General features: G+C 49.6%; 1 protein-coding gene across 1 annotated transcript; it reads right to left on the reverse strand.

Moving 5' to 3' along the window:
* Positions 1-15,503: 15,503 nt before the first annotated feature.
* On the reverse strand, positions 15,504-58,001 carry poldip3 (polymerase (DNA-directed), delta interacting protein 3). The gene is made up of 9 exons (XM_078430342.1): positions 57,897-58,001; positions 48,608-49,028; positions 40,308-40,385; positions 33,882-33,998; positions 31,645-31,836; positions 28,493-28,570; positions 26,951-27,080; positions 24,970-25,036; positions 15,504-19,444 (listed from the first exon to the last, which is right to left on the reverse strand). Exons 1-9 carry the CDS (start codon positions 57,953-57,955, stop codon positions 19,273-19,275), a joined length of 1,314 nt encoding a protein of 437 aa, XP_078286468.1. The 5' UTR covers positions 57,956-58,001; the 3' UTR covers positions 15,504-19,272.
* Positions 58,002-72,089: the final 14,088 nt, after the last annotated feature.

Consider the following 72,089-nt stretch of genomic DNA (forward strand, 5'->3'; position numbering starts at 1 on the left):
TCATTTCCCTTATCCCGAACCAGTCTGAAGAAGGGTCTCGATCCAAAATGTCACCCATTCCTTCTCTCCATACAGATGCTGCCTGACTCGCTGAGGAGTAATCTGTGGAATTCTCTGCCTCAGAAGGCAGTGGAGGCCAATTCTCTGAATGCATTCAAGAGAGAGCTAGATAGAGCTCTTAAGGATAGCAGAGTCAGGGGGTATGGGGAGATGGCAGGAACGGGGTACTGATTGAGAATGATCAGCCATGATCACATTGAATGGTGGTGCTGGCTCGATGGGCTGAATGGGCCTCCTCCTGCACCTATTGTCTATTGTCTATTGTTACTCCAGCTTTTTGTGTCCATCTTCAGTGAGGTACAGGTGCAGCGACAAGCCAGCTTGCAGCAGTATCACCGTCAGAGAGACTCCGACAATACACTATGTAGAGAAATTGTAGTTTCTAACAGAAAGACGACCGTGCAAAAACAAGATATTTGTGCAAAAACACAATTAGAATAAAAACCATTCTTGGTGGTGCAGGTTCCACGGCCTTGCAGTTCCGTGACTTGTGTGGGTCGGTTCAAGAACCTGATGGTTGGACGAAAGTAGCTGTTCCTGAACCTGGTGATATAGGAGAACATGGTCAGGTTTGATCCTGGTCTGACTACGGGTGCTGTCTGTACGGAGTTTGTATGTTCTCCCTGTTACCTGCATGGGTTTTCTCCGAAATCTTTGGTTTACTCCCATAATCGGTGGGGGTTATCCACTTTGGCGGCAAAATCAAGGAGGCAGATTATTATCTCAACGTTGTCAGGTTAGGTAAGGGGGAAGTGCAGCGAGACCTGGGTGTCCTTGTACACCAGTCACTGAAAGTTGGCGTGCAGGTACAGCAGGCAGTGAAGAAACCTAATGGCATGTTGGCCTTCATAATGAGAGGATTTCAGTATAGGAGTAAAGAGGTTTTCCTGCAGTTGTATAGGGCCCTGGTAAGACCGCACCTGGAGTATTGTATACAGTTTTGGTCTGTTAATTTGAGGAAGAACATCCTTGTAATTGAGACAATGCAGCGTAGGTTCACGAGATTGATCCCTGGGATGGTGGGACTGACATACGAGTAAAGATTGAAAAGACTAGGCTTGTATTCACTGGAGTTTAGAAGGATGAGCGGAGATCTTATAGAGACATATAAAATTATATGTCTCTATAAGGGTAGGCCATTTAAAACTGAGGTTGTGAATTTGTGGAATTCTCTGTCACAGAGGGCAGTGGAGGCCAAATCACTGGATGAATTTAAGAGAGAGTTAGATAGAGCTCTGGGGGCTAGTGGAATCAAGGGATATGGGGAGAAGGCAGGCACGGGTTATTGATCGTGGATGATCAGCCATGATCACAATGAATGGCGGTGCTGGCTCGAAGGGCTGAATGGCCTCCTCCTGCACCTATTTTCTATGTTTCTAATCCAAAGATGTACTAGTTTGTAAGTTATAAGTTTTTGTAAAAGTTAAAATTTTTCTCTAGTGTGTGTAGGATAGTGTGGGGATCGCTGATCGCTGGTCAATGTGGATTCGGTGGGCTGAAGGGCCTGTTTCTGTGCTGTAACAAGGGGGAAGAAGGCGTAGGGGAGAGAGGGAGGGGAGCAAGGGGGGAGAACGGGGGTGAGGGGAAGGTCGAGGGGGAAGGAGGACGAGGGAGGGGGGAGGGTGTGGTGATGAGGATATTTGCCAACACGTCATTAAGCGAACAAGCTGAGAATGTCTCACTTTTGGTCTCCATCCTGATCAAACCAGGAAGTCCCATTTGTAATTTTCCAATTAGCTGGTACCGTCCAACTCAATAATCCTGGAAAACCTTCACCTGGTGGCTCCACTTTCTCAATAACCATTTGGTTTAAAACCCTTGGGTTCAGGGATGAGTTCTTGCCTGATTAGGTGCAGCCTCCACAAGTTCAACAGCATGAAGGACACCCATCCAATAGGCAGCCATCTCCAGCCATTCACTCTCCACCACTGACCCACAGCAGTCTATTATCTGCAGAACTTTTTATTTCAAACTGCCGGCGTGACATCGGCCGCCTCAAATTTTCCACCCCCCTGACTAACTCTAACCTCTCCCCTCCTGAACGTGCAGCCCTCAACTCACTCCGCAACAACCCGGACTTAATAATTAAACCCGCTGACAAGGGAGGGGCTGTGGTAGTCTGGCGTGCTGACCTCTACCGCACCGAGGCCAGACGACAACTATCAGACACCTCTTCCTACCTATCCCTGGACCATGACCCCACCGATGAACACCAGACCTTCATCAGCAGCACCATCACCGACCTCACCAACTCCGGCGAACTACCCCTCAGTGCCTCCAATCTCATAGTTCCCCAGCCCCGCACGGCCCGATTCTACCTCCTACCCAAAATCCACAAACACAATTGTCCCGGCAGACCCATTGTCTCTGCCTGCTCATGCCCCACCGAACTTATCTCTACCTACCTCGACTCCATCCTATCCCCCCTGGTCAAATCCCTCCCCACCTACGTCCAAGACACCTCACACGCTCTCCATCTCCTGGATAACTTCCGGTTCCCAGGCCCCCACTCCCTCATTTTCACCATGGATGTCCAGTCACTCTACACTTCCATCCCCCACAAGGATGGTCTCGAAGCCCTCCGTTTCTTCCTCGACCGTAGAACCAGCCAATCCCCATCGACCAACACTCTCCTCCGCCTAGCAGAGCTGGTTCTTACCCTCAACAACTTCTCCTTTGACTCCTCCCACTTCCTCCAAACCAGAGGCGTAGCTATGGGCACTCGCATGGGCCCTAGCTACGCCTGCCTCTTTGTCGGGTACGTCGAACAATCTCTGTTCCAGACGTACACTGGCCCCATCCCCGAACTCTACCTCCGCTACATCGACGACTGCATTGGTGCTACCTCTTGCACCCATGCAGAACTCACTGACTTTATACACTTCACCTCCAATTTCCATCCTGCCCTTAAATATACCTGGACTATCTCTGACATCTCCCTCCCGTTTCTGGACCTCACCATCTCCATCACAGGAGAAAAATTAGTGACGGACATTTATTACAAGCCCACCGACTCGCACAGCTATCTGGACTACACTTCTTCCCACCCGGTCCCCTGCAAAAAGTCTATCCCCTACTCCCAATTCCTCCGTCTACGCCGCATCTGTGCCCGGGATGAGGTGTTTCAGACTAGGGCTTCCGAGATGTCCTCGTTTTTCAGAAAACGGGGCTTCCCCTCCTCCATTATAGATGAGGCTCTCACTAGGGTCTCTTCTACATCCCGCAGCTCCGCTCTTGCTCCCCATCCCCCCACTCGCAACAAGGACAGGATCCCCCTCGTTCTCACCTTCCACCCCACCAGCCAGCGGATCCAACATATCATCCACCAACATTTCCGTCACCTACAACAGGACCCCACCACTGGCCATATCTTCCCATCCCCTCCCCTCTCTGCATTCCGCAGAGACCGTTCCCTCCGCAACTCCCTGGTCCACTCGTCCCTTCCTACCCAAACCACCCTAACCCCGGGCACTTTCCCTTGCAACCGCACGAGATGCAACACCTGTCCCTTTACCTCCCCCCTCAACTCCATCAAAGGACCCAAACATTCTTTCCAGGTGAGACAGAGGTTCACCTGCACCTCCTCCAACCTCATCTATTGCATCCGCTGCTCTAGATGTCAACTCATCTATATCGGCGAAACCAAGCGCAGGCTCGGCGATCGCTTCGCTGAACACCTGCGCTCGGTCCGCATTAACGCCACTGATCTCCCGGTGGCCCAGCACTTCAACTCCCCCTCCCATTCCCAGTCTGACCTCTCTGTCATGGGCCTCCTCCAGTGCCATAGTGAGGCCCGCCGGAAATTGGAGGAGCAGCACCTCATATTTCGCCTGGGCAGTTTGCGGCCCGGTGGTATGAACGTCGACTTCTCCAACTTCAGATAGCTCCTCTGTCCCTCCCTTCCCCTCCTCCTTCCCAGATCTCCCTCTATCTTCCTGTCTCCACCTATATCCTTCCTTTGTCCCACCCCCGACATCAGTCTGAAGAAGGGTCTCGACCCGAAACGTCACCCATTCCTTCTCTCCCGAGATGCTGCCTGACCTGCTGAGTTACTCCAGCATTTTGTGAATAAATCTGTTATCTGCAGCTATTCACCACCACACCTCAGACAGCACCTTCCAAACCCACGACTCCAGCAGCCAGGACAAGGACAGCACAAACACCGGGGACACCACCACTTGCTCAAGAAAACACACCGACACCATGGTGCGGTATGGTGGTGAGCGGTGGAGTTATTAACATAAACCCGCAAATCTTTAGGATGTGGCAGAAAACCGAAGCACCCGGAGAATAGCCACGCGGTCAAGGGTGAACATGCAAACTCCACACAGACAGCACCTGAGGTCAGGATCGAACCCGGGTCTCTGGCTCTGTGAGGCAACAACACTACCGCTGTGCCGCCGGTATTAATTCCCTAGTCTCACCCCCCAGGGACTCACACTAAACCACCCCTGTTTATATATCCGTACAGGCTCTTGGGCGGCACGGTGGTGCAGCGGTAGAGTTGCTGCCTTACAGCGCCGGAGACCCGGGTTCGATCCCGACCACGGGTGCTGTCTGTACGGAGTTTGTACGTTCTCCCTGTGACCTGCGTGGGTTTTCTCCGAGATCTTCAGTTTCCTCCCACACTCCAAAGAGTTTGTAGGTTAATTGTCTTGGTAAATGTAAAAATGTACACCCCTAGTGGGGTGTAGGATAGTGTTAGTGTGCGGGGATCACTGGTCGGCGCGGACCCGGTGGGCCGAAGGGCCTGTTTCCGCGCTGTGTCTCTAAACTAATCTTGCTGTTTGTGTTGATGTAACTGTCCAGTTCTCTCACCGTGTATTCTCCCTCTCCTTGAAAAGCTCCCCGCTCTCTGCTCCACTGCCAGCCCTTGCCACATTGTAAGCTCCAGCCTTTGATTTAATATTTTCCGTGACCCCTTCGCTAACCCGGCTTGGTTTCAATTTTACATGGAATTCCTCTTTCTAATCTGCCAGGCGTTAAGGGCCAGTTGCTCAAAAATCAGTCATCCCTTTGTTCACTCGAAACCCTGACCTTACTGAAATCGAGGAGGCTGGCTTGGACCCAAGGGACTCAACCACATTGTGATCACTCATTCAGGTCATAAGGACAGAAGTGATAGGAGCAGAATTAGGCCATTCGGCCCGTCGGGTCTGCTCCGCCATTCAATCATGGCTGATCTATCTCTCCCTCCCAACGATCCCCGCGCATTAACACTATCCTACACCCACTAGGGACATTTTTTACATTTACCCAACCAATTAACCTACAGACCTGTACGTCTTTGGAGTGTGGGAGGAAACCGAAGATCTCGGACAAAACCCACGCAGGTCACGGGGAGAACGTACAAACTCCGTACAGACGGCGCCCGTAGTCAGGATCGCACCTGAGTCTCCGGCGCTGCATTCGCTGTAAGGCAGCAGCTCTACCGCTGCGCCAACGTGCCGCCGATTGTATCTATTTACCTGTGGTCTGATGGGCTAGCGTGCAACACAAAGCATTTCACTGTACCTCGGTTCACGTGACAATAATAAACCTCAACTTAAAATGATGCATTGGACGTCAGTGGCCAGAGGACGGGCCGGGACGGGACGTTACCAGCCGTGGTGGGAGCTGCTCGATCCGCACAGGCGAGGCCTACACGTGGATCAGCCGGAGCGGAGAGTTACGGTGCCTCACATCCACCACCAGGAGACACCCACAACGCTTAGACCTTTACCTTGAACCCACAACAACAAATGAACATTTAACACCACTGAACACAAAGGTGCTGCATTTTTATTACCGCCATTCCCCCCCAATCGCCCCCCCCCAACATTTAGAAGCATGAGAGGGGATCTTATCGAAACGTATAAGATTATTGAGGGTTTGGACACATTAGAGGCAGGAAACATGTTCCCAATGTTGGGGGAGTCCAGAACAAGGGCCCACAGTTTAAGAATAAGGGGTAGACCATTTAGAACGGAGATGAGGAAAAACTTTTTCAGTCAGAGAGTTGTAAATCTGTGGAATTCACTGCCTCAGAAGGCAGTGGAGGCCAATTCTCTGAATGCATTCAAGGGAGAGCTAGATAGAGCTCTGAAGGATAGCGGAGTCAGGGGGTACGGGGAGAAGGCAGGAACGGGGTACTGATTGAGAATGATCAGCCATGATCACATTGAATGGTGGTGCTGGCTCGAAGGGCCGAATGGCCTACTCCTGCACCTATTGTCTATTGTCTATTGTGCCATCTGTTCTTTTTGGTAACATAGAAACATAGAAAATAGGTGCAGGAGTAGGCCAATATGATCATGGCAGATCATCCAGAATCTGTCTCCCGTTCCTGCTTTCTCCCCATATCCCTTGATTCCATTAGTCCTAAGAGATTTATCTAATGCTCTCTTGAAAACATCCAGTGAATTGGCCTCCACTGCCTCCTGTGGCAGAGAAGTCCACAGATTCGCAACTCTCTGGGTGAAAATGTTTTTCATCATCTCAGTCCCAACTTGTTGCTTGTTGTGATCTTTGTAACCAAGTGCAACATGTGAAGCCTGCACAATGCACCGTGCTTATTATCACACCAGCCACCTCCCTGACCGCAGTGATGGTGATGTTACCCCCTGCCGCGGGATGCCCAGGCCATAACCACGGCAACCGTTGCCTCCCCTCCCCCCCCCCCCCCAACCACACCGGCAGTCCGTGGGACACCCGTGGCCGGCACTGCCGGCAGTCGCCGATCAGTGAACTGTTCTCTGCATAACGTATAATCAGCGTTTGACGGCACTGGGCCTGTACTAACTGGAGTTCAGAAACGTGGGGCGGCATCTCATTGAAACTTAGCGAATAGTGAAAGGCCTGGATAGAGTGGATGTGGAGAGGATGTTTCCACTAGTGGGAGAGTCTAGGACCAGAGGGCGCAGCCTCAGAACGAAAGGACGTACCTTTAGAAAGATGAGGAGGAATTTCTTTAGTCAGAGGGCGGTGAATCTGTGGAATTCTTTGCCACAGACGGCTGTGGAGGCCAAGTCAATGGATATTTTTAAAGCAGAGATGGTTGTATTCTTGATCAGTGCGGGTGTCAGGGGTTATGGGGAGAAGCGAGGAGAATGGGGTTAGGAGGGAGAGATAGATCAGCCCATGATTGAATGGCGGAGTAGATGATGGGCAGGCCGAATGGCCTGATTCTTCTCCTATCACTTAGGAGCTCTCCTAAGAACTCTCCTGCAAGGCCTGGACTGTGGGAAGGGTTCCCACGGCATTATCACTGCTCGCACCGGCGCTTGGTAATTGCCTGATCCTTAAACCCACCGGGTGAAAATGTTGCCCCTCAGGTTCCTGTTAAATCTTCCCCCTCTCACCTCAAACCCATGTCCTCTGGCTCTTGATTGCTCTTACTCTGGGGGTGAAAGACTGTGCATTTGCCCTATCTATGCCCCTCATGATCTTATGCATCCTGCGCTTCAAAGAATAAAAGGAATAGTTCTCGCCTGTCCATCCTCTCCTGAGAGTCTCAGGCCCTCAGGTCCTGGCAAATCCTTCGTAAATTTTCTCTGCAGTCTTTCCAGCTTCACGTCATCTTTCCTTAAGCAGGGTGACCAAAACTGAACACCACACTTTAGGTGTGGCCTCACATGTACAACTGTTACATAACTTCCAACTTCTACACTGAATTCCCTTGACTGGTGAAGCACCCACAACTCTGTGTAAAAAAACTGGTCCTGAATCTTCTCTACATCTCCCCCCTCTATTATTTCACGCTCCCACCATCAGACAAAAGATACTGACTCTATTGCTCTTCTCAGGTCCTTCTGCAGTTGTACAGGGCCCTAGTGAGACCGCACCTGGAGTACTGTGTGCAGTTTTGGTCTCCAAATTTGAGGAAGGATATTCTTGCTATTGAGGGCGTGCAGCGTAGGTTTACGAGGTTAATTCCCGGAATGGCGGGACTGTCATATGTTGAAAGACTGGAGCGGCTAGGCTTGTATACACTGGAATTTACAAGGATGAGAGGGGATCTTATTGAAACGTATAAGATTATTAAGGGCTTGGACACGCTAGAGGCAGGAAACATGTTCCCGATGTTGGGGGAGTCCAGAACCAGGGGCCACTGTTTAAGAATTAGGGGTAGGCCATTTAGAACGGTGATGAGGAAAAACCTTTTCAATCAGAGAGTTGTAAATCTGTGGAATTCTCTGCCTCAGAAGGCAGTGGAGGCCAATTCTCTGAATGCATTCAAGAGAGAGCTAGATAGAGCTCTTAAGGATAGCGGAGTCAGGGGGTATGGGGAGAAGGCAGGAACGGGGTACTGATTGAGAATGATCAGCCATGATCACATTGAATGGTGGTGCTGGCCCGAAGGACCGAATGGCCTACTCCTGCACCTATTGTCTATTGTCTAAAGTCAAGTGGAGAATATTGTTCTCAGCCTTGTAGAAACATCCGTTCCAGAGACAGGAAGGTAGAGGGAGATCTGGGAAGGGGGAGTCGAAGAGAGGGACAGAGGAACTATCTAAGGTTGGAGAAGTCAATGTTCATACCGCTGGGCTGCAAGCTGCCAAGTGTAAACGTGTCTGCTTGAAGGCTGGATATCAGTTGTCAGGTCAGTTGCTGAAGCACACAAGAGATAGGCTCTTGCGCTGAACATGTACAAAACAAATCCCATCTACTAACCTGTCCCTTCAGTGCAACGACTCAGTCATTGAATTGGGGGAAAAAAAGTCAAAGACCAAGTCAGGGGACATTTTTAAGGCAGAGATGGACATATTCTTGATTAAAACGGGTGTCAGGGGTTATGGGGAGAAGGCAGGAAAATGGGATTAAGAGGCAGAAATCAGCCATGATTGAATGGCGTAGTTGACTCGATGGGCCGAATGGCCTAATTCTACTATGACCTGCGAAAGGGCCGGTGGGGGAAGTCCATCCAAGGTCGGCTGCAGGAGGCAGGAGAGAAGGAATGGGTGACATTTCGGGTCCACAAGGAGAGAGGGATGCTGGGTGCAGTCTTGCACCAGCCTAGGGCTCACCTGGATCAGGGGCGCTCCATTACTTCCAGCACCGAGTTCTTCTTTGCAAAAATGCCGCCAAGATACGGCGCCTGGGCATTTGTGGGTCGTGCAAAACAGTTTACTGTGCCGTGCGTACGTGACAAGAAAGAACCATTGAAAATCACTGGCACCTTGCCAGCATGGAGGGGGGTATGGGGAATGGGATTCTGACCCTTGTTCCACAGCTCTGAGACACCTCACATGAAAGTAAGCGTGCAGGTACAGCAGGCAGTGAAGAAAGCTAATGGCATGTTGGCCTTCATAACAAGAGGAGTTGAGTAGAGGGTGGCAGAGGTCCCCAAATGGCGGTGCTGGGCAGCAGCTGCGGCTCACCTGCAGTCCGTTTGTCTTTTGTTGTTTTTTGTCTTAATTGTAGTGTTTAGATGTGATGTAGTGTTTTTTTGTGGTTATTTACTATGTGTGTGGGGGAGGGGCGGAAACTGTAAAGTTGTCTCTTCCGAACGGAGACCCGACCTTTGTTTTCTGGGTGGTGTCTCCGTTCCCGCTGAGGCCTACCATCGGCCAAACACCTGGAGCTGGCGGCCTCCAGCTGGGACCACCTGGGCTCTGGTTCGCAGAGCCCGCGGACCAGGCATACCATCTGCGGAGCTGGCTGCCTTCGGAGGCTGTGGTGGCGCTGTGGGAGCGGCTGCGACTCGCCTTCGGAGGCTTCGTGGACGTCGGAAGCTCGCAGGCCCTGCCCTGGGCGGGGGCCGACATCGGGAGCTCCGGCAGCGGCAGTGCCTTCGCCCACCCCGAATCGCGGGGCTTGGGTCGGCCCGCCGCGGACCTTTCAGGCCGCGGGATTTTTCTCTGCTCGTCGGGGGCTTCAATGTCGGGAGCCCCGCCCACCCCAACGTGCAGCGGCAGCATCTTCGCTTGGGTCGGCCCGCTGTGGACCTTTCACCGTCCGGCGTGGCCTGGAACGTGGCAACTTCAACAGCCTGACCGCGGGAGAAGACGGCAGGGGAAGAGAAAAGACATTCTGGCCTTCCATCACAGTGAGGAGGTGACTGGAGGAGACTCACTGTGATGGAGGTTTCTTTTTTGTTTTTTTGTGTTGGTTTGTGGTTGTGTAATTGCTTATTTTATTGCTCTTACTGTTGGATTGTGGGTGACGAAATCTCGTCGAAAAGACTTGATTTTTTGGATGACAATAAAGGTAATTCTGATTCTGATTCTTCTGCATTTGGACAGGGCCCTAGTGAGACCGCACCTGGAGTACTGTGTGCAGTTGTACAGGGCCCTAGTGAGACCGCACCTGGAGTATTGTGTGCAGTTTTGGTCTCCAAATTTGAGGAAGGACATTCTTGCTATTGAGGGCGTGCAGCGTAGGTTCACAAGATTAATTCCCGGAATGGCGGGACTGTCGTATGTTGAAAGAATGGGGCGACTAGGCTTGTGTACACTGGAATTTAGAAGGATGAGCGGGGATCTTATTGAAACATAAGATTATTAAGGGATTGGACACGTTAGAGGCAGGAAACATGTTCCTGATGTTGGGGGAGTCCAGAACCAGGGGCCACAGTTTAAGAATAAGGGGTAGGCTATTGAGAACGTAGATGAGGAAATACTTTTTTACCCAGAGTTGTGAATCTGTGGAATTCTCTGCCTCAGAAGGCAGTGGAGGCCAATTCTCTGGATGCTTTCAAGATAGTTAGATGGAGCTCTTAATGATAGCGGAGTCAGGTGGTATGAGAGGGCAGGAACAGGGTACTGATTGTGGATGATCAGCCATAATGACAGTGAATGGCGGTGCTGGCTCGAAGGGCTGAATGGCCTACTCCTGCACCTATTGTCTTTGACTGTCCATCTGGAGATCAAGCTGAGAGCTGTCAAGGTGCCAAGCTCTGGAAAAGGTGCTGCATTGAATGAAATATAATCTATGTTCTGGACAGGGACATTGTCTCAGGTAGTCCTCTGTCCCCTGGCCCAGCAAACTTTGGCTCACTGGGGGCAGATACAAGATCCACATAACCTCCTTTAGAAAGGAAATGAGAAGGAATTTACTTACGTCAGAGGGCGGTGAATCTGTGGAATTCATGGCCACAGGCGGCTGCCGAGGCCGAGGCATTGGATATTTTTACGGCAGATTCTTGATTAATATGTGTCAAGGGTTGTGCGGAGAAGAATGGGGTTGAGAGGGAAAGATAGATCAGCCATGATTGAATGGCAGAGTAGACTTGATGGGCCGAATGGCCTAATTCTACTCCTATCACTTATGATGAGGTCAAGCGCGTGGACCAGACTCGGCCCACAGTGGTGGAGGACACCACAGCTACGCTTGGCCAGGCCGATCCTGAAACATCACCATGGCAACGGGCCTTCATGAAAAGGTCAAGAACCCTACACTTACAGCAACTGTGGACCACAGCTCACCACCACCTTCTCCAGGGCAACTAGGGCCCAGGGTGTCAGGGGTTATAGGAAGAAGGCAGGAGAATGGGGTCGAGAGGGAAAGATAGCTGTGATTGAATGGCAGAGTAGACTTAATGGGCTGAATGGCCTAATTCTTCTCCTAGAATCTAAAACCTTGCGTACAGCGAGTGGGGAACTCGGCAGCACTGTGCATGGCAGACCTTTAATTAGATGGTCAAACTCCAGTGACAATATCTGGGGATGGTTGAACCATGGCTCTGCTTTTGATTTTGAGACGAGGTGGGGGTGTTCGGGTTGGAGAGGGTGAACGCTGTATCAAGCAATGAAACTCCATTCTTTCGGCTTCTCAATGGGGAGAGGGGTTTGGCAGCATCGTCAGCTGTCTGCAGTACGACAGGCAACACTGACCAAACTCAAGGAACACATAAACATTAGAGACCAGACTGTACACCAGTGCATGACCGACCATTGTATCTGGATTGCTGCCTTCAGCGAGAATGATTTCAGCTCCATGCACAGTTGTGCTGTCCGTTCCAACTTCAAGTGCTGCAAATCAACTTTAGCATGCATTGATCTGTGATGTGAAATGCTCCCTGTGGAAGAGTTGTACAGGGCCCTAGTGAGACCGCACCTGGAGTACTGTGTGCAGTTTTGGTCTCCAAATTTGAGGAAGGATATTCTTGCTATTGAGGGCGTGCAGCGTAGGTTTACTAGGTTAATTCCCAGAATGGCGGGACTGTCATATGTTGAAAGACTAGAGCGACTAGGCTTGTATACACTGGAATTTAGAAGGATGAGAGGGGATCTTATCGAAACGTATAAGATTATTAAGGGGTTGGGCACGTTAGAGGCAGGAAACATGTTCCCAATGTTGGGGGAGTCCAGAACCAGGGGCCACAGTTTAAGAATAAGGGGTAGGCCATTTAGAACGGAGATGAGAAAAACTTTTTCAGTCAGAGAGTTGTGAATCTGTGGAATTCTCTGCCTCAGAAGCCAGTGGAGTCCAATTCTCTGAATGCATTCAAGAGAGAGCTAGATAGAGCTCTTAAGGATAGTGGAGTCAGGGGGTATGCGGAGAAGGCAGGAACAGGGTACTGATTGAGAATGATCAGCCATGATCACATTGAATGGTGGTGCTGGCTCGAAGGGCCGAATGGCCTCCTCCTGCACCTATTGTCTATTGAGTGGGAAACAGTCACTCCCACACAGGACCTGGATAGATTGTGAAGTGGAATATTTGGTCGGGCTGTTGGGAAAGGAATGTTCGTCTGTCATGTGATAGAAGCAGAATTAAGCCATTCAGCCCATCAAGTCGACTCTACCATTCAATCATGGCTGATCTCTCCCCCTCCTAAACCCATTCTCTTGCCTTCTCCCCATAACCCCTGACACCCTTAGGGTGTAAGTGAGTGTTTGTCATGATGAGCCAGGTATGATTGTTGGGCTGGAGCACTGAGACTCATGCACGAGGAGCAGCTACACATGTTGATAATGTGAAGCCAGGCTCGAATTTATATGAAAGGTAGACACAAAATGCTGGAGTAACTCAATGGGTCCGGCAGCATCTCTGGAGAGAAGGAATGGGTGACGTTTCGGGTTGAGACCCTTCTTCAGTCTGCAGAAGGGTCTTGACCTGAAATGTCCCCCATTCCTTCCCTCCAGAGATGCTGCCTGACCCGTTGAGTTACTCCAGCATTTTGTGTCTACCTTCGATTTTAACCAACATCTGCAGTTTTTTTTCCCTACATATTGAATTTATATAGTGCCTTTCACATCCGTGCAAGATGTCCCGAACTGGTCGTCAGCAAATGAGGACAAGGGGAACTGCAGATGGTGGAATCCTGAGCAAAACACAAAGTGCTGGAGGAACTCAGCGGGTCAGGCAGCACCTGGGGAGGGAATGGGCAGGCAACCGTCACCTGTTCATCCGCTCCGCGGATGCTGCCTGAACCACTGGCATGTTTGTCCTTTACAGAGATGGAGCGGGAGAGTTGTGATATAACTTTCCCTAGTCTGTCACAGGTCACAGGAAGGGCTTCATGTTGAGTAGATTTGGCTCAGATCAAGTTCCCAGGTAATTGGAGAGTAGGGGAGGAGAAAGCTGTCGGAGAAGTCTGGAGAAGGCTCTCGACCCGAAACCTCACCCATTCCTGCTCTCCAGAGACGCTGCCCATCCCACTGAGATACTCCAGCATTTTGTGTCTATCTTCGATTTAAACCAGCATCTGCAGTTCCTTCCTACACAAGCTGTGAGAGGCGGGGAGCAGTACAAAGCCTGGCGAGTGATAGGTGGATACAGGAGAGGGGAGTGGAGATAGTGACAAAGGCTAGAGATGAAAAAGAGACCGAAGGGTGTCGGAGGAAGGGATGAGGGGAGCAAGATGTAAAGCTAGAGGTAGGAATGTGGGTGGAAGGGCAGGGTGGTGAGGGGATAAATGGAAACTGAGGCACTCAGGGATGGGAGGCGCGAGTGGGAGCAATGGGATACACTGCTGTGGGCGACACAGATAAGTGAGGGTTGGAGGGATACGTTACATTAAATCGGTCCATTCAATGTTCATATCTTTGGGTTGTAAACGACCCGAGCGAAACGTGAGGTGTTGTTCCTCCAGTTTGTGTGGGGCCTAACTCTGGCAGTGAAGGAGGCCCAGGACAGAAAGGTTAGTGATTAGCCCCTGTCGATGCGGCAGGGTGGACTGAGTGGCGTCTCTCTGCCCAACAACTCCACAACCACTGCGCTGTGCGCTCGCTTAAGGTTGGTCTTTGAAAGAAAGACATGACAGCTATTTTCTGTACAATATCTATTCGGGTTGTATTGTAAATAAGAAAGAGAACACACTGTTTTAAGATAAACGTATTTACACAACCTGTCCGACTACCATTGCTGGCCTGTGCAGACATGGTCCTCGACTGGGGTACAGAGCATCGTTTAAAATGGTCAAACGGCAAAACCTGCTGACCGCGGTCAGGGCCCGGACACCGGTACAGGTTGTGCATGAGCGAGCGAGCGAGTGGGTGGGTGGGCGGTCACTCAGCCTCTCGGTGTTACGAGGGAACAAAGCCCAGCCCGTGTTCAGCCCCGGCTGCCTTCGCTGTACAGCTGGCATGTGTTTGATGAAGTCTGGAGCCCGTCTTCCACGATGCCTTGAATCATGGCACCTTTCCTGGGTCCACACACGTCCAGCAACACTAGGAGAGTGTGCGCTGGCCACGTCTCTCAGCGTGACTCACACACACACACACGCACGGGAGGGGAGGAGGCAGTTACAAAGGTAACGGGAGCCTCATCCCAAATGTGACTGAGCAACGAATAACACCGTAAGGGTGGTGGGGTTCAAGGCGCTGCTCCAGCCCAACCAAGCTAATCCCAGGAGAAAGACACAAAATGCTGGAGTAACTCAGCGGATCAGGCAGCATCTCTGGAGAAAATGGATCGGTAACGTTTCAGGTCGAGACCCTTCTCCAGTCCGCAGGCAGCGTATCTGAAGAAAATGATAGGTAACTTTTCGGGTCGGGACTGTTCTTCAGCCCGACCTGAAACGTTACCTATCCATGTTCTCCAGAGATGCTGACTGTCCCGCTGAGTTACTCCAGCAGTTTGTGTCTATCTTTGGTATAAACCATCTGCAGTTCATTTTTATAACAACTTTTCCAACTCCTGGGAGCTTTATTTCTAATTTAAAAAACAAGTTGATTGCAAACAAATACCACGTCCAGGATCACATCTCTGAGACCTTTCACGCGCATCTCTGGATAACAGCTCCGGTTGTTTATTTTACAGGGAAAAATGGGAGCACAGGCTGCGGTTGGAATGAGACTGGATGTGAATCAACCACAGAGGCAAGGCATACGCATCGATGATCAGCCACGTCACAACGCACAGCATCCCACAAATAACAAATGTGCAGGAAGGAACTGCAGGTGCTGGTTTAAACCGTAGACGCAAAAAGCTGGAGTAATCGGTGGGACAGGCAGCATCTCTGGAGAGAAGGAATGGGTGACGTTTCGGGTCGAGACCCTTATGGGTCTTGCCCCGAAACGTCACCCATTCCTTCCCTCTAGAGATGCTGCCTGTCCCACCGATCACTCCAGCTTTTTGTGCCTATCTACCTCAGCACAAGACAGTTACCAGCCCACCTTCCAGGTCCCAAATTGTGGTCACGGCTGACAAGGTGCCCCGGGCAGCAGTGGGAGAGGGTTGAATGATGTTGGTCGGGGGCTCGGGGGGGGGCTCCATCTTGTTGGGGCAACGCGTTTGGCTGAGAGGGTGGCAGCCTCATCGAGGGTTGGACGCGGGACCTTGGCACGCGAGTGGACCGCTGACCAGGGAGAGAGAGAGAGAGGGCACCAAGGCTGACACCACACAGAGGGCGGGCGTTGGGAGTGTGTGTGACCACGGCTGAGAGGGTGCAGCTTCATCCAGGGACGGTCGCGGGACCCCAGCAGGCGAGTGGACCGCAGACGAGAGAGAGAGAGAGAGACGGCAGCAAGGCCGACACCACACAGAGGACGGGCGTTGGGAGAGAGTGTGACCATGGAACGAGCTGACACCAGTACACAGGAGCCCTCAGCACCACTCCACAGCTTGATCAGTCTCGGAACAACCCTGGCACGGACAACACAGCGTGTAGTGGAGCAGGACACGGGGGGAAGAGAGAGTGGGGGGGGGCTTGGATGGAGCAGGGAGAATGTGTGGTTGTTGTGAATGTGCTAAGGGTCTGTTCTCTTGATCCAGTCCATACCCCAATGGGAACTAGACAGTTAGGATAGACATAAAACGCTGGAGTAACTCAGTGGAACAGACAGCATCTCTGGATCGTCCTTCCCTCCAGCGATGCTGCCAGACCCGCTGAGATACTCCGGCATTTTGTCCTCGGTGTATAACCAGGATCTGCATGGAACTAGCCAGTTGCCACGGGGAAAAGTCCCCCAACCACACACTTCCAAATGCAGGGGAATGCCACTTTCATTTCACTGCACATCGTGTATGTGCACGTGACAAACAAACTTGACTTGAGGTGGAGCTAAGAGGTTCATTTATACCCGGTCACCCATCAATAGGAAGTATCTTTTATGTTGAACCGTCCCACTGATACCTCCTCAACAATGAATCAATCAATACAAGGAGTCGTCTACATCTCATTCTAACAAGGGGTGACAGTACGCCAGTCAGTATAGTATCGTGCTGCACGTGTGGTATCTGACATACTCGCCCCACGCACGCTGCTGGCTGCTGCGTCAGACTGCGGTGGCCTAGGCCGAGACTAACCCAGGCAGGTTCCACACACAGACACTCGAGCCCAGGGCGCCCACGCTGGGCTTCGCATCCCCCGACACTCGGTGACAGCAAACGCACCGTCACATCTTTCAACTGCGAGTAACAACAAAAGATAAAAACACCCTCCTCACCGCCCCCAGAATCCCTGGACGATCACCCCATTCACACCGGTGCACAGCTGCAGACAGACAGACGGGGACTTGCTCAGGTGGGCGAGCGGGCTGGCGGGACGCGGGGCCCAGCATCACGCACGCGCTGACCATCCGCCGTGTCAGCCTGCGGTCGCCCAAGGCTGTCGACTCTGCACGGCAACAGGGAGGGGCAGAGCCACCCCACAGGTTGAGACGGGCTGGGAGGACATCATGACCCTAATCACACAGCAAAGGGTCTATCCACCCTCCCCCTCCGCAGGGTCTACTCACACATCCACACGGGGGCTCCGGCTGACTGCCGCGCAAAGGATTCCTCCGCTCAGACACGGGGCTTACAACCTACGAATCACCTCTCTCTCTCTCTCTGCAAGACACCAGCACTAAAACTGAACACGTTTCCCCCTTTAAACCCTAGCCGTGCGGCGCTCGATATCATCGCCCCTCCACCTCACGCCGGGACCGTCAGAAGGCCCCGAGATTCTTCCACAAGTGAGACGCTAAAGAGGTTGTTTTAATGCGATTACAAAACGTTTTCGCTGCATTTATCAAATGCAGAGAGCCTCAGTGGCAGCCAGACGGGGGCCCTGGGGTTTGATGCCAGGACTGGGAGGGGGGGGGGATGGGGTAGCGGTGGACCAGGACAGCCCTTCCCTTCGGGGGTCCTGACTGCAGGACTGGAGCAGCCCGACACAACACAACACAACACAACACACCAGAGACCCGTAACCTAGTGTGTCAGGGGACGATCAGCCACAGTGTACTCTCTCTCAGGGGTGGTAGACACAAAATGCTGGAGTAACTCAGCGGGTCAGGAGAGAAGGAATGGGTGATGTTTCGGGTCGAGACCCGAAACGTCACCCATTCCTTCTCTCCTGAGATGCCGCCTGACCCACTGAGTTACTCCAGCGTTTCATGTCCACCTTCGATTTGAACCAGCATCTGCAGTTATTTCCCTACTCTGTCAGGGGTGGGCAGGTAGAGGGTTAGTCAGTGTGGAACCGTGAACCTGCATGGAGCGCCGTTACTCGATGCCCAGGCGGACTGGAATGCAAGCACCCCCACCCCCCCCCCCAGCTCATCCCGGCTCCACAGGGCTTCCCCTCACACTGCCCGCTGCTCCAGCCTCTCACGCCTCCTGGTGCCGATCATCGGGTGGGCTGCTAACACGAGGTGGCTCCAGCTGGAGGGAAGCACGAGGCGGCCTCCTCCACCTCCACCTCTCACAGCCCCGCGAGCGAGGGGTTGGGGAGGCGGGAGCCAGGGGCAGTGACTGCAGACTCTCAGTCCCCGGTCCCTACACCTCAGTACTAGGTCCCCGCAGAGCACGCGCACACACGCAGACAGAAAGACCCACGGGTACACACTCACACACACACAGGTACACTCACACACGGGAACGCATACACACACACGGGTACACACTCACACGCAAGCACACACAGGTACACACTCACACACGGGAACGCATACACACACACGGGTACACACTCACACGCAAGCACACACACAGGTACACATGGGAACGCATACACACACACGGGTATACACTCACACGCAAGCACACACACAGGTACACACGCACACACAGGCAGACACACGCAGTCGGACGCACAGTCAGATACACACATACACACAGTCAGTCACACACTCAGTCAGACATACACAGTCAGTCAGATACACATACAGTCGTCAGTCTCAGACACAGAGTCAGACACACACACTCACAGGCAGACACGTACAGGCAGACAGACACACATACACAGACGGACACACACACACAGACGGACAGCGACACACACAGCTTTGCACACATCCAACAGGAATATAAACATTGGAAGGTGATTGAGAGAGCCTGTTTTGTTGTCTGCTGCCTTTCTTTGCTCAGACTTTGCCACGTGTCTGTGTGTGGAGCTGAAGGTGAGTGGAGAGGCAGTGACTCAACTGCCTGTGGGGGAGGTGGAGCTGTGAGGCAGGGTGGGGGTAGGCAGCAGGTTAAAGTGCTGCATCTCTGTCACTCTAGCTGCCTCCTGTTGAGCTCAGCCTACACTGGAGAGAGGGGACAATTGAGCAATGTCCTTGGAATCACTGTGGTCAGACCAGCCTGTGGGGCCAGTGCAGGAATGCAGTCAGGAGCAGTGGATAAAGGGCGCATTCACTGGCCTGATCGATGGGGTGAAGGGGGGGGAGAGAGGCTGGGGTATCCGGGAGAGAGCACAGGGGACCTCAGCTACATACTGCCCATTCTACGTCACCCGCTTCAAGACAGCATCAGGTGGAAAGGACATAAAGAAAGTGGGGAAACCATTAAACACAACAAAGGCAGAGGATTTGGGCTGTGGCCGGGGGTGGGGGGTGGGGATGGGATCGCCAGCACCGGTTAGAGTTTGATCTTGAAAGCAGTGGGCTGGGCTGACGTCGAGGGTCCCGAGGATTTGAAGAGAGCTTTCAGGACGGTCTCCGGGTCGACCTCTGCCGGGGGTTGGTTGGACGGGCGAGGCTTGCTCCGGGGAATCTCGGGCTTCTTCACCGCCGGAGTGTCGCTCAGTCTCCTGCAGGGAAGGGAGGAGACGATCAGTGACCGACAACGTCAGCGTTTCAGTCCCCCCCCCCCTCCCCTCCCCTCCCCTCCCTCCCCTTGGCACCCTAGTCACCCGAGGCTGCACAGTGGCACAGCAGTACAATTGTCCAGGCAGCGGGCGGTCGATGGTCACACCAGAGTCGGCTGCCTGCCCCCCCCATCCAGGCCGATGTCCGGGCTCGCGTGTCCCTGGCGTGTCCCTGGCGTGTCACGGGGACTCTGCAGGCCTTCCGTGAACGCTGGTCGCCGCGGGAGTTTGAGCGTATTGTGGATAAAAGATGGCACTATTGTAAGATCGCCTGATGTAATGTGACTATTGAAAGTCTTTGCACCTCGCCTACACTGTAAAATGCAAACACTGAATAAAGTCCTTGTTGAAGGGGGGGAAAAAAAGTGGTAGAATTGCGGCCTTACAGCGCCAGAGACCCAGGTTCGATCGTGACTATGGCTGCTGCCTACACGGAGTTTGTACGCTCCCCCTGTGACCATGTGAGTTTCCTCCTGGTGCTCAGGTTTCCTCCCACACCAAAGATGTGCAGGTTTGTCGGTTAATTTGCTTCGGTAAAGATTGTAAGTTGTCCCAGGTGTGCAGGATAGTGCTGGTGTGCGGGGATCGCTGGTCGGAGTGGACTCGGAGGGCCGATGGGTCTGTTTCCGCGCTGGAGTATGGTGTGCAGTTCTGGTCGCCAAATTATAGGAAGGATGTCGACAAAATGGAGAGGGTACAGAGGAGATTTACTAGAATGTTGTCTGGGTTTCAGCACTTAGGCTACAGAGAGAGGTTGAACAGGTTGGGTCTTTATTCTTTGGAGCATAGAAGGTTGAGGGGGGACTTGATAGAGGTTTTTAACATTTTAAGAGGGACGGACAGAGTTGACGTGGGTAGGCTATTCCCTTTGAGAGTGGGGAAGATTCCAACAAGGGGACATAACTTCAGAATTAAGGGACAAAAGTTTAGGGGTAACATAAGGGGTAACTTCTTTACTCAGAGGGTGGTGGCTGTATGGAATGAGCTTCCGGTGGAAGTGGTGGAGGCAGGCTCGATTTTATTATTTAAGAGTAAATTGGATAGGTATATGGATAGGAGGGGATTGGAGGGTTATGGTCTGAGAGCAGGTAGATGAGACTAGGTCAGAGAAAGTGGTCGGTGTGGACTGGTAGGGCCAAACGGGCCTGTTTCCGTGCTGTTATGGTTATATGGTTATATGGTATCTCTAAACTGAACCCCTCCTCCGGTTTAAACCCCTACCTCCAAGACTTTAAACAGAAAAATAAAGGCGTGACTTCTTGATTAAGATGGTTGTGCTGGGACTGAGCGTGCACCTCGACTGCAAGCAGCTTTGCGTTCCGCTGATACAGCATGGAAACAGGCCGCCCAGCTCACCGAGTTCACATTTAACACCGATCGCTCGTTCATACTAGTTCACTGTGAATGTGGAATTCTCTAAGTTTAGGTAACTTATAAAAACACTCTCCTCCTCCCCCTTGTCCCTCGTTCCTCCTTTAAAAGTCAGCTAACCAGTTCCACAGTTCGCAACCATACACCGATCAGCCAACACATTATCACCCGATGAGCCAAAACATTATGACCACCTGCCTAATATGCTGTTGGTCCTCCGTGTGCAGCCCCATACGCAGCAGGGTGCGATGCACTGTGTATTGTGACACATTCCTCCCGTGGCCACCATTAAAGTTTTCTGTGACTTGTGCCACAGTCGACCTTCTGTCGGTTCGGCCAGACGGGATAGCCTTCGTTGCCCTCGCGCATCGATGAGCCTTGGGCGCCCAACACCCTGTCTGTCGCCGGTTTGTGGTTTGTCCCTCCTCGGACCACTGTCGGTAGGTACTCACCACTGCTGACCGGGAGCACCCCACAAGCCTTGCCGTTTCAGAGATGCTCTGGCCCAGTCGTCTGGCCATAACAATTTGGCCCTTGTCAAAGTCACTCAGGTCTTTACTCCTGCCCATTTCTGCTGCATCCAACACATCAACTTCAAGAACTGACTGTTCACTTGCTGCCTAATATATCCCACCCCTTGACAGGTGCCATTGTAACAAGATCATCAATGTTATTCACTTCGCCTGTCAGTGGTCATAATGTTTTGGCTGATCGGTGTACATCTCTCTTGGATCACACCATCCCCAGCCAGCAAAGCCGACCAGGGAACCTCCCTGCCTGAGGTCATCTGTTGCCGGCCCTGATTTGTCCTGATCTTATCGAAACATATAAGATTATTAAGGGGTTGGACACGTTAGAGGCAGGAAACATGTTCCCAATGTTGGGGGAGTCCAGAACAAGGGGCCACAGTTTAAGAATAAGGGTCGGCCATTTAGAACGGAGATGAGGAAAAACTTTTTCAGTCAGAGAGTTGTAAATCTGTGGAATTCTCTGCCTCAGAAGGCAGTGGAGGTCAATTCTCTGAATGCATTCAAGAGAGAGCTAGATAGAGCTCTTAATGATAGCGGAGTCAGGGGGTATGGGGAGAAGGCAGGAACGGGGTACTGATTGAGAATGATCAGCCATGATCACATTGAATGGCGGTGCTGGCTCGAAGGGCCAAATGGCCTCCTCCTGCACCTATTGTCTACGTCTTTTCTTGCTTCCAGTTCCTCCCCCCTACAAGCAGTCTGAAGATGGATCCTGACCCAAAACGCCACCGGTCCATTTTCTCCGTAGGCGCTGCCTGACCTGCTGAGTTACACCACTATTTTGTTTCTATCACACTAGTTTATGTTATCCCACTTTCTCATCCACTCCCTGCACACCAGGGGTAATTTTCAGAGGGCCAATTAACCCTCAAACACGCACGTCTTTTTGGAATGTGGGTGGAAACCAGAGCAAATCCACACGGTCACAGGGACAACGCACAAACTTCTTGTAGACAGCACCGAGGTCGGTATTGAACCGGTGTTGTGAGGCGGCAGCTCTACTCGCTGCACAACCGTGCTGCCCTGAAGTGCTGATGAGGAGGCTTTTACTTGTCAGGAAAGGTCAAAGACGTCCTGGGATTGTCCTCTCCCCAAACCCCGGGCAGGATGATACAAAGCTGGGTGGCAGTGTGAACTGTGAGGAAGATGCTATGAGGTTGCAGGGTGACTTGGACAGGTTGTGTGAGTGTGCGGATGCATGGCAGATGCAGTTTAATGTGGATAAGTGTGAGGTTATCCACTTTGGTGGTAAGAATAGGAAGGCAGATTATTATCTGAATGGTGTCAAGTTAGGAAAAGGGGACGTACAACGTGATCTGGGTGTCCTAGTGCATCAGTCACTGAAAGGAAGCATGCAGGTACAGCAGGCAGTGAAGAAAGCCATTGGAATGTTGGCCTTCATAACAAGAGGAGTTGAGTATAGGAGCAAAGAGGTCCTTCTGCAGTTGTACAGGGCCCTAGTGAGACCGCACCTGGAGTACTGTGTGCAGTTTTGGTCTCCAAATTTGAGGAAGGATATTCTTGCTATTGAGGGCGTGCAGCGTAGGTTTACTAGGTTAATTCCTTTAATGGCGGGACTGTCATATGTTGAAAGACTGGAGCGACTAGGCTTGTATACACTGGAATTTAGGATGAGAGGGTATCTTATCGAAACATATAAGATTATTAAGGGGTTGGACACGTTAGAGGCAGGAAACATGTTCCCAATGTTGGGGGAGTCCAGAACCAGGGGCCACAGTTTAAGAATAAGGGGTAGGCCATTTACAACAGAGATGAGGAAAAACGTTTTCAGTCAGAGAGTTGTAAATATGTGGAATTCTCTGCCTCAGAAGGCAGTGGAGGCCAGTTCTTTGAATGCATTCAAGAGAGAGCTAGATAGAGCTCTTAAGGATAGCGGAGTCAGGGGGTATGGGGAGAAGGCAGGAACGGGGTACTGATTGAGAATGATCAGCCATGATCACATTGAATGGTGGTGCTGGCTTGAAGGGCGAATAGCCTACTCCTGCACCTATTGTCTATTGTCTATTGATGCATGCTGGGCGGTTTTGTTTTGCAGTAGGTAGATGCCAGCGGGGGATTCTCTGGGAAGGAGGATTCACACGTAACGAGTTCACGGTGAAGTCAGGCACGTGGCAGCAGCCAGTGCCATGGGAGGCTGCAGTACCTGTGGCCTGAGTTCAGGCAGCCAGGGTGATGTAGGAGGGGAGGGATGTGCAGGAAGTAACTGCAGATGTTGGTTTAAACCGAAGACAGACACAAAAGGCTGGAGTAACTCAGCGGGATGGGCAGCATCTCCGGAGAGAAGGAATGGGTGACGTTTCAGGTCTGAAGGAGGGTCTCGACCTGAAACGTCACCCATTACTTCTCTCCAGAGATGCTGCCCGTCCCACTCAGTTACTCCAGCTCTTTGTCTATTTTAGGAGGGGAGAGATGCCGGCCGGACGTCAGGAAGGGGATCTGAGAAATTCCCACTGGTTTCTACCTACAAGCCCGGTGGGTTCGCCTCTGCGAGAAGATAAGCCCGTTGGATTAACTTTGTGTGATTTTTTGTAACGTGGTGACTCTGCGTGTAATGCCAGGGCCACGTCTGCTGTACTTGTCGGATTGTATGCAAATGCAAAGAATCTTACTGTGCCTGGATACGTGACAATAAAGTATCATTGATTTATCATTGAACAGCAAAGGGAAAAGGTCGCAGCATGCAGCTTATGTGCGGGGTTTGGAGAGAGCACAGTCGTAGACTGTCTTTGGCTTTCTCTGACGCCCCTTCTAAGCCCTTGAGCAGTCAGGAGTTTGAGTACAAACCTGTTGGAGGCACTGGGTGAACAGACTCAGTCCCAACACGCCCGTACACCTATTTTCGTACCATTGGCAAACTGGGAAAACTTACATTTTGTTCCCTTCTCCAGGTCGATATCACAAATGTACACAATTGAGGGCAAGAACTGATCCCTACGTTACTGCATTAGTTACACCCCCCAGCCTTGTAAGGACAGATATAGTCCAACTGTCAGTTATCAGTCTTGCTAACCCACTTCCTTCAGTAGCTTGGGTTGGTCATGAATGCACCAGCCTCTCATGTGGTACCTTGTCAAATGCCTTCCCGACATCTACATACGCTCCATCTACACGCACCTCTCTGCTGACCAGTAGCAAGAGAACTCATCAGCATTGAGGTGGGGAGGGGAAGGAGAGAGGGGACGGGGAGAGGGAGAAGCTGTGAGGAGGGGTGGGGGAAGAAGTTGCAGGGAGGGGTTGGAGGAGATGGGGGGGGGTAGGTGGTGTAGGGAGGGGTGGGGAGAAGGGGCGAGGGACGAAGGTGAGGGGGGAAAGGTGGGGGTGGAGAAGGTGCAAGGAGTAGGTGTATGGGGAGGGGTGGGGTGGAGTGGGGGGGAGGTGTGGGGAAGGGGTGCAGGGAGAGGGAAGGGAGGGATGTGGTGAAGGACATGGGAGTTGGTGTATGAGGGGGAAGGTGTGGGGAGGTGGTGTGGGGAGGGAGGGTGGGGGCAAGTTGTGGGGAGAGGGAAGGAGAGTGGGGGCACACAGCCCAGTACCACAGCCACTTACAATAGGATCGGCTGCTCTGAAGTGATGACGTTGCCGTTCACGTGAAGGTTGCATTTCATTGGCTGACCTGTGAGGGGCAGAAGGGCAGGTTCAAGGAGGATTCATGGAGTCTCTACCCCCCAACCGCGCACGCAGTTTCAATGCTCCCCCAACCGCGCAGTTTCAATGCTCCTCCAACCGCGCAGTCTCAATGCTCCCCCAACCGCGCAGTTTCAATGCTCCCCCAACCGCGCAGTCTCAATGCTCCCCCAACCGCGCAGTTTCAATGCTCCCCCAACCACGCAGTCTCAATTCTCCCCCAACCGCGTAGTTTCAATGCTCCCCCAACTCGCCCTGTTTTAATGCTACCCAAACACCCAGTTTTAATGCCCCCCACAACCTTGCAGTTTCATTGCCCCCCCCAACTCGTGCAGTTTCAATACTTCCCCAACCTCGCCGTTTCCACACCCCCAACTCGCCGTTTCAATACTCCCCCAACTTGCCTAATTTCAGTGCCCCCCCCCCCCCACTCACACAGTTTCAATGCTCCCCCAATTCATGCCGTTTCAATGTTCCCCCAACCTCATACAGTTTCAATGCTCTCCAAATCCCATGCAGTTTCAATACTCCCCAAATCCCACATATCACCCCTCCCCAACACCGGGCAGTTTCAATACTCCCCAACCACCCAGCTTCAATATTCCCCAAACTCTGTGCAGTTTCAATGCTCCCCAAACCCCGTGCAGTTTCAATGGCCCCCAAAGTCCATGCAGTTTCAATGCTCCCCAAACCCGTGCAGTTTCAATGCTCCCCAAACCCCGTGCAGTTTCAATGCTCCCCAAACCCGTGCAGTTTCAATGCTCCCCAAACCCCGTGCAGTTTCAATGGCCCCCAAACCCCGTGCAGTGTCATCAGGCCGTTCCCAGACTCGTGTGGAAGCCTCACTCTCTCCTGGACGATCGACACTCTCTCCGAGCCCCATGTTGTATCGTTATTACTCTACTCCCCCAACCGAACCTTCCACCTCAGATGGTGTACGTGTTCTCCCCACACAGCAAACCTTCCTCAGCCTCCCCTGAAAAAGTGGGGTACCCCCCTGCCCTCACGCACCAGGTGTACTCCACATCAACATACCTGGCCCACATAACTCACCCCTGACCCTCCCCCCCTCTCCACGCAACCCCAGCATCCCACGCCCCTTCCTCAGTCCCCGTGCCACGGCAATATTTCTTGCTGACCGTTTCTCGTCGTTCTGTGCCTTTGGTTAGCATCGGCGCTGCCGAAGGGATCTGGGAGACACTGGTCGGTGTGTACTCATATCCCAGAGGGAGAGGGACTGGAGAGTGAGGACTCGACAGAACCCAGAGTCGGCGGCCAGGACTGGCTTGCGAAATGGCGGCCAAATCCATCTCTTTATCCCGCAAAGAATGACGGAGTCAGGCTGCCATTTTACAAGAGCTTTCGCCAGTGAGGGAGAATGGGGAGCGGAGAGAGATGCTGGGGGCGGAAACTCCACCTCCTGAAGAACCAAGGCTTTGCCAGTCTCTCCTGGTTGGTTTCCATGCTGACCCCTGCCCTTCACTTCAGTGTTGGTGTATGAGGTGGGGGGGGGGGGGGGGGGATGATTTCAGGACAATCTCCTGGGCACCAGACAGTACAACCTGGACCGCATTCAGAGACCCCGGTTCAATCAGGACCTCAGGTGCTGTGCTGTCTGCGTGGAGTTTGCACGTCCTCCCTGTGACTGTGCAGGTTTCGTCTGTGTGCTCCGGTTTCCTCCCCGCATCCCAAAGACGTGCGGTTTTGTAGGTTAATTGGTGTGAAGGTGAAGTGGGATGACATAGAACTAGTGTGCACGGGGGGATCGTGATGGTCAGCGTGAACTCGGTGGGCCGAAGGGCCTGTTTCCATGCTGTATCCTTCAATCAAATCAAATTTTTTTTTTAAACCCCCGAGCTGCCAAGGATTTAGAGCCAAATATATCTTGTAATCGCCAATTTACCGTCCAGGCATCTGTTGTTGTACTTCTTGTACGCAGCGATGGCATCGTCCTTTCTGACGAAGACGACTTCTGCCACTCCTGGATGGACAAGGCGGGCACGCTTCAGAGCGCCGCAAACACAGAACAACTCCTGGGGGCGGGAGGGAGAGTATAACGAGTGAATCCCAGCCTCAGACACGGCTCCACTTGGCTCATCACTAACAGACCACACGCACTCCAGCGCCACCCACTCCTGCCTCTTTCTCTTCCTGAGCAGAGGCCCCAGCCAGAACTACCGAGCAGTTTAGTCTGTTGGCCTGCTGGTGACTGTTCTCCTCCAGTTCCCTTTGGCAGCGTCGATGTTGACAAAAGATTTTAATGAGATACAAAACGCGTGGAGTAACTCAGCGGGTCAGGCAGCATCTCTGGAGAAAAGGGATAGGTGATGTTTCGGGTCGAGTCCCATCTTCAGTCTAAGAAGGGTCTCGACCCGAAACGTCACCTATTGGCTTTTCTCCCGAGATGCTGCCTGACCCGCTGGGTTATTCCACCATTTTGTGTCTATCGTCGCCTGCAGTTCCTTGCTGCACAAAGACTCAATTTAGTCTGAACTGGAGTCACGGTGCAGTCACTTCACAAAACACCGCCAGCCCAATCCTCCGATCGGAGGCAGTCTGACGTCTGCAATAACCTCCCGACTTGGAGTTTGGAATGGTTTTGCAGCCCCTCCCCACACTGTGTGATGATTCCCTCTCTCTAGAAATGGAGCTGGCCTACACTCTGGGCAATAATGTCTCATGTTTCATGTATCCTGTGCTTTTACGGCTGTTAGCAGATCAATTTCCCTCCAGAGATAAATAAAGTTCTATCGTATCGTATCGTATGACCGTCGCCAGTCACCCCGTAACCCAGGGAATTGTAAGTAGACAGACAATGTTATAAACAATTGACACCAGGATCACAGGTAAACTTTTCAGTCACCCTCCACACCAGGACCAGAGTGAGACTGCTCACTTCTCAATTACCCCCCCAGAACTGGATGAGATTTCATCTACTGACTCTGCTATAAATCCCCACCCCCAGGATCAGCTAGACTGCTCGCTTCCCAATAAAGCTCCATGCTTTAAGAAGCAGTTAGACAGGTACATGGATAGGACAGGTTTGGAGGGATATGGACTAAATGCTGGCAGGTGGGACTGGTGTAGCTGGAAAATGTTGGCCAGTGTGGGCAATTTGGACCGAAGGGCCTGTTTCCACACTGTATCACTCTATGAAGGGCCTGTTTCCACACTGTATCACTCTATGAAGGGCCTGTTTCCACACTGTATCACTCTATGACTCAGACTGGAGTTATGCTGCCCTCCCTGCGACAGAACTCTTACTGGCTGCTCTCTCTCTCCATCGATTTTCAGGAGCAACTACATCAGAAGGACAGCAGTGGTTCTCTGAGAGAGTTCACCTCGCCTTCCCAAATCCTCAGGGACGGGAACAAAAATGACATTCTGAAGTAAGTCTGCGGAAATGGTCAAAAAGGCACGTGTGGATGAGGCGAGCCAGACTCACCACTATATCCTCCTCAGTCACCCGTGGGTGGAGATTGTTGACCGTCATTTTTGTTCCTTCCAATGGGCTCAGATTCAGCTGTGAAGGGGAGCAGAGACAGATTACACTCGTGCCAGGTGAAAGAGACTGCAGGTGCTGGAATCTGGAGCAAAACGCAACGTGCTGGAGGAACCTAGCGGGTCAGGCAGCATCTGGGGTGGTATTGGACCGCGACGATTCGGGTCGGGACTCTTCTTCATTCATGCCAAAGCGTGCCAGGTCACAGTATGAACTCCCTCCCAGCAGTGGGTATAGTTTTAGTTTTACAATTACAGCGCGGAGTTGGCACAGACCAGTGATCCCTGCACATTAACACTACACTACGGACAATTGTTACATTTATACATTTAAGCCAATTAACCTACATACCTTTGGAGTGTGGGAGGAAACCAAAGTTGTCGGAGAAAACCCACACAGGTCACGGGGAGAACGTACAAACTCTGTACAGACAGCGCCCGTAGTCGGGATGGAACACAGGGCGGCACGGTGGCGCAGCGGTAGAGTTGCTGCCTTACAGCGAATGCAGCACCGGAGACGCAGGTTCGATCCCGACTACGGGCGCCGTCTGTACGGAGTTTGTACGTTCTCCCCGTAACCTGCGTGGGTTTTCTCCGAGATCTTCGGTTTCCTCCCACACTCCAAAGACGTGCAGGTATGTAGGTTAATTGGCTGGGTAAATGTAAAAATTGTCCCTAGTGTGTGTAGGATAGTGTTAATGTACGGGGATTGCTGGACGCCGCGCTGAAGGGTCTGTTTCTGCGCTGTATCCCTAAATCTAAAAATTCTAAATCTAAAAACCCGGGTCTCTGCCGCTGTAAGCACCGTAAGGCAGCAATTCTACCGCTGCGCCCACTGAGAGGGGATCTTATAGAGACGTGTAAAATTATAATAGGACTGGACAAGCTAGATGCAGGAAAAATGTTCCCAATGTTGGGGGAGTCCAGAGCCAGGGGCCACAGTCTAAGAATAAAGGTGAGGCCATTTAAAATTGAGGTGAGAAGAAACCTATTCACCCAGAGAGTTGTGAATTTGTGGAATTCTCTGCCACAGAAGGCAGTGGAGGCCAATTCACTGGATGAGTTTAAAAGAGAGTTAGATAGAGCTCTAGGGGCTAGCGGAATCAAGTGTTATGGGGAGAAGGCAGGCACGGGTTACTGATTGTGGATGATCAGCCATAGTCACAATGAATGGCGGTGCTGGCTCGAAGGGCCAAATGGTCTCCTCCTGCACCTATTTTCTATAAGGTGGTCTCCTCTAGTTCGGGGCACTAAATGCAGACTGGGAAACTGGTCTGTGAAACACCTCCTGCATTCCGTACTTCTGAGTGACTCCAAACTTCCAGTTCCTGTCACGCCCATCAGCAACTGAAGTACAACTGATCACATTTGTTAAAAGCCTGCCACTGGGCAAAATCTGCAGACTAGTGGACGAGTCTCAGACTGGAGGGCGCAGCCTCAGAAAAAAAGGAGGTACCTTTTGATTGGAGATGGGAAGGAATTTCTTTAGCCGAATGGTGGCGAAACTGAGGAATTTATTGCCACAGAAGGCAGTGGAGGCCGAGTCATTGGGCATTCTTAAAGCAGAGATTGATAGGCTCTTGATTAGTAAGTGTGTCAAAGGTTAGCGGAGAAGGCAGGAGAATGGGGTGGTGTTGGGAGGAGAAAATCAGATCAGCCGTGATCGGATAGCAGGCAAATAGCGAGGCGCACAACGGGGATCAAAAAATTGGAACATTTTTGAAAATTTACACACAAAATTACCAGTTTCAAGCCTCTTTTAGTGCATTTCAAAGTAAAAACAGACATTACAAAATAATGTGAATATGTCACTGTACACTAATAACATTTCGAAATAAATTCGCACATTAATTGATAATCAGCTCAAAAAGGCTTTTCTGCTGTGTTTTATATTTTAACCCTGTCTGAATTAATTTAGTTATATAATCTTGCACTTAAATTTAATAGTCACTCATTACAGTTCCACCACTGATTTTCTGGCACTCTTGGTTCCAGGGCTTTGCTGGTTTATCCAGCAGGCCAAGGAAGTCGGCGATGGGGATAGATGTGCTGGCTCCAGCTGGGCTGGAGTTCCAGAGCCCCGGCCGCAGGTTGCAAATTCAACCCACTGATCGGCCATGGAAGTCCCGATGAGGTCGAGATTGGCTGCCTTGCCCAGCCGAGGTGCCACATTTTCGGGGAGACTTCCAGGGCGCGGGGGTGGCAAGGGGGGATTTCTCGCGGAACCCCTAGCGATCTCTAGCGGAACCCTAGTTTTCATTACGTCTATACATCGTTTTTCCCCGTTTTTTTTCGATCCGATTTCTCCGTTTATTTGGCAAAGTGAAAAACGCTGAAACCATGCAAAAAGCCTCGGAAAGTGGATTTTAAAAACGTGGAAATCCGCGGAAAATTCACATGCCTGGATTGGTGGAACAGACTCCATGGGCCAAAAGGCCTAATTCTACACCTAAGTCTTGGTTAAACATCAAGGAGCAATGGGCGGCACAGTGGAGAGTTTCTGCCTCACAGCGCCAGAGATCTGGTTTCGATCCTGACTCTGTGTGCTGTCTGTATGGAGTTTGCACGTTCTCCCCGTGACCACGTGGGTTTTCGCTGGGTGTTCCAGTTTCATCAGAATCAATCAAACAATCCCACACGCTAAAGACGTACAGGTTTGTAGGATAAATCTGTAAATTATCCCTAGTGTGTAGGATAGTGCTAGTGTTTCTGTGCTGTATTTAGTTTAGATTAGCTTAGAGATATATACAGCGCGGAAACAGGCCCTTTCAGCCCAACGGGTCCGCGCCGACCAGCGAACCCCGCACATTAACACTATCCTATACCCACTAGGGACAATTTTTACATTTACCAAGCCAATTAACCTACAAACCTGCACGTCTTTGGAGTGTGGGAGGACACCGAAGATCTCGGAGAAAACCCACGCAGGTCACGGGGAGAACGTACAAACTCCGTATAGACAGCGCCCGTAGTCAGGATGGAACCCGGGTCTCCGGTGCTGCATTCGCAGCTCCACCGCTGCGCCATGGTGCCACTTTATCTCTAAAGCCTATAGTCTGAAGTCAATGAAGTTGGTGCAGTGAGAAGAGTGGGTACCTCCGGAGGTAACGCATCGTCGGCTGGCTCCGCCCCCGCTGCCAGCGCCGGCTCTCTCGATACATTAGTGGAGGGTCTGGTGCGAGTGAGGGTGAGAGGAGGTGGCGGAGGAGCCGTGTACGAGTCATTCTGCACCACTTTGGTCAGAGGAACGGGCTTCCCAAGGGACAGCTTGGGGGCAGACAAACCAGCCTGCAGGGAGCAGAGGAAACAAAACAGGGTTAACCCTTCAGAGGTACACAGCCGCAAATCTAACCCACGCATTCAGCTACGCAGCCCCAACGTTAACCCACGCATTCAGCTACGCAGCCCCAACTTTAACCCACGCATTCAGCTACGCAGCCCCAACTTTAACCCACGCATTCAGCTACGCAGCCCCAACTTTAACCCACGCATTCAGCTACGCAGCCCCAACGTTAACCCACGCATTCAGCTACGCAGCCCCAACGTTAACCCACGCATTCAGCTACGCAGCCCCAACTTTAACCCACGCATTCAGCTACGCAGCCCCAACGTTAACCCACGCATTCAGATACACAGCCCCAACTTTAACCCACGCATTCAGCTATGCAGCCCCAACGTTAACCCACGCATTCAGATACACAGCCCCAACTTTAACCCACGCATTCAGCTATGCAGCCCCAACGTTAACCCACGCATTCAGATACACAGCCCCAACTTTAACCCACGCATTCAGCTACGCAGCCCCAACGTTAACCCACACATTCAGATACACAGCCCCAACTTTAACCCACGCATTCAGATACACAGCCCCAACTTTAACCCACGCACAACTTATTTTGGCCCTTTCTGCATTTCATTCTGACCAGATGATCCTTTGGACAGATATGTCACTTCGAAAAGGAGGTATCACAAAATGCCTGATTAACTCAGCGGGTCAGGCATCATCTCAGGAGAGAAGGAATGGGGGACGTTTCGGTTCGAGACCCTTCTTCAGACTGAAACGTCACCCATTCCTTCTCTCCTGAGATGCTGCCTGACCCGCTGAGTTACTCCAGCGTTTTGTGATACCTTCAATTTGTGCCAGCATCTGCAGTTATTTTCCTACACTTCGAAGCGGAACATTTAAGCATTTAGAAATGGACTCTGAGGCACAGACTGAACATGGCACGCAGTATGTCAGATTTGAAACATAGTAAACCCTTGTTTTAACCAGAGCGGTGGAGTTGATCCCCAAAACACCCGGCTCCGGACTCCTTGATTTCTTGTGTACCCGACTCCCACTCCAGCAGCACCAAAACTACTCCGACTCCACGACTCCGACTCCACAGCCCTGGTTTTAACGGGCTCCTTTATAACAGATTTTGGATATAGCGGACAGACCTGCCGACGCCACGCCTGGCTCTCACAGCCTCCCCGGGTGTTTAGAACCCTGGCTTCCAACACCACCGCCGGCTCACAAGGTGCCCTGCTTCACCCACCGAACGGTCCGGACACACGGCTGTTGTTGCCTCTGGGGGCGCCGCCATCACCGACGGGACGTGCATCGGCCGCCGTGTGGCTCCCTCCCTTCTCACCTGCTGCTGCTTCTTGATGTCGGCGGTGACTTTGTCCGCTCCCCCTGGCCAACACTTCTCCTCCTCCCCCCATCGCTCTGTCCAGTCGGCCTCCACGTTCCCCCCACCCCCCTCCGCCGCTGCTTCCTCAACATCTTCGTGGGAGAGTCTAGGACTAGAGGGCACAGCCTCAGAATTAAAGGACGCTCTTTTAGGAAGGAGACGAGGAGAAATTTCTTTAGTCAGTGGGTGGTGAGTCTGTGGAATTCTTTGCCACAGAAGGCAGCGGAGGCCAAGTCAATGGATATTTTCAAGGCATAGAGAGATTCTTGATTAGCACAGGTGTCAGAGGTTATGGGGAGAAGGCAGGAGAATGGAGTTAGGAGGGAGAGACAGATCAGCCATGATTGAATGGCGGAGTAGACTTGATCGGCCGAATGGCCTAATTCTACTCCTATCACGTATGACCTTATGAAATTCCACCTTGAAAATGGCAGCAGACGGCATTTTGGGACAGGACCCATCTTCCCACTGATGGTGACCATTTAGTGCACTGTGCCCGTTTTCAATTCTTGCAAAACCCTTCATAGTTTTGAATACTTCAGTCGACTGCGTGTCTGTAAAAACACAAAACTCTAGCCCAGTGTGTCACATTATTCTGCTGCAATAAACCTCGTGGAAAAGTTAAAGAACCTTGAAGAATAAAATACTGACTCTCACCCGTTTTTGAGTGAAGTGGTTCGTCATTGTGGTGACTTTCATGGGTTTGTTCGCCAAGGGTATTGAGCGTAGAATATGGTCGTCCTCCACCTCCTCCATATCCTCTTCATCAATGATCTGAGATGAGGATCACAATTAGACTGCTGCGCAGAGTTGGTCTGAATCCAGGTCACATTCAAATGCTTCACTTACCAGCAGTAAACCGAGTTGGCACCGATCAGCGGTCACCCCGCACACTAACACTCTCCTAAACACTAGGGACAATTGACCATTTCACTGAAGCCAATTAACCTACAAACCAGTGTAGAAAGGAACTGCAGATAGACAATAGATTTTTAGATTTGTTAGATTTAGAGATACAGCGCGGAAACAGGCCCTTCGGCCCATCGAGTCCGCGCCGCCCAGCGATCCCCGCACATTAACACTTTCCTACACACACTAGGGACAATTTTTACAATTACCCAGTCAATTAACCTACAAACCTGCACGTCTTTGGAGTGTGGGAGGAAAACGAAGATCTCGGAGAAAACCCACGCAGGTCACGGGGAGAACGTACAAACTCCGTACAGACGGCGCCCGTAGTCAGAGGTGCAGGAGTAAGCCATTCAGCCCTTCGAGCCAGCACCGCCATTCACCATGATCATGGCTGATCATCCACAATCAGTACCCCGTTCCTGCCTTCTCCCCATATCCCTTGACTCCGCTATCATTAAGAGCTCTATCTAACTCTCTCTTGAGAGCATCCAGGGAATTGGCCTCCACTGCCTTCTGAGGCAGAGTTCCAAGCTTCACAACTCTCTGAGTGAAAATGTTGTTCCTCATCTCCGTTCTAAATGGCCTTCTCTTTATTCTTAAACTGTGGCCCCTGGTTCGGGACTCCCCCAACATCGCGAATATGTTTCGTGCCTCTAGCGTGTCCAATCCCTTAATAACCTTATATGTTTCAATAAGATCCCCTCTCATCCTTCTAAGTTTCAGAGTATACAAGCCCAGTCGCTCCAGTCTTTCAACATGCTGGTTCGAATCGAAGATAGACACAAAATGCTGGAGTAACTCAGCGGGACAGGCAGCATCTCTGGAGAGATACCCATTCCTTCTCTCCAGTGATGCTGCCTGTCCCGCTGAGTTACTCCAGCATTTTGTGTCTGCCCTAAGTTTTAGGAAAGACGTGTTTGCGTGGGAGAGAGTCCAGAGCACAGTTCCAAGACTTTAAAAGCTTAGCTGTGAAGGAAGAGTGAATAAGCTGGAGCTTGTTTTCTTTGAACCAGAGGAAGCTGTGGGAAGATTTAATTGAGATGAATGAAATAATGAGAGGAGATGTGTAGGATTTACTTCTCCTGTCGGAGATTAGAAAACACATGGGACTTATATTTAAAATGGCTGGTGGAAGGATTAGTGGGAGGGAAGGAAGGGAGGTTTTTTCAGGACAGTGAGGTCTGGAACACCCTGACTTTAAGAATGATAGACAAAACACTCTCCTCACATACACGGGCAGCAGGATTTTAGCGGACCTTAACTCTGAATTGATTTGAAAGATACAGGCACCTTCAAGCCCATCAGGCATGTGAGCGAGGTAAAGAAAAAAAGAGGAAAAGAGCCGAGTGTTTGTACAACGGGGGTCAAATAATTGGAACATTTTTGAAAATGTACACACAAAATTTCCAGTTTCAAGCCTCTTTTAGTGCATTTCTAAGTAAAAACATGGTAGCGCAGCGGTAGAGTTGCTGCTTTACAGCGAATGCAGCGCCGGAGACTCAGGTTCGATCCTGACTACGGGTGCTGTACTGTAAGGAGTTTGTACGTTCTCCCCGTGACCTGCGTGGGTTTTCTCCGAGATCTTCGGTTTCCTCCCACACTCCAAAGACGTACAGGTATGTAGGTTAATTGGCTGGGTAAATGTAAAAATTGTCCCTAGTGGGTGTAGGATAGTGTTAATGTACGGGGATCGCTGGGCGGCACGGACTTGGAGGGCCGAAAAAGGCCTGTTTCCGGCTGTATATATATGATTACAAAATAATGTGAATATGTCACTGTACACTAATAACATTTTGAGGTAAATTCACACATTAATTGATAATCAGCCCAAAAAGGTGGTAATTGGCATTTCTGCTGTGTTTTACATTTTAACCCTGTCTCAATTAATTTAGTTATTTTTTCTTGCACTTAGATTTAATATTTAACATTTACATTTAGATTTAATATCCTGCTGAGCCGGATGGTCACATCGCACAGTGAACCGGCACAGATCTACTTGCACTTTATTCTGTTTTAAAACTGTTCTATTTGTTTCATTGGGTTGTTTAAATTAATACTGACTAGCTAATTGATTTATTGCATCGTAGGGGAGGCGCATTCCCAATCTCGTTGTACCCCTGTACGATGACAATAAAGATATATTGTATTGTATTGTTTTGTACTCATTACAGTTCCACCACTGATTTTCTGGCACTCTTGGTTCCAGGGCTTTGCTGGTTTATCCAGCAGGCCAAGGAAGTCGGCTATGGGGACAGATTTGCTGGCTCCAGCTGGGCTGGAGTTCCAGAGCCCTGGCTCTTATTCACTGGAATTTGCAAATTCAACCCACCGATCGGCCATGGAAGTCCCGATGAGGTGGAGATTGGCTGCCTTGCCCAGCCTAGGTGCCACATTTTCGGGGATACTTCCAAGGCGCGGGGGATTTCTCGCGGAACCCCTGGCGACCTCTCGCGGAGCCCGAGTAACAAGTCTGTACGTCGTTAATTTTTTTTCCTTCTTTATTTCAGATCCAATTTCTCCATTTATTTGGCAAAGTGAAAAACGCGGAAATCATGCAAAAAGCGCGGAAAATGGATTTAAAAAACGTGGAAATCCGCGGAAAATTCACATGCCTGGCCCACAGAGTCCATTCTAACCATCGATTAACCGTTCACGCTAGTTCTATGTTATCCCACTTTTGTGTCCACTCCCAACACACTAGGGACAATTTACAGAAGCCAATGAACCTACAAACCCGCACGTCCGAGTGATATGGGAGGAAATCCACAGGGAGCACATGCAAACTCCACACAGGCAACTACTGAGGTCAGCATTCACAAAATGCTGGAGTATCTCAGCAGGTCAGGCAGCATCTCAGGAGAGAAGGAAAAGGTGACGTTTCGGGTCGAGACCCTTCTTCAGACTGATGTCAGGGGGGCGGGACAAAGGAAGGATATAGGTGGAGACAGGAAGATAGAGGGAGATCTGGGAAGGGGGGGGGGGGAAGAGAGGGACAGAGGAACTATCTAAAGTTGGAGAAGTCGATGTTCATACCACTGGGCTAATAGCTGTCCAGGCGAAATATGAGGTGCTGTTCCTCCAATTTCCGGTGGGCCTCACTATGGCACTGGAGGAGGCCCATGAGAGAAAGGTCAGACTGGGAGTGGGAGTTGAAGTGCTCAGCCACCGGGAGATCAGATTGGTCAACACGGACCGAGCGCAGGTGTTGAGCGAAGCCTGTGTTTGGTTTCGCCGATGTAAAGTTGACATCTGGCGCAGCGGATGCAATAGAGGTGCAGGTGAACCTCTGTCTCACCTGGAAAGACTGTTTGGGTACCTGTTGCTTATACTACCGAGGTCAGGATCAATCTTGGTCTCTGATGCCGAGGCAACAGCTCTACCAACTGTGCCACCTTTTATGGAAAGTAGAATGTGAGAATTGATCAAGAGTGAATTGGAATAGACTGGTGCGGAGGATAAAACAGAACATCGATCAGTATAGCACAGGGGGAGAGGCCCTTCGGTCACAACGTCCATGTTAAACATAATGCCAAGTTAAATTAATCGCCTCTGCCTGTACGATACGATGAAAGAATGGATCGGCTGGGCTCGTATTCACTGGAGTTTAGAAGGATGATAAGGGATCTTATGGAAACATATAACATTCTTAAGGGATTGGACAGGCTAGACGCAGGAAAAATGTTCCCAATGGCGGGGAACTTCTTCCACTGGTGGAAGGTTCAACAACGAGGGAACATAGATACAGGGTAAGGGGAGGGAGGTTTCGGGGGGATGTGAGAAAGAACTTTTTCACCCAGAGGGTGGTTGGAGTCTGGAACTCACTGCCTGGGGTGGTGGTGGAGGCGGGAACACTCACAACGTTTAAGAGGCATTTGGATGGGCACTTGAAATGCTACAACATTCAGGGCTACAGTCCAAATGCGGGAAAATGGGATTAAAATCAGACTGTGTTTGGTAATGGGCGGCACGGACACGATGGGCCGAAGGGCCTCTTTCTGTGCTGTAGGACTCTATAATGTTGGGGGAGTCCAGAACCAGGGGTCACAGTTTAAGAAGAAGGGGTCGGCCATTTAGGACTGAGATGAGGAAAAACCTTTTCACCCAGAGTTGTGAATCTGTGGCATTCTCTGCCTCAGAAGGGAATGGAGGCCAATTCACTGGATGTATTCAAGAGATAGTTAGATTTAGCTCTAAGGGCTAACAGAATCAAGGGATATGGGGAGAAAGCAGGAACGGGGTACCGATTTTGGACGATCGGCCATGATTATATTGAATGGCGGTGCTGGCTCGAAGGGCCGAATGGCCTACTCCTCCACTTATTTTCTATGTTTTTATGATCCAAATAGACAATAGGTGCAGGAGGAGGCCATTTGGCCCTTCGAGCTAGCACCACCATTCAATGTGATCATGGCTAATCATTCTCAATCAGTACCCCGTTCCTGCCTTCTCCCCATACCCCCTGACTCCGCTATCCTTAAGAGCTCTATCTAGTTCTCTCTTTAATGCATTCAGAGAATTGGCCTCCACAGCCTTCTGAGGCAGAGAATTCCACAGATTTACAACTCTCTGACTGAAAAAGTTTTTCCTCATCTCCGTTCTAAATGGCCTACCCCTTATTCTTAAACTGTGGCACTGGTTCTGGACTCCCCCAACATTGGGAACATGTTTCCTGCCTCTAACGTGTCCAACCCCTTAATAATCTTATACGTTTCGATAAGATCCCCTCTCATCCTTCTAAATTCCAGTGTATACAAGCCTAGTCGCTCCAGTCTTTCAACATACGACAGTCCCGCCATTCCGGGAATTAACCTAGTAAACCTACGCTGCACACCCTCTGGACCAAGACCAGGAGCTGGCAATTTAGTAGTCCAGTGGACGAAGGAATCCAGAGGTGGTGAACATCTGTGGAGTCACAAGGAACTGCAGAATACTGGAATCATGAGCAAAGCACAAAGTGCTGGAGTAACTCAGCAGGTCAAGCAGCTTTTCTGGTGAAGATAGGTGACATTTTGGATCAAGACTTCTTCGGAAGGGTCCTGACGTTTTGAGGAAGAAGGGTCCGGACCCGAAACGTCGCCTGTCCATGTCCTCCAGAGGTATGTGTCCGTATTATGTAGCGAGAGACCACACAGTTTCTCAAGGCCTGTACAACTGCACTGCTCTCAAGTGTGACGTGGATGCATGTGATGGATGGTGAGGGTTGCAGGAGATAATGGCAGAGTTGGCGAATGTTTGCAAAGATGGAAGCAATTAAGAGCACTTTACTCAACTGCTAGCCAGGTAGGCTCAAGTACGAATACAAATTTGTCACTTTCAAAAGGGTGCCGCAGAAATGGATGGAGTTAGGAAATAAGTTTGCAAAGACAATGGCTCTGGTCTCGTGAAAGCCGAATACACAAGTCCTGATTGAGTTTTTAGTTCACTGGGCGGCATGGTAGCGCAGCGGTAGAGTTGCTGCTTTACAGCGAATGCAGCGCCGGAGACTCAGGTTCGATCCTGACTACGGGTGCTGCACTGTAAGGAGTTTGTACGTTCTCCCCGTGACGTGCGTGGGTTTTCTCCGAGATCTTCGGTTTCCTCCCACACTCCAAAGACGTACAGGTATGTAGGTTAATTGGCTGGGTAAATGTAAAAATTGTCTCTAGTGGGTGTAGGATAGTGTTAATGTACGGGGATCGCTGGGCGGCACGGACTTGGAGGGCCGAAAAGGCCTGTTTCCGGCTGTATAGATATGATATGATATGATAACACAGGGGAAGTACGAAGTTTTTAGTTCACTGATAACACAGGAGGAAGTACGAAGTTGCTTAGAGTTTAGTTTAGTTTAGAGATACAGCACAGAAACAGGCCCTTTCGGCCCACCGGGTCCGCGCCGCCCAGCGATCCCCGCACATTAGCCATCCTATACCCACTAGGAACAATTTTTACATTTACCAAGCCAATTAACCTACATACCTGTGCGTCTTTGGAGTGTGGGAGGAAACAGAAGATCTCGGAGAAAACCCACACAGGTCACGGGAGAACGCACAAACTCCGTACAGACGGCACCCGTAGACGGGATGGAACCCGGGTCTCCGGCGCTGCATTCGCTGTAAGGCAGCAACTCTACCGCCGCGCCACCGTGCCGCTCTCAGTTGCTGCTGAGGTGTTGAAGGGTCAGTCAGTGCTCACCTGAATGGGGCTCTGGTCATTCACCACGTTAATCTGCATTCCCAACGGGTGCGACAGCCCAGGAGGAGCCGATCTTTTCTGCGATGGGAAATGAAAACATTCGGGTCATTCGACATCAGGTTAGACTTGAGAGCAGCTGCATGCAGGCACTGTGGACAAATTTATACACTACCTTCCATTGCTTCAAGTACTTAGCAGCTAATTAATTGCTTTGTGAAGTGTCATCACAAGTGTAGGGAGGACATGATGGCCAGGTTCTGTGCATCGAGCTTCCACAAATGACCAGCTCATATTTTAAGTAGTGTTAGAAAATAACTGCAGATGCCGGTACAAATCGAAGGTATTTATTTCACAAAATGCTGGAGTAACTCAGCAGGTCAGGCAGCATCTCAGGAGAGAAGGAATGGGTGACGTTTCGGGTCTCGACCCAAAACGTCACCCATTCCTTCTCTCCTGAGATGCTGCCTGACCCGCTGAGTTACTCCAGCATTTTGTGAAATAAATACCTTCAAGCTCATATTTTAATGTACTGATTGAAGACACTGTTTCCGGCTGTATATATATGATATGATATGATATGAATGATTGAATTACAGAAGAGCACAGAAACAGGCCCTTCTACCCACCACATCCATTTTGCCTAAATATGCTAATTTTGTTTTCCCACTTTAGATCCCAAACCCCTTGCCTATTTAAAGGTCTGCTAAATGTGTCCTAAACGCTGTGATTGTATCTGTCCCCACCACCTAACCTGACTGAACATTCAACACATCAACACAGTGGTTCAGCTGGGAGAGCTGCTGCCTCACAGTGCAAGAGACCCGGGTTTGATCCTGAACCCGGGAGCTGTCTGTGTGGAGTTTGCACGTTCTCCTTGTGATCATGTGGGTTTCTTACAGGTTCTTTTTGTTTCTTCCCACATCCCAAAGACATGTGGTTGTGCATTAATTGGCCGCTGTGAACTGCATGTAATGTGTGGGGAGCAGGTGCAAAAGTGGGATAACATGGATACATCGGCGAGACAAACGCAGGCTCGGCCATCGTTTCGTTGAACACCTCCGCTCAGTCCGTCTTAACCTACTTGATCTCCCGGTGGCTCAGCACTTCAACTCCCACTCCCATTCTCTATCTGACCTTTCGGTCCTGGGCCTCCTCCATGGTCAGAGTGAGGCCCAGTGCAAATTGGAGGAACAGCACCTCATATTTCGATTGGGTAGTTTACACCCCAGCGGTATGAACATTGACTTCTCCAACTTCAGGTAGTCACTGTTTCCCGTTTCTATCCCCTCCCCTTTCCCAGTTCTCCCACTAGTCTTCCTGTCTCCGACTACATTCTATCTTTGTCACGCCCCCTCTCCTGACATCAGTCTGAAGAAGGGTCTCGACCCGAAACGTCACACATTCCTTCTCTCCCGAGATGCTGCCTGACCCGCTGAGTTACTCCAGCATTTAGTGTCTAGCTAGGATAACATGGAACTAGTGTAAATAGATGGTGGGCATGGTCTTTATGGGCTGAAGGGCCTGTATCCATGCTGTGTCGCTGAACCATTCTCTGTGCAAAAAAATGTTGACCAGATCCCCCAAATCTCCTCCCTCTCACCTTAAACCAAAGCCCTTTTGTTTTTGGGCACCCACCTCAGGAGCAAGGTTGACTACCCGCTCTAACTGTGTCTCTCATACTTTCTATACCCCTCTCTGGTCACCCCTCAGACTCTTTCGCTTCAGGGAAAACAAGCCCGACCGATCTATCTCTCTTCATAATAAAACACTTCCATCCCGACAACATGCTGGATGTTCCCCCTCTGCACCCGCTCCAACGCAACACTTCCTACTGTGGGGTGACCAGAACTGCACGCAGATGGGGGTTACACTGAACGACACAAAGTGCTGCAGTAACTCAGCGGACCAGGCAGCATCTGTGGAGAGAAGGAATGGGTGACGTTTCGGGTCGAGACCCTTCTTCAGTCTGAAGAAGGGTCTCGACCCGAAACGTCACCCATTCCTTCTCTCCTGAGATGCTGCCTGACCTGCTGAGTTACCCCAGCATTTTGTGAAATAAATATCAAAGACTGTCTTTGCTTGCGCCAAGGATCAGGGGTTGTTGCTTACAATATATTATCCGTGTGCATTGCGTTTACAGGCCTGTGATGCTGTTACGCCCGTTTCATTGTCCCGTTGTCAGTACACATGACAACGAAACACTCTCCACTCTTGTGACTTTGCCTGGGTAAGGTCTTTGTTGCGTTTATATTCAAAACCATTTCTTCGATCAATTCATTCACTCCTTCTGACGCAAAGACTGACTTTCGTGATAATGGGGCTAGCAGGAGGAACCACACGTTTGGTTGAACACTTATCAGTATCTCAGCCTTGTCTTCAGTGTTCATGTGCGGGGTCCCACCTTCACTGAGGATTGCGTTGTGATTGTTGGCACCCCCTCCTGTTTATTTGTCCACCATTCCACTATCCTGCAGATGTGGCAGGACAGCAGTGTTATGATCTGCTCTCTTGCTTGTGGGATCAGTTGGCTCTATTTACTTTTAGCGCAGCTTCACCAGGCCACAGGCAGAGGCTCCGTCCCTTCGCCACCGTTCAAGAACAGCCTCTTCCCAGATTTGTGAACCCACCTCCCATATGCTGAGGATGAATTCCGATCATTTCCCTTTTCCCTAACTAGCCTGAAGAAGGGTCTCGACCCCAAATGTCACCCATTCCTTCTCTCCAGAGATGCTGTCTGACCTGCTGAGTTACTCCAGCTTTTTGTGTCTATCTTCCAATCTACCTTGTCGCGATCCTTGCACTTTTTCTTCCTGCAGCTGTGATACTATATTCTGCACTCTGTTTACTTTCTCTTTTGCACTCCCTGATGTACTTGTGTATTGTATGATTTTCCATACGCTTTTAACTGTAACTCAGTACATGCAATAATAATAAACCGATAACAATGTAGGTTGGTATCTCATTTCTAGGCAAGCTCGGTATTCTCCTTACATGTCCTTCAGACTGGATCAATGCCATTACAAAGAAGGAGAGAGCGAGTGGATGCTGCTGATGGGATACACTACACCACAGCTCAACGGGCAGCACGGTGGCACAGCAGTAGAGTTGCTGCCTTGTAGCACCAAAGATCCAGGTTTGATCCTGAGTACGGGTGCTGCCTGCAGAGTTTGTATGTTCTCCCCGTGACCCGCGTGGGTTTTCACCGGGTGCTCCGCTTTCCTCCCACACTCCAAAGACATACAGGTTTGTAGGCTAATTGGCTTGGTGAGATTGTAAATTGCCCCTCGCGTGTAGGATGGTGTTAAGTGTACGGAGAAGGCTGGTCGGTGCGGACTAGTTGGGCCAAAGGGCCTGTTTCAGCGCTGTATCTCGAAACTAAACTAAGATGCTCAACCTAGCCTGTTGAGCCTAACCCATTCAGCAAAACGACTGTCATGCAACATGATAGACAGTATGTGTAGGAAAGAACTGCAGATGCTGGTTTAAATCGAGGGTAGACACAAAATGCTGGAGTAACTCAGCGGGTCAGGCAGCATCTCTGGAGAGAAGGAATGGGTGACGCTTTGGGTCGAGACCCTTCTTCAGACTGATAGACAGTATTCTCGGTGTGAAAGGACTTATCCCCACAAGGACTGTGTGGTGTAAGAAAATAACTGCAGATGCTGGTACAAATCGAAGGTATTTATTCACAAAATGCTGGAGTAACTCAGCAGATCAGGCAGCATCTCAGGAGAAAAGGAATGGGTGACGTTTCGGGTCGAGATCTTTCTTCAGACTGATCAGTTCTATCAATGACTTCAAGACAGATGCACCTAGCATATTGAAGAGAGGGTCAAATAGGTTTGTCCTTCTTGTTGATTCACTATCTACCTGTGCAAGCCTAGCCCTGACGGCCACGTCTTTTCACAATCGGTGAACGGTGTTGTTACCCAAGCTCTCTGTGTGACGGACACTTAAGTCCCCTCCCCCCCACCCAGAATACAATCTGTGCTACTTCCAAGTGTGGTTTAGAGTAACTGATGAGCACTGATTCATGATCTCAAGAAGGACAAGGGTGGGAATCGAGGAGAGGTTTCTCTCTCGACACTTGCACTGTATGTTGTACAATCACCTACCAATGTTAAACAGTTGAACAATACCACTGGCAGCTGAACATCCAGGGATATTCAATATTCAGGAGGGATAGACAGAAAGGAAAAGGAGGTGGGGTAGCGTTGCTGGTTAGAGAGGAGATTAACGCAATAGAAAGGAAGGACATTAGCTTGGAGGATGTGGAATTGATATGGGTAGAGCTGCGAAACACTAAGGGGCAGAAAACGCTAGTGGGAGTTGTGTACAGGCCACCTAACAGTAGTAGTAGAGTTGGGGATGGCATCAAACAGGAAATTAGAAATGCGTGCACCAAAGGTGCAGCAGTTATAATGGGTGACTTCAATCTACATATAGATTGGGTGAATCAAATTGGCAGAGGTGCTGAGGAAGAGGATTTCTTGGAATGTATACGGGATAGTTTTCTAAACCAACATGTAGAGAAACCAACGAGAGAGCAGGCTATTCTAGACTGGGTATTGAGTAATAAGGAAGGGTTAGTTAGCAGTTTTGATGTGCGTGGCCCCTTGTGCAAGAGTGACCATAATATGGTTGAGTTCATTAGGATGGAGAGTGACATAGTTAATTCAGAAACAACGGTTCTGAACTTAAAGAAAGGTAACTTTGAGGGTATGAGACGTGAATTGGCCAAGATAGACTGGCAATTGATTCTTAAAGGGTTGACGGTGGATATGCAATGGAAGGCATTTAAAGACCGCATGGATGAACTACAACAATTGTTCATCCCAGTTTGGCAAAAGAATAAATCAGGGAAGGTAGTGCATCCGTGGCTACAAGGGAAATTAGGGATAGTATTAAAACAAAAGATGAAGCATACAAATTAGCAAGAAAAAGCAGCCTACCAGAGGACTGGGAGAAATTCAGAGTCCAGCAGAGGAGGACAAAGGGCTTAATTAGGAAAGGGAAAATAGATTATGAGAGAAAACTGGCAGGGAACATAAAAACTGACTGCAAAAGCTTTTATAGATATGTGAAGAGAAAAAGATTAGTTAAAACTAATGTAGGTCCCTTGCAGTCGGAAACAGGTGAATTGATCATGGGGAACAAGGACATGGCAGACCAATTGAATAACTACTTTGGTTCTGTCTTCAGTAAGGAAGACATAAATAATTTGCTGGAAATAGCAGGGGACCGGGGGTCAAATGAGATGGAGGAACTGAGTGAAATCCAGGTTAGTCGGGAAGTGGTGTTCGGTAAATTGAATGGATTAAAGGCTGATAAATCCGCAGGGCCAGATAGGCTGCATCCCAGAGTGCTTAAGGAGGTAGCCCCAGAAATAGTGGATGCATTAGTGATAATTTTTCAAAACTCTTTAGATTCTGGAGTAATTCCTGAGGATTGGAGGGTAGCTAATGTAACCCCACTTTTCAAAAAGGGAGGGAGAGAGAAAACGGGGAATTACAGACCAGTTAGTCTAACATCGGTAGTGGGGAAAATGCTAGAGTCAGTTATTAAAGATGGGATAGCAGCACATTTGGAAAGTGGTGAAATCATTGGCAAAGTCAGCATGGATTTATGAAAGGTAAATCATGTCTGACGAATCTTTTTCGAGGATGTGACTAGTAGAGTGGATAAGGGAGAACCAGTGGATGTGTTATATCTGGACTTCCAGAAGGCTTTCGACAAGGTCCCACATAAGAGATTAGTATGCAAACTTAAAGCACACGGTATTGTGGGTTCAGTATTGATGTGGATAGAGAACTGGCTGGCAGACAGGAAGCAAAGAGTAGGAATAAACGGGTCCTTTTCAGAATGGCAGGCAGTGACTAGTGGGGTACTGCAAGGTCATTGCTGGGACCCCAGCTATTTACAATATATATTAATGATTTGGACGAGGGAATTGAATGCAACATCTCCAAGTTTGCGGATGACACGAAGCTGGGGGGCAGTGTTAGCTGTGAGGAGGATTTGAGTTTAGGAGCAGGGAGGTTCTACTGCAGTTGTACAGGGCCTTGGTGAGACCGCACCTGGAGTATTGTGTGCAGTTTTGGTCTCCTAATCTGAGGAAAGACGTTCTTGCCTTAGAGGGAGTACAGAGAAGGTTCACTAGATTGATCCCTGGGATGGCGGGACTTTCATATGAAGAAAGACTGGATAGACTAGGCTTGTACTCGCTGGAATTTAGAAGACTGAGGGGGGATCTTATAGAAACATATAAAATTCTTAAGGGGTTGGAGAGGCTAGATGCGGGAAGATTGTTCCCGATGTTGGGGGAGTCCAGAACCAGGGGTCACAGCTTAAGGATAAGGGGGAAGTCTTTTAGGACCGAGATGAGAAAACATTTCTTCACACAGAGAGTGGTGAGTCTGTGGAATTCTCTGCCACAGAAGGTAGTTGGGGCCAGTTCATTGGCTATATTTAAGAGGGAGTTAGATGTGGCCCTTTTTGCTAAAAGGATCAGGGGGTATGGAGAGAAGGCAGGTACAGGTTACTGAGCTGGATGATCAGCCATGATCATATTGAATGGCGGTGCAAGCTCGAAGGGCTGAATGGCCTACTCCTGCACCTATTTTCTATGTTTCTATGATGCTAGGAGGCTGCAAGGTGACTTGGATAGGTTAGGTGAATGGGCAAATGCATGGCAGATGCTGTATAATGTGGATAAATGTGAGGTTATCCACTTTGGTGGCAAGAACAGGAAAGCAGACTACTATCTGAATGGTGGCCGATTAGGAAAAGGGGAGATGCAACAAGACCTGGGTGTCGTGGTACACCAGTCATTGAAAGTAGGCATGCAGGTGCAGCAGGCAGTGAAGAAAGCGAATGGTATGTTGGCATTCATAGCGAGGGGATTTGAGTATAGGAGCAGGAGGTTCTGCTGCAGTTGTACAGGGCATTGGTGAGACCACACCTGGAGTATTGCATACAGTTTTGGTCTCCTAATCTGAGGAAAGACATTCTTGCCATTGAGGGAGTACAGAGAAGGTTAACCAGATTGATTCCTGGGATGGCAGGACTTTCATATGAAGAAAGACTGGATAGACTCGGCTTGTACTCGCTGGAATTTAGAAGATTGAGGGGGGATCTTATAGAAACTTACAAAATTCTTAAGGGGTTGGACAGGCTAGATGCAGGAAGATTGTTGGGGAAGTCCAGAACAAGGGGTCACAGTTTAAGGATAAGGGGGAAGTCTTTTAGGACCGAGATGAGAACGTTTTTTTTCACACAGAGAGTGGTGAGTCTGTGGAATTCTCTGCCACAAAGGGTAGTTGAGGCCAGTTCATTGGCTATATTTAAGAGGGAGTAAGATGTGGCCCTTGTGGCTAAAGGGGTCAGGGGGTATGGAGAGAAGGCAGGTACAGGATACTGAGTTGGATGATCAGCCATGATCATATTGAATGGCGGTGCAGGCTCGAAGGGCCAAATGGCCTACTCCTGCACCTATTTTCTATGTTTCTATGAAACTGGAGCACCTGCTGGAAACCCACGCGGTCACAGGGAGAACGTGCAAACACCACACAGATCGCACCCGATGTCAGTATTGAACCTGGGTCTTTGATGCAGTGAACCTTCACATTTGTCATTTTAAAATTTTGCCCCCTTGATAGAGGAATGTTTGGAACAATTAATTCCAGAGAAAACAGAGAGGAAAGCCCTGCCATGCAGTGTTGGGGCCAGGCAGTGTCATTCATGCACGCTGCTTATTCCATACCACGGACACTACATTAATACAGGTCCACCACCGATTTTCTAGCACCTTTGGTTCCAGAGTCTTTCTGGATTACCAACAGGGGCCACGGCCTCCGAGAGGAATCCAGCGGTACTGGAACAGTCCACCTAGGCCCACAGGGGAGCCGAGATACGGGCCCACAGAGTCAGCCTCGTAAATCAGCCATGGGAACGCATTTCCTGGCTCCGGCCGGGCTGGAGTTCCAGAGCCCCAGCCGCAAGGGGCAAATTCAATGAGGTTGAGATCAGCCGCCTCATTCGGCCTTGGCACCACATTTTTGGCGGGGTTTCATGGGGGGGGGGATTTCAAGAAAACTCTCGTAATTTTGTTGGATTAAAGGAGGTGCTGGATCAGTGGTGGACCTGTACCAAGGGTGCCCCGCTAATACCAATGACCCAGCCAGTGGAACACTGTTAACAGCATGCCACCAGTACCCCGTAAATAAATATCGATTCAGTTAACGTTTGCGGTGAACATTTCTGTGCCAAATATACCGAGGCTGTAGGTTAAAAGTTTCCACCTGAGGTACTTGGATAGTTTTGGTGATCCTGCCGCCCGTGTTGATGGTCCCGGTCGCTGGAGCGGTGGTCGTGGCTGGAGTGCTCCTCCTGGCTTTCAGTCGCTCCCGAGCATCCAGAATCCTTTTCACCGCCATCCCTTTCTCGCTTCCATCTTGGCTTTTCCTCGAGTTGATCATTTCGCGCGCATCGAGGACCTTCAAGGAGCCCCCGGTTATTTTCGAGCGCACGTCCTTCTGCGCCAAGCGGTTGCGGGCGTCCCTCATGGTGAGCCGCTGCCGAGCGTCCGTGATGCCGATCTTCTGCCGCGCATCAAAAGTCCTTTGAAAGCCGCCGACCGGCCTGCTCGTGCTCACGTTCACAAACTGATCCCCAATCCGTGACTTAATGCCGCCGACAATTGGCCTGGCACCTGGCACTAGTCTGCAACAATGCAAGAAGTACAAATGAACCATTCATAGTCAAACACAAACTGAACACAGCTAAATGCACAATACTGCAGTGGCTGGAAAGCTGGACTAAAAAAGAAAATGCTAGAAACACAGTCACTGTCAACCACACAGTCAAGTTTAGTTTAGTTTATTATTGTCACGTTACCGAGGTACAGTGAAAAGCTTTTGTGTGCGTAATATCCAGTCAAAGAAACGTCTATACATGATTACAATCAGGCTGTCCACAGTGCAGATACAGGATAAAGGGTATAACGTTTAGTGCATAATAAAGTCCAATAATGTATAGTTCAAAGATCTCCAATGAAGAGAGATGGGAGGTCAGGACTACACTCTAGCTGGTGGGAGGACAGTTCAGTTGATAACAGCTGAGAAGAAACTATCCCTGAATCTGCAGGTATGTGTTTTCAAACATCTGTACCTCTTGCCTGATGGGAGAGGGAAGAAGAGGGAGTGATCGAGGTGGATGGAGTCAAAGGAAGGGAGGTTGGTTTGCATGATGGTCTGGGCTACATCCACAACTCTCTGCAATTTCTTGGACTGAGCTGCTCCCAAACCAAATTGTGATGCAAATTGATAAAAGAATTTCCACGGCACATTTGGAGAGGTTGGTGAGGATTGGGGACATGCCAAACTTCCTAAGCCTACCAAGGAAGGAAGTGGCACCTCCCCACTAATAACCTGCTCTCTGCTGAAGACACGGAGTGCTGGAGTTGCTCAGCGTGTCAGGTCTGCCCGACCTACTGACCTACTCCAGCACTCTGTGTTTTCTTTTGTAAACCAACACCTGCAATTCCTGGTTCCCGTTAGATAGAGCTGTAAGGGCTAGTGGAATCAAGGGATATGGAGAGAAGGCAGGTACGGGTTATTGATTGGGGACAATCAGCCATGATCACAATGAATGGCGGTACTGGCTCGAAGGGCCAAATGGCCTCCTCCTGCACCTATTTTCTATGTTTCTATCTGCTCTCTGATATCCAGTTTAGATTTCACCGAACTATTATCGGTGAAATCAGGATCTTATAGAAACTTACAAAATTCTTAAGGGGTTGGATAGGCTAGATGCAGGAAGATTGTTCCCGATGTTGGGGAAGTCCAGAACAAGGGGTCACAGTTTAAAGATAAGGGGGAAGTCTTTTAGGACTGAGATGAGAAAGTTTTTTTTCACACAGAGTGGTGAATCTGTGGAATTCTCTGCCACAGAGGGTAGTTGAGGCCAGTTCATTGGCTATATTTAAGAGGGAGTTAGATGTGGCCCTTGTAGCTAAAGGGATCAGGGGGTATGGTGAGAAGGCAGGTACGGGATACTGAGTTGGATGATCAGCCATGATCATATTGAATGGCGGTGCATGCTCGAAGGGCCGAATGGCCTACTCCTGCACCTATTTTCTATGTTTCTATTAGGCTCCATCTTCAACAAGTGAGATTCTAACCACTTATCTTTTCCCCTTGTGCACTGGTCAACTACAGGAACGCCTCATAAGCCACTTGGGTAGCTTACAATTAACAACATGAACACTGACTTCTTCAATTTTAGGTATCACCACCCCCGACTTGTATCCCCGCTCTCTTCCTTGTGCCCCACCCAAGTGCACACCCATTTATCGCACACCCAGGGTAAAACCACTAATGGTGTAGGAAAGAACTGGAGATGCTGGTTTACACCGAAGATACACAAAATGCTGGAGTAACTCAGCGGGACAGGCAGCATCTCTGGAGAGAAGGAATGGGCGACTCTTCAGGTATACCTGCCTCCTTCATGCACTCAGCACCTAGTCTTTCCTCCAGTCTTTCCATCACCTTTGGAAACTTTTATTGCTGTTTATCAACATGAGGTCCAAAGTTGTGCCAATGAAAGTCAAAGAAAATGACAGATAAAAGCAGACGATGATCGAGGAAATGTAGAAATGGTTCATTGTTGGCCATGGGGAAGGTGACAACGAAGCCAAAAACCAGTAAAATTAATCAGGACAGTGAAACTAGTTGGAGAACTAGAGTGGGGGAGGGACGGAGAGAGAGGGAACGCAGGGATTACAAAGATAGAGAAATCAATATTCATACCGTTGGGTTGTAAGCTGCCTAATATTAATTTTACTGTTTGTAAGCCTCGTTGTTACCTTCCCCTCAATTTTTTTAAATTTCAATTAAATGGAATTGATAATGCTTCTAAAGTTTTGTTAAGTTTAAGGTCTTTAAATGTTGATACAGAGCAGTCAGAGTGGGAGTGTGATAGATAATGGAAATTGGAAACTCAGGGCCAGTCTGGCAGATTGAATGAAAGTGGTCCACGGAGCAGACATCTAATCTGTGTTTGGCTTCTACAAGGTCGACACCACACTGTGATCACTGAATGCCGTATCCAAGACAGCCCCGACGTGGGGCCCGATTGGCTGGCACGGGGGAGCTAAACCCCACCCCCCCGATGCAGGAGCTGGATCGCCCCGACGAGGAAGGCTCGCCGCCGGCTACGGGAGTCAAGATCGCCCCGTCAACGGAACGTTAGAGGCCCCCGACCGCTGAAGGACAAAGAAGGGAGAGATTGAACTTTTTTTCGGCTTTCATCACAGTGAGGAATGTGGAGGAGTTGTTGTGGTGGATGTTCATGTTAAAATGTATTTTGTGTGTCCTGGTGCTTTTTTATTGTTATGACTGTACGGCAAATGAAGTTCCTCGTATGTTGCTAAACATACTTGGCTAATAAAGTATGATTGTGATTGGGAAGATTGGCAGAAGTGAATCACTGCTTCACCTGAAAGGACAGTTTGCATTACTGATGGCGGGATGTGGTGTTACAGCTCCCGTAGCTACAGAAATGAACTGTGGATGCTGGTTTATAGCAAAGATAGACACAAAATGTTGGAGTGACTCAGTGGGTTAGGCACTCCTCCCTGGAAGAAATGGTCAGGTGACGTTTCAGGACAGGACCCTTCTTCGGAGGTGCTGCCTGACCCGCTGAGTTACTCCAGCATTTTGTGCCTTTCCAGTGGATGTGTAACAGACTGCTGTTAGAAAGACAGTGATTTATCAAGCGAACATCAAATTATTTTAGATAATCGTCAGGAAAATACATTGCCCTCCATAATGTTTGGGAGAAAGACGCATCATTTATTTATTTGCCTCTGTACTCCATAATTTGAGATTTGTAATAGAAAAAAATCACATGTGGTTAAAGTGCACATTGTCAGATTTTATTAAAGGCCACTTTTATACATTTTGGTTTCACCATGTAGAAATCACAGCTGTGTTTATACATAGTATGTGTGTGTGTGTGTGTGTCCCCCCCCCCCCCCCCCCCCCCCCCCCCCCCCCCCCCGTTTCAGGGCACCATAATGTTTGGGACACATGGCTTCACAGGCGTTTGTAATTGCTCAGGTGTGTTTAATTGCCTCCTTAATGCAAGTATAAGAGAGTTTTTAGGACCTAGTCTTTCCACCACCTTTGGAAATGTTTATTACTGTTTATCAACACGAGGACCAAAGTTGTGCCAATGAAAGTCAAAGAAGCCATTATGAGACTGAGAAACAAGAATAAAACTGCTAGAGACATCAGCCAAACCTTCGGCTGACCAAAATCAACTGTTTGAAACATCATTAAGAAGAAAGAGAGCACTGGTGAGCTTACTAATCGCAAAGGGACTGGCAGGCCAAGGAAGACCTCCACAGCTGATGACAGAAGAATTCTCTCTGTAATAAAGAAATATCCCCAAACACCTGTCTGACACATCAGAAACACTCTTCAGGAGTTGATTTGTCAATGACCACTGTCCGCAGAAGACTTCATGAACAGAAATACAGAGGCTACACTGCAAGATGCAAACCACTAGTTAGCCACAAAAATAGGATGGCCGGGTTACAGTTTGCCAAGAAGTACTTAAAAGAGCAACCACAGTTCTGGAAAAAGGTCTTGTGGACAGATGAGACGAAGATTAACTTATATCAGAGTGATGGCAAGAGCAAAGTATGGAGGAGAGAAGGAACTGCCCAAGATCCAAAGCATACCACCACATCTGTGAAACACGGTGGTGGGGGTGTTATGGCCTGGGCATGTATGGCTGCTGAAGGTACTGGCTCACTTATCTTCATTGATGATACAACTGCTGATGGTAGTAACATAATGAATTCTGAAGTGTACAGACACATCCTATTTGCTCAAGTTCAAACAAATGCCTCAAAACTCATTGGCCAGCGGTTCATTCTACAGCAAGACAATGATCCCAAACATACTGCTAAAGCAACAAAGAGTTTTTCAAAGCTAAAAAATGGTCAATTCTCGAGTGGCCAAGTCAATCACCCGATCTGAACCCAATTGAGCATGCCTTTTATATGCTGAAGAGAAAACTAAAGGGGACTAACCCCCAAAACAAGCATGAGCTAAAGATAGCTGCAATCCCAGAGAAGACACCCAGCAACTAGTGATGTTCATGAATCACAGACTTCAAGCAGTCATTGCATGCAAAGGATATGCAACCAAATACTAAACATGACTACTTTCATTTACATGACATTGCTGTGTCCCAAACATTATGGTGCCCTGAAATGGGGGAACTATGTGTAAACACCGCTGTAACTTCTACATGGTGAAACCAAAATGTATAAAAATGGCCTTTATTAAAATCTGACAATGTGCACTTTAACCACATGTGATTTTTTTCTATTACAAATCTCAAATTGTGGAGTACAGAGGCAAATAAATAAATGATGGGTCTTTGACCCAAACATTATGGAGGGCTCTGTACCACACTGCCCTCATCAACTTTCTTGTTAACTCCTTCAAAAACACTCAATCAAATTTGTGAGACACGATCTTCTATGCACAAGGCCAGCATAACTATCCCTCATCAACCCAATTGCACACATGTCCATCCCTCAGAATCTTCCCCAGAACAGATTTTAGGCTCATTCATCTGTAAAGATAGTTCTTAGGAAACCTCGCATTATAGAAAATTGCGCTATTAAAACAATTGTGTCAAAGGGGATAGAGACTATCAGAGTCACAATAACAAGGTTATTTTCCCACAAAACTCTCAATTTAAAAAAAAAAACGCTACAATTAATGGCAGCACGGTGGCGCAGCGGTAGAGTTGCTGCCTTACAGCGAATGCAGCGCCGGAGACTCGGGTTTGATCCTGACTATGGGTGCTGTACTGTACGGAGTTTGTACGTTCTCCCCGTGACCTGGGTGGGTTTTCTCCGAGATCTTCGGTTTCCTCCCATACTCCAAAGACGTACAGGTTTGTAGGTTAATTGGCTGGGCAAATGTAAAAATTGTCCCTAGTGGGTGTAGGATAGTGTTATAGTGTTAATGTGCGGGTATCGCTGGACGGCGTGGACCCGGTGGGACGAAGGGCCTGTTTATGCGCTGTATCTCTAAATTTTAAAAAATCTCTAATTTTGTTACTGCAAGCTAAAAATACTAAAAGCTATGTATTTAATAAAGTATCGTTGAATAGTGTCAATAGATCTAATTGCTTGTCACTTTCAATGCCCCTCCATGGTGAACCAAAGCCTGTGTTCTCCAAAGACAACGGTGTCTGATCACTGCGTGGCAGTTACATGGAAATAATACTTTCCCTAGATTGTTTTTTCCTCAAGGCAGCTTTTTTTTCTTCTGCTTATCAATTGGAAAAATAACTTTTAAGTGATTCTCTCGGTCCCGATTGGAATTGCATTACAACCAATCCATCCTGCATAATACAAATTTGTTCCCAATTCAACAATCGCATTCGTTCACAATCTTTTCTTTGCAGCCCTTCTTGAATAAAGGCACATTAGCTACTTTCCAGTCTACCGGTACCTCACCCATGGCCAATGATAATGTACTTATCTCAGCCAGGGCTCTCACGATCTCTTTTCTAGCTTTGCACAGTGTTCTTGGATATATTTGATCAGTCCCCAGAGATTTTGCGACCTTCATGCATTTTAAAAGACTTCCAGCATCTCCTCTACCATAATGCAGACTATCCCCAAGATATCCCCATTAATTTTCCAGAGCTACTTAGTCTTCATGTGTTTCTCCATGATTATAACAGTGAAATTGAAAGTCAGTAATTCTCAAAGATCTGATGATCTACAATTCATTGGAACAGAATAACAGAGCTGATTGCTCCAGAGACCGATGTTCAATCCTGAACTCACAGTACTCCCAAGATAGACACAAAATACTGGAGTAACTCAATGGCCCAGGTAGCATCACTGGAGAAAATTCCTTACATTGATTGTGGGGGGTGGGGAGGGGGAGCAGGTGTTAGGAGGGTCCTGGACAAATCACAGCAGGCAACAGATGACCTTAGGCGAGAGAATTCACTGATAGGCAGATTGGTGGATAGAAACAGGTGTGAGCCCAAATACATAGTTGTGAACTATAAAGCTTGTTGAAGGGGGTGGTGAAAGGTCAGTGTAGGAATGGGAAGGGGAGTTAAAAATGGTGAGCAACTGGGAGATTCAATAATCCTTGGCAGACTTGGCCGAACAGTATTACAGTTTCCTCCCACTTCTGACAGGCATGTGGGTTGGTTGGTTCACTGGCTATGTGTGTGGTGGGATGTTAATGGGAACAAGGGGGAAGAATAAAATTGGATTAGTGTAAACAAATGCCTGAATGTCAACACAGATCCAAAGAATGGAAGGGCCTCTTTCCATGCTGAACAGCTCGATGCCTTGCTGCAAAAGGCTGGGTATTTTTCAGATTTGAGGAAGGATATTCTTGTTATTGAGGGCATGCAGCATAGGTTTACTAGGTTAATTCCCGGAATGGCGGGACTGTCGTATGTTGAAAGACTGGAGCGACTAGGCTTGTATACACTGGAATTTAGAAGGATGAGAGATCTTATCGAAACGTATAAGGCAGTGGAGGCCAATTCTCTGAATGCATTCAAGAGAGAGCTAGATAGAGCTCTTAAGGATAGCAGAGTCAGGGGGTGTGGGGAGAAGGCAGGAACGGGGTACTGATTGAGAATGATCAGCCATGATCACATTGAATGGCGGAGCTAGCTCGAAGGGCCGAATGGCCTCCTCCTGCACCTATTGTCTATAGATTGAAGGGAAGAGGACAGGGGAATTTCCCAGTGTCAGTACTAGGACCACAATTTAAAATTTGGAGATTTCAACGAGATACAGATTGGCATTTCGTAGAAACCGGGAACTGCAGATGCTGGTTTACACCAAAGGTAGACACAAAGTGCTGGAGTAACTCAGCGGGCCAGGCAACATCCCTGAAGAAAAAGGATTGGTGATGTTTTGGGTCAGGACCATTCTTCAGAAAAAAGTGAAGTGTTACATTTTAGCAAGAAATATTAGAGGAGTTAGATGCAATAAGGAATTTTATTACTCCGTTTCGGGACATACGATGAAAAACACTTTTGTCTCTGTAGGGCACAGATTACATGCAGGGGCTCAACCTGAAATATTGACTCTGTCTTTCCACATATGCTGCCCATTTTCTGTTTTTTATTTCAGATGTCTATCGTCTGCAGTATTTCTAAACTTCCAATTCTCAGGACAGAGGAACTGTATTCTTTTAAAGTAGCAGGTCAGGTTGTGAAAGTTATTAAAAGGCTTTTGGGATCTGGGACTGCAGGGATAGAGCACACATAAGGAAGGCTTGAAAGCAATAGGTTTGAGTACAATTTGGGTCTCATTTGCAAGTGAAGTTCTGAGTGTTATGAAAAAATGCAAAGCTTAAGGAATTTATTGAAATTATGAAGGTAGTGGAGCTCTTTATTCCATAGCTGCAGCAAAGCTTAGAGTCAAGATGTGCAGCTAATCCACATCACCCATCAGCATTTTGTGTAAGAAAATAACTGCAGTTATGCTGGTACAAATCGAAGGTATTTATACACAAAATGCTGGAGTAACTCAGCAGGTCAGGCAGCATCTCAGCAGGAGGGAAGGAATGGGTGATGTAGATTAGCTGCACATCTTGGCTCTAAGCTTAGAGTTTTATCTCAGTCTGAAGAAGGGCCTCGAACCGAAATGTCACACATTCTTCTCTCCTGAGATGCTGCCTGACCTGCGGAGTTACTCCAGCATTTTGTGTCCATCTTTACTAAAATGATGAGCCGGGGGTGGAGTGGGGGGTTGCGGGGGATATTGGGGGTTGCGGGGGATATTGGGGATTGGGGGGAGATTGGGGATTGGGGGGAGATTGGGGATTGGGGGGGTTGGGGATTGGGGGGGGGTTGGGGATTGGGGGGAGATTGGGGGGGGGGGTGGGGTTTGGGGGGAGATTGGGGATTGGGGGGGGTGGGGTTTGGGGGGAGATTGGGGATTGGGGGGGGTGGGGTTTGGGGGGAGATTGGGGGGGGGCGATTGGGGGTGGTGGAGTGGGGTGTTCCGAGGGGGTGGGATTGGGGGTTGAGTGGGGGGTTCCGAGGGGGTGGGGGGAGTCCCGCTTGTGGGCGACAACCGTCCCGGCTCACCCACAGACAGAACAAGTAGCGGGTCGTCCAGGGACAGCGGGGACAACGCCCGGGCGGGAGCGGGGAGCGGGGAGCGGGGAGCGGGGAGCGGGGAGCGGGGCCCGGGCTCCAGTCCTCTCCGAACCCTCCTCAGCTCAGCCGCTTCCACAATACCGAGACAGTCCGGGTGGAGAGACGGCCCCGCTCGTCTGCAAGGCCGGGCCTGGGTCCGGTGGTGGCGGCTCCCCGCGGCCCCGGACCCTCAGATCCCTCGCTCTCCGCCGCGGGATCCCCACACCCGAGTCCCCGGCTCCGGGCCCAGTCTCCAAGCAGGGCCCTGAGTCCGGGGGAAGATGCTCCTCCCCGTCTCCCCCGGATACCCGCTCCCCATTCCGGGGACACCCCCCCCGGCCCCAGCCACGGCCCCGGCCCGCAGGCTGCCCTCACCGGCCCTTGAGGCGCAGGCCGCGCCTGCGGATGATGTCGTCCAGCGAGGAGTCCGCCATGGCCGCGTCGCGCCGCGATGGGCCGGGCCGGGGGGGGGGAGGGGGAGTACGGTGGCCCGCGAGCAACAACAACGCGCGACCGCACCGCCATCTCAAAACCCCCGCCCACTGCACTGGCGGCCTGGAGCGCCCGGGCAAGCACGACCCGCACACAGTGGCATGGACAGAGGGGCACGGGTTGGCCACTCGGCCCCTCCATCCGTACTAGGAGGTATCCCCGTTACCTGCGTGGGTTTTCTCCGAGATCTTCGGTTTACTCCCACACTTCAAAGACGTAGAAACATCGAAAATAGGTGCAGGAGTAGGCCATTCGGCCCTTAACATAGAAAATAGGTGCAGGGGTAGGCCATTCGGCCCTTAACATAGAAAATAGGTGCAGGGGTAGGCCATTCGGCCCCGAGAAACATAGAAAATAGGTGCAGGAGTGGGCCATTCGGCCCTGAGAAACATAGAAACAGAAAATAGGTGCAGGAGTGGGCCATTTGGCCCTTAGATACATAGAAATTAGCTGTAGGAGTTGGTCATTCGGCCCTTAGAAACATAGAAACATTGAAAATAGGTGCAGGAGTAGGCCATTCGGCCCTAAGAAACAGAAAATAGGTGCAGGAGTGGGCCATTTGGCCCTTAGATACATAGAAATTAGCTGTAGGAGTTGGTCATTCGGCCCTTAGAAACATAGAAACATTGAAAATAGGTGCAGGAGTAGGCCATTCGGCCCTAAGAAACAGAAAATAGGTGCAGGAGTAGGCCGTTCGGCCCTGAGAAACATAGAAACAAAGAAAATAGGTGCAGGAGTAGGCCATTCGGCCCTAAGAAACATAAACATTGAAAATAGGTGCAGGAGTAGGCCATTCAGCCCTTAACATAGAAAATAGGTGCAGGAGTAGGCCATTCGGCCCTTAAAATAGAAAATTGGTGCAGGAGTAGGCTATTCGTCCCTTAGAAACAGAGGAAATAGGTATAGGAGTAGGTCATTCGATCTTGAGAAACATAGAATCATAGAAAAAAGATGCAGGGGAAGGCCATTCGGCCCTGAGAAACATAGAAAGATGGAAAATAGGTGCAGGAGTAGGCTATTCGGCCCTTAGAAACCTGGAAACAGAAAATAGCTGCAGGAGTAGGCCATTCGGCCCTGAAACAGAAAATAGGTGCAGGAGTAGGCCATTCGACCCTGAGAAACATAGAAACAGAAAATAGGTGCAGGAGTAGGCCATTCGGCCCTGAGAAACATAGAAAATATGTGCAGGAGTAGGCCATTTGGCCCTTAGAAACATAGAAACATAGAAAATAGGTGGAGGAGTAGGCCATTCGGCCCTTAGAAACATAGAAAATAGGTGCAAGAGTAGGCCATTCGGCCCTTAGAAACATAGAAAATAGGTGCAGGAGTAGGCCATTTGGCCCTTAGATACATAGAAATTAGCTGTAGGAGTTAGCCATTCAGCCCTGGGAAACATAGAAACATTGAAAATAGGTGCAGGAGTAGGCCATTCGGCCCTAAGAAACAGAAAATAGGTGCAGGAGTAGGCGATTCGGCCCTGAGAAAAATAGAAACCAAGAAAATAGGTGCAGGAGTAGGCCATTCGGCCCTAAGAAACATAAACATTGAAAATAGGTGCAGGACTAGGTCATTCAGCCCTGAGAAACATAGAAACAGAAAATAGGTGCAGGAGTAGGCCATTCGGCCCTAAGAAACATAAAAATTGAAAATAGGTGCAGGAGTAGGCCATTCGGCCCTTAAAATAGAAAATCGGTGCAGCATTAGGCCATTCGGCCGTTAACATAGAAAATAGGTGCAGGAGTAGGCCATTCGGCACTGAGAAAGGTAGAAAATAGATGTAGGCGTAGGCCATTTGCCCCTGAGAAACATAGAAACATTGAAAATAGGTGCAGGAGTAGGCCATTTGGCCCTGAGACACAGAAAATAGGTGCAGGAGTAGGCCATTCGGCCCTTAGAAACATAGAAAATAGGTGCAGGAGCAGGCCATTCGGCCCTTAGAAACATTGAAAATAGGTGCAGGAGTAGGCCATTCGGCCCAGCGAAACATAGAAAATAGGTGCAGGAATAGGCCATTCGGCCCTGAGAAACAGAAAATAGGTGCAGGAGTAGGCCATTCGGCCCTGAGAAACAGAAAATAGGTGCAGGAATAGGCCATTCGGCCCTTAGAAACATAGAAACAGAAAATAGGTGCAGGAGTAGGCCATTCGGCCCTTAGAAACATAGAAACATAGAAAATAGGTGCAGGAGTAGGCCATTCGACCCTGAGAAACATTGAAAATAGGTGCAAGAGTAGGCCATTCGACCCTGAGAAACATTGAAAATAGGTGCAGGAGTAGGCCATTCGGCCCTGAGAAACATAGAAAATAGGTGCAGGAGTAGGCCATTTGACCCTGAGAAACATAGAAACATAGAAAATAAGTGCAGGAGTAGGCCATTCGGCCCTCAGAAACATAGAAACATTGAAAATAGGTGCAGGAGTAGGCCATTCAGTCCTTAGAAAGATAGAAACATTGAAAATAGGTGCAGCATTAAGCCATTCGACCCTTTCAGCATAAAAAACTGTTTGGCCCACCAAGTCCATGCTGGTTATCAAAGCTCCCAATTAAGATAATCCAACACAAATCCCATTTTATTTTACCTCACATTCCCTCCAATTCCACCTCAGACCACATATTTAATTGCAAATTAAAACATAAGAATCTGGATTTCCCTATTTTGTTTTAAGAGTACAGATGGGTAAGTGAGCTTCTCCAAGCACAGTGCTAAATATCATACGATACGATACGATAGAACTTTAGTTATCCCAGGAGGGAAATTGATCTGCCAACAGTCCTAAAACACAACAAGATACGTGAAACATGAAATCAAAGCGACTAGTGGAAAGTCCAGGATTTGGGATGTGCAAAGATTGGTGAGGGGAATGGGGTAGGGCAGTATGAATATTGATTTCTCTAACTTCGTAACCCTTGCTTTCCCTCACTCTCCGTTCCGCCCCCGCCCTAGTTCCCAGACTAGTTTCACTGCCCTCCTGATAGATTTTACTGTTCGTCCGCCTCCTTGTCACCTTTCCCACAGTCAACTATGAACCATGCGACATTTCCTTGACCATCGTCTGCTTTGATCTGTCGTTTTCACACCTTGCCCTTCCATATCTCTAGTCTCCATCTCCCCTGACTTTCAGTCCGAAGAAGGGTGTCGACCTGAAACGTCACCCATTCCTTCTCTCCAGAGATGCTGCCTGTTACTCCAGCATTTTGTGTCCATCTTCAGAGGCGGCATGTGGTGGGGTGCATGTTACTCCTGAAACTGTAGCCCCTTAACTTCCTGTCCCCCATTGATACAACTGTTTTTATAATGTGATTCTCGATAAGACGAGGTTTCCTAGGAATACAATAACTGTGCTATTGAACCACCTGTATTCCGAAACATTAAAAAAAATAGCACTTTCAAAGGTCTTGACCCTGAACCCAGGCTTGGAGCCAGGGTAATACTTTTAATCTTCGGCTCACAGCCTGTCTCTCAAAGATTATTGTAGAGTCATGTGTAGGAAGGAACTGCAGATGCTGGTTTAAACCGAAGATAGACACAAAAAGCTGGTATTTATTCACAAAATGCTGGAGTAACTCAGCAGGTCAGGCAGCATCTCGGGAGAGAAGGAATGGGCAACGTTTCGGGTCGAGACTGAAGACATATATATATATGTGTGTGTGTGTGTATTTGTGGTATGTGTATATATAAACACACTGAACTTCTATTTTTCTCCCAATTTCCCCCCCCCCCCCCACATAAAACAAACCAAGAAACACTAAAACAAACTTTTAACACATACTTAAAATAATAAAAACAGTAGAAAGGACAGACAGACTGTTGGCGAGGCAGCCACATGTGAAATTCTTTGCTTTTCATACCCAAGGTATGCAAAGAGTGACCACATTGCAAAGTATCCCACGCCCGGTCCTCCTTTGTCCTGTTGCTGCTCTCCTGGTCCACAACCATGTTCTGATCCATCGATCACTCGCCAGCCCTCACCCCGGCGATCAGTCCGAAGAAGGCACCCGCATACGATCCAGGCCTCAGGTGCTGACTGTGCAGCGTTTGCACGTTCTCCCTGTGACCGCGTGGGTTTTCTTCGGGTGCTCCGGTTCCTCCCCACGTCCCAAAGACATGTTTTCAGGTTAATTGGCCTCTTATAAATTCCCCTCGGTGTGTCGGGAGTGGGATGCGAAAGTGGAATAGCATAGAACCAGCGTGAACGGGCGATCAATGGCCGACGTGGGCCGAAGGGCCTGTTTCCATGCTGTATCTCTAAAAATAGAATGGACGTGGAGAGGATGTTTCCACTAGTCGGAGAGTCTAGGACACGAGGGCACAGCATCAGAATAAAAAGGACGTACCTATAGAAAGGAGATGAGGAACAAAAGTAAACTCAACTGAGCCAAAATGAAACCCAGCAGGTCTGGTCTAGAACGTGTCTGCAAGCAAATGAGTGTTGATTAGTTACGGTTCTGAAATATCTTTGTCACGCAGAACTCAAATCAAAATGAGGGGAACATTAGGCAGGGCATGGTGTGATTTGGTAGCTGAGCTTTTGTCTAATGATGGAGTAGACAGTGTTATGTGCAAGGATCAGGGTCTCTACACAGGAGGGAAGTGCACCACCCCTCATGTATGCTGATCGCAACAGACTCTTGCACACAACACTCTCCACAGCATCATTAGACAAAGTTCAGTGACTAATCAAACTGTGCTGTGGTAAATGTTCCCCTCATTTTGATTTGAATTCCATGTGCCAACGACATTTCATAACTGAACCTAATCAAAACAAAGCATGTTTTATTTTTTAAATATGAAAGAACACGTTTGCTTGCAGACCAGTTCCAGACCAGAACTGCTGGGTTTAGTTTAGTTCAGTTTAGAGATACAGCGCGGAAACAGGTCTTTCGGCTCACCGAGTCCCTGCCGACCAGCGATCCCCGCACATTCGTGTGGCATTCATAGCGAGGGGATTTGAGTATAGGAGCAGGGAGGTTCTGCTGCAGTTGTACAGGGCATTGGTGAGACCACACCTGGAGTATTGCGTACAGTTTTGGTCTCCTAATCTGAGGAAAGACATTCTTGCCATAGAGGGAGTACAGAGAAGGTTCACCAGATTGATTCCTGGGATGGCAGGACTTTCATATGATGAAAGACTGGATAAACTCGGCTTGTACTCTTTGGAATTTAGAAGATTGAGATACAGGAAGATTGTTCCCGATGTTGGGGAAGTCCAGAACAAGGGGTCACAGTTTAAGGATAAGGGGGAAGTCTTTTAGGACCGAGATGAGAAAGTTTTTTTTCACATAGAGAGTGGTGAATGTGTGGAATTCTCTGCCACAGAAGGTAGTTAAGGCCAGTTAATTGGCTATATTTAAGAGGGAGTTAGATGTGGCCCTTGTGGCTAAAGGGATCAGGGGGTATAGAGAGAAGGCAGGTACGGGATACTGAGTTGGATGATCAGCCATGATCATATTGAATGGCGGTGCAGGCTCGAAGGGCCGAATGGCCTACTCCTGCACCTATTTTCTATGTTTCTATGTTTCTATTAGCACTATCCTACACACTAGGGACAATTTACATTTATACCAAGCCAATTAACCTACAAACTTGCACATCTATGGAGTGTTGAAGGAAACCGGAGCACCCGGAGAAAATCCACACAGGTCACGGGGAGAACGTAGAAACTCTGTGCAGACAGCACCCGTGGTCAGGTTGAACCCGGGTCTCTGGCGCTGTGAGGCAGCAACTCTACCGCTGAGCCACCGTGCCGCCCTGATCCTTGAAACTTGAAACTGATCTTTGTAAAACAAACCCTCGGTATCTTAAAGGATACGCAAGAGGCAAAAACAAAAGACAAATTGCTGGAAGAACTTAATGGGTCAGATTTAGGTTTGTTATTGTCATGTGCACCGAGAACAGTGAAGAGATTTGTTTTGCATGCTATCTAAACAGGTCAGATATAGGACACATCTCATATTTCGCTTGTGTGGTCGGTATGAACATTGACTTCTCTAACTTCAGATAGTTCCTCTGTCCCTCTCTTTCCCCTCCCGCTTCCCAGTTCTCCCACTAGTCTTCCTGGGTCCCGACCCGAAACGTCGCCCATTCCTTCTCTCCTGAGATGCTGCCTGACCTGCTGAGTTACTCCAGCATTTTGTGAATAAATACCTTCGATTTGTACCAGCATCTGCAGTTATTTTCGTACACTCTCTCTTCACGGATGTCGCCCGACATGTTGAGATCCTCCAGCGGTTTGGTGTTCGTTTATAAAAAATTCTTAATTGAATTGAATAAATTTAATGAGCCAAGTATGTATACATACAAGGAACTTGCCTTGGTGAACAAGTAACAACACGACATACATAAACATAGTATTATCTGATCTTATTGTATGGCATGCAAAATCAAGCTTTTTGCTTACCGCAATAAACGTGACATAATAACAAACCTCACATACTGCCCTACAATAATTGAAACCTAATTTAAATCGGAACAATAATAAACCTAAACTTAAACCTCATCCTAATGCTGCCTGTCCCGCTGAGTTACTCCCACCATTTTGTGTCTATCTTTGGTGTAAACCAGAATCTGTTGTACCTTCCTGTACTCCAAAGACGTGCAGCTTTGTAGGTTAATTGGCTTGGTGTATGTGTAAATTGTCCCTAGTGTGTGTAATAATAATAATAATAATAATAATATAATATATTCCTTTATTTCTCCCACACCGGGGAAATTTGCAGTGTTACAACAGCAAAGTGTATAGCAACAGACATTCATTGTAAATAAAAATAAAGATAAGGATAATTGTCATCATTTACTGTGTTTTTCCTTTAGATTTTTAGATTTTTTAGATTTAAAGATACAGTGCGGAAACAGGCCCTTCGGCCCACCGGGTCCGCGCCGCCCAGCGATCCCCGCACATTAACACTATCCTACACACACTACGGACAATTTTTACATTTGCCCAGCCAATTAACCTACATACCTGTACGTCTTTGGAGTGTGGGAGGAAACCGAAGGTCTCGGAGAAAACCCACGCAGGTCACGGGGAGAACGTACAAACTCCGTACAGACGGCGCCCGTAGTCAGGATCGAACCTGAGTCTCCGGCGCTGCATTCGCTGTAAGGCAGCAACTCTACCGCTGCGCCACCGTGCCGCCCCTTTACTGTTACTGTTGACCTCGTCTGCTGGGAGCAGTGCTGGTTGTGCAGTCTCACAGCAGCGGGAAGGAAGGACCTCCGATATCTCTCCTTCACGCACTTGGGGTGAAGGAGTCTGTCACTGAAGGAGCTACTCAGTGCAGAGACAGTGTCCTGCATGCGGGGGAGTCGTTGTCCAGCAGCGATGTTAGCTTTGCCATCATCCTCCTCTCTCCCACCGCCTGCACTGAGGCGAGGGGGCAACCCAGGACAGAGCTGGCCTTCCTGACCAGCTTGTTGAGTCTCTTCCCCTCCGCTGCTGAGATGCTGCTGCTCCAGCAGACCACTCCATAGAAAATGGCCGATGCAACCACCGTGTTGTAGATGGTCCTTAGGAGTGCCCCCTGCACTCCATGGGACCTGAGTCTCCTCAGTAGGTAAAGTCTGCTCTGGCCCTTTTTGTACAGTGCATTGATATTTTCGGTCCAGTAGGATAGTGTTAATGTGCGGGGAAGTGTTAATGTGTGGGGATCGCTAGTCGGCGCGGACCCAGTGGGCCGAAGGGCCTGTTTCCGCGCTACATCTCTAAACTAGACTAAACATTTTATCTGGTCCACTTTCTGGTCTACCTTGAAAAATGTTCTCCTCCTCTCTAACATCGTATCTCAGTCTGAAGAAGGGTCTCGACCCGAAACCTCACCCATTACTTCTCTCCAGAGATGCTGCCTGTCCCGCTGAGTTACTCCGGCATTTTGTGTCCATCCTCATCCGAACAGTTGCATCAAAAATGCTGCAATCAAACTAGAAGTCACGACAGTGTTTTATGTCAAACATAACTCCCTCCACACCGAGCCGTGACAAGCCAGTGGAAGCTGTGGAAATGTTTTAGATTTAAATGATTGAAGTTTTACTTCTTTGAAACTCTCACACATTTTACCCAAAGGAATCAGTGGAAGAGTGAAAATACTGAGCGACATCTAGACTAACCTTGAAGGAAACATAGTTCCTGTTAAACCCCTCTCTCTCTCTCTCTCTCTCTCTCTCTCTCTCTCTCTCTCTCTCTCTCTCTCTCTCTCTCTCTCTCTCTCTCTCTCTCTTCTCTCTCTCTCTCTCTCTCTCTCTCTCTCTCTCTCTTCTCTCTCTCTCTCTCCTCTCTCTCTCTCTCTCTCTCTCTCTCTCTCTCTCTCTCGTCTCTCTCTCTCTCTCTCTCTCTCTCTCTCTTCTCTCTCTCTCTCCCCCCCCCCCTCTCTCTCTCTCTCTCTCTCTCTCTCTCTCTCTCTCTCTCTCTCTCTCTCTCTCTCTCTCTCGTTTTCTCTCTCCCCTACAGCTGTCTCTGTCTTTCACTGTCTCTGTCTCTCTCCCTCTCTCCCCTCTCTTTGTCTCTCCCTCTCTCTCTCTCCTCTGTCTCTCCCTCTGTCTCTCCCCTCCCTCTGTCTCTCTCCCTGTTTCTCTTCTCTCTCTCCCTCTCTCTCTCTGACTGCCTCTCCTTCTTTCTATCTGTGTCTCTCTCTCTCTCTCTCTCTCTCCTCCGTCTAATTCAAAGTTACATTACTAAACCTCACGCATCACTCCAGAACTCATGAAGCATTCATGTGGTTAATTTGCTTCAGCTGTAAACTATCGCTCTCAGGGGTTAAATTGGCAGAGCTTAAAATGCGAGTGTACATATATCAAGGAGACGTTTCAACTTCAAGGCTTTAACACAAAGGAATGCTGTAAGTCATTGAACACACACACATTCGAAACACACCCACACAGCCTAGGCTCCAGCGGCCTAAACAATCTCCCAGCCCCCAATGTCTCTCACCTGCACCAGAGATCGGATTATTACCTAATCAATCTACAATTCCAGACAAAGATGCTGCCAATGCTACGATTAAAGGATCTGCCGTCTTGCAGCTCCAGAGACCAGGGATTAGTCCTGACCTCCTGATGTCCTTGTGGAGTTTGCACGTTCTCCCGGTGAAGGGTACTTAGGGACTGTGCTGAACAGTTGGCTGAGGTATTCACCAGGATCTTTAACCTGTCGTTATCTCTGGCTACGAGTCCTGACCTCCTGATGTCCTTGTGGAGTTTGCACGTTCTCCCGGTGAAGGGTACTTAGGGACTGTGCTGAACAGTTGGCTGAGGTATTCACCAGGATCTTTAACCTGTCGTTATCTCCGGCTACGGTCCCCAAGTGCCTGAAGTCAGCTACCATAGTGCCGGTGCCGAAAAAAGCAAAGCTCACCAACCTGAAAGACTATCGCCCGGTTCACTAACTCCTATAGTCATGAAGTGCTTTGAAAGGCTGGTCCTCTCACACATCAAATCCAGCATCCCTGACTCACTGGACCCACATCAATTTGCATACAGGGCAAACAGATCCACAGAGGACGCCATCTCTCTGGCTCTTCTCACTGTCCTTACTCACCTAGAGAGACAGGGCACGTACGTGAGGATGCTATTCATTGACTATAGCTCTGCCTTCAACACGGTCATCCCCACCAAGCTCATCACCAAACTCCACCAGCTAGGCCTCAGCTCGTCGCTATGCGACTGGATCCTGGACTTCCTGCTGGAGCGATCGCAGGCAGTGAGAATGGGCCCGCACCTGTCCTCCACTATCACCCTGAGTACCGGCACACCACAGGGCTGTGTTCTGAGCCCCACGCTCTACTCCCTCTTCACGCACGACTGTGTTCCTACATTCGACACCAACACCATTGTCAAGTTTGCAGACGACACAACGGTGATCGGGCTGATAATAATAATAATAATATTCATTTATTGTCATTGCAACGAGTACAACGAAATTAAAAAATAGCCAATCCTGACGGTGCGTACAAACATATATGCAATAAATGCAAAAACAAATAAATACATAAATACAATTAAATACAATTATATTAAGTACAAGATTTTTTAACGGTGTTGCCTAGTGCAAAGGTAGTGTTCAGTTCTCGTATGGCCCTGGGGTAAAAACTGTTCTTAAGTCTGTTTGTTCGGGATTTGATCGACCTGAAACGTCGACCAGAGGGCAGATGAACAAACAGACGGTGGCCGGGGTGGGATGGATCTTTTATTATTTTGCCTGCTCTACTGAGGCAGCGTAGTCTGAACAGGTGCTCCAGGGAGGGCAGTGAGCAGCCGATGATCTTCTGGGCCGTCGTGATGACCCTCTGAAGGGCCTTCCTGTCCTTTTCTGAGCAGCTGGCATACCATGTGGTTATACAGTATGCCAGCACACTCTCGATGGAGCAGCGATAGAAGGACAACATGAGCTTCTCCTGCAGGTTGGTTTTCCTGAGGATCCTCAGGAAGTGGAGTCTCTGCTGTGCCTTCTTTACTGTGGTGATGGTGTTGGTAGACCAGGTAAGATCCTCTGCGATGTGCGTACCCAGGAACCTGAAAGCTGGTACCCTTTCCACACAGACCCCACCAACGGTGATGAAACAAACTACAGAGCGGAGGTGCAGAACCTGGCGGACTGGTGCTCTGATAACAACCTGTCCCTAAATACCACCAAGACCAAGGAGCTGATCATCAACTTCCGTAGGTCACATAACGGGGAATACGCTCCGATCTTTATCAACGGGGACAGTGTGGAGAGAGTGTCCAGCCTCAAGTTTCTGGGCACTCACATTTCGGAGGACCTAACATGGTCCAATAACACTGCTGCGCTGGTCAAGAAGGCACTCTACCTGAGAACACCTGAAAAAGTCTGGTCTACCCCAACAGCTGCTGACGACCTTCTACCGCTGCACCATAGAGAGCATCCTAACGCATGGCATCCCTGTGTGGTACCTCAGCTGCACGGAGGCAGAGAGGAAAGCTCTTCAACGGGTAGTCCATAGAGCTCAGAGGACCATGGGAACACAGCTACCAGCCTTGGAGGGCATCTACAACACACGATGCCTCAGAAAAGCCACCAGCATCCACAAAGACTTCATACCCCTGCAACAGTCTGTTCGAACTTCTACCATCGGGCAGACGATACAAGGCCTTCTACGCCAGCACCTCCAGACTCAGGAACAGCTTCATCCCCAGGGACATAGCTGCTATGAACCGGTCCTGCTGAGCCGGATGGTCACATCGCACAGTGAACCGGCACAGATCTACTTGCACTTTATTAAGTTTTAAAACTGTTCTAATTTGTTTCATTGGGTTGTTTAAATTAATACTGACTAGCTGATTAATTTATTGCATCGTATGGGAGGTGCATTCCCAATCTTGTTGTACCCCTGTACAATGACAATAAAGATATATTGTATTGTATTGTATTGTAACTAGGGTTGCCAACTTCCTCACTCCCGAATACGGGACGAGGTGACGTCACCGCCCCGCGCCCCACGTCACCTCACCTCACCCAGCCGGTGGCCACGTGCCCTCGCTCCACCAATGGCGGCCGCCGGCTGGGTGAGGTCACATGGGGCGCGCGGGGCGGTGACGTCACCTCGTCCCGTGGGACACACACACACGGACACGGACACATACACACACACACACGGACACACACACACGGGCACGGACACATACACACACACGGACACACACACACGGACACACACACACACACACGGGGATACACATACACACGGACACACACACGCACACACGGACATACACACACACACACACACACACACACACACACACACACACAGGGATACACATACACAGGGACACACACGCACACACGGGGATACACATACACACGGACACACTCACACACACACACACAACACACACACACACACACACGGACATACACACACAGATACACATACACACACACACACGGGGATACACATACACACGGGGACACACGCACACACGTGGACACAGGCACACACAAACACACGGACACCCATACAGACACACACACACACACACACACACACACACACACACACACACACACACACACACATACACGCACACACGGACATACACACACACACACACACGGGGACACACATACACACGGACACACACACACACACGCACATACACACACGGAGCAGCTTTAAGGGCGTGAGGCGGCGGGGCTGAGGGGGCGGCTCTGTGGCCTTTGACCCGGCCAGAGTGCACGGCGCCAGACTCCAGCCGGGTGCGTGATGGGACATTGATCACAGGCGGCGGCAGATGGAGCGGGCCGATGCTGGGGTCCCGAGTCTGGGATCGTTCACACATTTCTTCCCTTGGAGAGTTCACGGCTCCGCTAACAGCCGGAGGGAACCAGTTCCCGTCCCTTCACCAAGCTGAGAAAACCCAGACCCCTCTCCAAAGACCTCTGTTTGCAGCACGACTGAAACGGAATGACACGTCTCAAGGACAATGTGCAGGTCGACTAAGGGTTGCCAACTGTCCCGTATTAGCCGGGACATCCCGTATTAGTTTGTCCCGTACGGGACCGCCCTTGTCCCGTATTAGTAGGGTTGCCAACTTCCTCACTCCCCAAATAAGGGACAAAGGGTGATGTCACCGCCCCGCGCCCCACGTGACCTCACACAGCCAGCGGCCACGTGCTCCCGCTCCACCAATGGCAGCCGCCCGCGGCGGTGACGTCACCCTCTGTCCCGTATTTGGGAGTGAGGAAGTTGGCAACATTACTAATACGGGACAAGGGCGGTCCCGTACAGGACAAACTAACTTAGCCCAAAATACGGGATGCCACGGCTAAAACGGGCCAGTCGGCAACCCTAGCTTCAAGGCCGGCTGCAGGAGGACACAAAGATGGCCGGGCGAGGAGTGGAAACTGCTCGAGTACAACTCGAGCGCGGACTTTGCAAATGGCGCCGAGACATGGCGTAAAATATTGCAAGAAGGATTTCACTTGTGCGGTTGCCTGTGTGACCACTAAAGTTCCTTTGAACAACTGGGGACTCAGGGTGTGAGTGTGGGAACGGGGCAGTGTGGGGTGAAGAGTACCGCTGCCAGTTGCCCCTCGTGGGGGTGTGTGTGGGGTGGGTGCCCTCCGTGAAGGAGGCAATGGGGCCCCATGAAGACTGGGCTCCTATACCCGGTGGCTCTGTCACAATGCGCCATTTCCACAGCACAAATAGGATGTAACACTCTTGGTGAATTAGGCAGCATGTTATATTACATGGGGCGGACTCGTTACATTGCGATTTCCACCAGGAACTAGGGGTCGGCACGGTGGCGCAGCGGTAGAATTGCTGCCTTACAGCGAATGCAACGCCAGAGATCAGGGTTCAATCCCGACTACAGGTGCTGTCTGAGCGGAGCTTGTACAATAGACAATAGACAATAGACAATAGGAGGCCATTCAGGCCCTTCGAGCCAGCACCGCCATTCAATGTGATCGTGGCTAATCATTCTCAATCAGTACCCCGTTCCTGCCTTCTCCCCATACCCCCTGACTCCGCTATCCTTAAGTGCTCTATCTTGCTCTCTCTTGAATGCATTCAGAGAATTGGCCTCCACTGCCTTCTGAGGCAGAGAATTCCCCAGGGCCATAGCTGCCATGAACCGGTCCTGCTGAGCCGGATGGTCACATCTCACAGTGAACCGGCACAGACCTATTTGCATTTTATTCTGTTTTAAAACTGTTCTAATTTGTTTCATTGGGTTGTTTAAATTAATACTGACTAGCTAATTAATTTATTGCATCGTATGGGAGGTGCATTCCCAATCTCGTTGTTCCCCTGCACAATGACAATAAAGATATATTGTATTGTATTGTATTGTAACTAGGGTTGCCAACTTCCTCACTCCCCAAATAAGGGACAAAAGGGTGACATCACCGCCCCGCGCCCCACGTGACCTCACCCAGCCAGCGGCCACGTGCTCCCGCTCCGCCAATGGCGGCCGCGACGGTGACATCACCCTTTGTCCCTTATTTGGGGAGCGAGGAAAGTTGGCCGTTGTTGACAGAGGAAGGGGGGGAATGTTGGATAATTATAAAGCTACAGTTCACTCAAGCACTCAAGAACATACAGATTACAGTCAGTATTT

The sequence above is a fragment of the Rhinoraja longicauda genome, chromosome 40, assembly GCF_053455715.1.
Source record: "Rhinoraja longicauda isolate Sanriku21f chromosome 40, sRhiLon1.1, whole genome shotgun sequence".
NCBI classification, from domain to species: domain Eukaryota; kingdom Metazoa; phylum Chordata; class Chondrichthyes; order Rajiformes; family Arhynchobatidae; genus Rhinoraja; species Rhinoraja longicauda.

Coding starts and splice junctions, on each gene's coding strand:
- poldip3 (XM_078430342.1), bottom strand. CDS start 57,955: ATGGCGGACTCCTCGCTGGACGACATCATCCGCAGGCGCGGCCTGCGC. Junction 33,999..40,307: donor ATGACCAGAGCCCCATTCAG/GTGAGCACTGAC, acceptor TCCTCATCTCAG/ATCATTGATGAAGAGGATAT. Junction 27,081..28,492: donor TGACTGAGGAGGATATAGTG/GTGAGTCTGGCT, acceptor TCCCGCCCCCAG/GAGTTGTTCTGTGTTTGCGG.